A 57,779-nucleotide genomic window follows, 5' to 3' on the forward strand; every position below is an offset into this window, starting at 1 on the left:
GCTGCCTCCATCACTAAGTTCAAATGTCTTATTTTGTCACATCAGTGTTTGAAATCCTTTGTTCAGATTGACGTCAGTGACACAAAGTGACCACACGAGGCAGCAGAGGACCAGCAGCTCCTGTGTCCCCGCAGCTAAAATCACTGGTTTTCTCTATGGGCTTTGGTGTGGGAGAGTGAGTGGATGGAGCTGTTAATCTATGACCTAAAAGAGCGTAGACTTAATCTGACATAGATTGTATTAGGTGTCAGTACCTCGTCATCAACACAACAAAGTAGATTAAAGTGATATGATGTGGTTTTTATTGATGTTGAAAATGTCATTTTTCATTAAGCCACAGAAACAGAAACCACAGACACTGATGATGTTTGGAAAGTGCAAAAACCCTCTGAGTGTCATGAGTTTCCTGTCACTGTGGACACGTTCTTCACTGTCGTTCACAGAGCAGCAGGAGGACAGAGGTCATCCTGAGGTCACGCACACTCAGTTTCACCTGCATCACAGCAGAAACCACACTTCCTCATTCATGGCATAATCTGCTCATGTGTGTTTCATTTTCCATGTATGTGTGTGTGTGTGCGTAACTCTGAGTGTTGTTCTGCTCACACGCAGCAGGGGGCACTGTTGTCAGGCAGCATGAAGAGGAGGAGGAGGAGGAGAAGCAGTGCATGCTGGGACAGAAAGGCTCGTCAGTGAGAAGATGATGTTCTTCAGACAAAGAGTCAAACTCTTAACATCTTTATTTACTTTGTTTTCTATTGGATTGAAAACCTTGAATTTTATTTTATATTATTTTGACTTCTTTCTTTTTATTTTATATAAAGCATTTATTCATTTTTAATTGATTTTACTTTCTGTATCTTTTAATTTCACTTTCAAACATTCACTTTTTGTTCTTTTTATCTCAGTGTGTGTGAACCTGTGTGTTTCAGGCTGGTTCTCAGCAGCAGGGGGCGCTCACAGCGCAGGACGGCGGCTCAGTTAATGACAGACATGTTGATTTTTTAAGTCTTTATTTATTGATGGTTTCAACAAAGAATGACTGAGACGAGCTTTGACCTCGTCCACCACTGAAGCTGCTGTCTCTTCATGTCCTACAGAGGACACAGAGACACTGAGGAACCAGGCCAGACCAGGAACCCAGGATAAACCGGTTCAGTGAATGTGGTCCTGAAGGTGTGGAGGTGGAACAGTGAGTCAGAGGAGACGCTGTAGAAGGACAGAGTCCCAGCAGGACAGTCCACATACACTGATACTCTGTGAGAGACAGAGGACATGATGAATTTTTCTGTCCCACAGTGACAGACAGAGTTACGATGAACATCAGAGCAGATCAGACTCCAGGACTGATCATTATGTCCAAACAAACAGTCAGAACTGTTGCCTTTCCTCTTGATTCCTCTGTAACTCAGTGATATATAAACAGTTCCTCTCCACTCGACCTCCCAGTAACAGCGACCAGTCAGACCAGGTCTACACAGCAGCTGAGGAAAGAACTTAAATCTGTCTGGATGATCAGGATACGACTGATCTTCTGTCACACAGGTCACTTTCCTGTTGTCGTCAGACAGTTTGAGTTCTCTGTTCATTGTGTTTGTGTCCAGTTCCAGTTCACATGAATCTGATGAAGACAACGAGACACAGCTGCAGTTTATTGATGATCAGCTGATATGTTGTTATTTCCTGTAAATCCATACTTACACTTCCTGAGACCAGGTTTTAACCACTGCTCTCCAGCATGGTCCATCCTGGAGGAAGAAACAGTCTGAATGAGTTTCTGTCCAACATGAGTCCAAACTGTTGTCTTAATGACGCACTCTGGTGGACACAATGATGAACTACAAGGACAGGTGTGTTTCAAAGAGAAGACGGTGGCTGTTTCTCAATACTCAAGTATGCAAGTATGTACTTGTTACTTGGGAAGCATATACTTGAGAAGTACGCTGGGAGTATATACTTGCCAAGTACGGGAGTACACAAGTATGTGGTTGTTTCTCAATACTCAAGTATGCAAGTATGTATGTATTGTTCTGCTGTAGTTCTGCTGTAGTGCTGCAGTGCTGCAGCCTCATTAGTGCCACCTACAGTGTTGATAAATAAATGCATATATATGTTGTTATTATTTTACATTTTAAATATTTAACTTCATTTATTAATTTATTTCTATTAAAATATACAACACGAATAATACAATGTGGAAAATAGATATATTACAGCATTGTAGAGTAGTATATATATATATATATATGACTTGTACAAATATATACTACTCTACATATCTAATGTCTACATATTATATTTAAATACAGATACAATGACCGTGCAACTTTAATATAAATCTAACATTCAAAGTTAAAATAAATAAAACATTAACAATATACAAACTTTTAAACTGTCAGGTCAAAACGTTTCCATTAAAAACAAAATAACACGTCAACAACAAATCTATGGATCACACCGAGCATCTAATGACAGCGACGTCTAAAAAGCATAAACTTTGTATTTGAATTACGGTTGTTTGATCGCTTGCTTGAATCGAGACCTAGTTTCCAGTGCTTTCGTGGTTTTTTCAGCTGCGCGTCACAGAGGAAACACATGGCTACTTATGCAGCTGCTGCTGCGGAGGCTCGTCGCTGTTACTGCTGCTTCCAAAACTTGTGTGTTTTCACCGTTGAATGAAGAATGAAGAACAACTTGATTGTAGCTGTTAGATGACGAACATCTCGTACACAACTCACTAAAAACACAGAATAAATAATAATAAAGACATCTTTACTTTAGTTTGACCGTAGACTGTTTGAAGTGGACCAGGACTGTTCTGTACCCAGTACCAGGACTTCTCACATGATGCTGCTACTCTGTGCAGATGATCTGTCCAGTTCATGGTTCTGGTCGTTTCTCAGGCTGAACTACGTGACATTCACTCGTTCTCACGAGGTGTTTAAAAAGTGTCACTAATGTTTGGTTATACTCACTGACAGAGGAAAACATAATAACAGGACATCTTCAACCTGAAGGAGGAGGAGGAAGAGGAGAATACCTGAGAGTGTCCAGTCTCCAGTGAGGACTCTTCAGTCCAGCAGACAGCAGCTTCTCTCCTGAGTCTCCTGGATGATTGTAGCTCAGGTCCAGTTCTCTCAGGTGGGAGGGGTTGGAGTTCAGAGCTGAGGTCAGAGAAGAACATCCTTCCTCTGAGACCAGACAACCTGACAGACTGGAGTTAAGAAGATATGATGAACTCAGTGATTCAGAAAACACATCTTTATCAACAAGAACCTAAAGAAGCAAAGAGTCTGAGTCAGAGTTCTGACCTGAGAGTCTCCAGAGAACAGTGAGGACTCTTCAGTCCATCACACAGCAGCTTCACTCCTGGATCCTGCAGGTCATTGTTACTCAGGTCCAGTTCTCTCAGATGGGAGGGGTTTGAGTTCAGAGCTGAGGTCAGAGAAGAACATCCTTCCTCTGAGACCAGACAACCTGACAGACTGGAGTTAAGAAGATATGATGAACTCAGTGATTCAGAAAAAACATCTTTATCAACAAGAACCTAAAGAAGCAAAGAGTCTGAGTCAGAGTTCTGACCTGAGAGTCTCCAGAGAACAGTGAGGACTCTTCAGTCCATCACACAGCAGCTTCACTCCTTGATCCTGCAAGTCGTTGTTACTCAAGTCCACGTGTCTCAGACGAGAGGACACAGAGCTGAGGACTGAGGACAGAGCTTCACAGCTTCTCTCTGAGAGTTTACAGCCACTCATTCTGAGGCGGAGTTAAAGAAAATCTATTCACATATGTAATTAAAAAAATAATCAGAGTAGAATTGTCCATATAAATCAGCTGAGCACCAACCTGAGAGTCTCCAGAGAACAGTGAGGACTCTTCAGTCCATCACACAGCAGCTTCACTCCTGGATCCTGCAGGTCATTGTTACTCAGGTCCAGTTCTCTCAGATGGGAGGGGTTTGAGTTCATAGCTGAGGTCAGAGAAGAACATCCTTCCTCTGAGACCAGACAACCTGACAGACTGGAGTTAAGAAGATATGATGAAAGAAAAAAAAACATCTTCATTAACAAGAACCTAAAGAAGCAAAGAGTCTGAGTCAGAGTTCTGACCTGAGAGTCTCCAGAGAACAGTGAGGACTCTTCAGTCCATCACACAGCAGCTTCACTCCTTGATCCTGCAGGTCGTTGTTACTCAGGTCCACATGTCTCAGACGAGAGGACACAGAGCTGAGGACTGAGGACAGAGCTTCACAGCTTCTCTCTGAGAGTTTACAGCCACTCATTCTGAGGAGGAGTTCAAGAAAATCTATTCACATATGTAATTAAAAAAATAATCAGGGACAGGTGAGGAGCAAGAGAAGGGTATCAAGGAGAAACTGTGAGCTTTCAGAAGGCAGTCCCCATCCTCTCCAGAAGAAGTATAAGCTTTGACTGATTTTTGAAGAGTTGGAAAGCTAAACAGAACGTGCTATATTCACCACATGATGAGAATATATATACAGGCGAGGGTTGCTGTATAAGGACACATTTTCTGTGGAATGAACAGAGACCTTTTCTTTTCTTTTTTAGAGCGCCATGGTGGGGGCCCTCAGCCCACAAGTGGGAGAGGCTTTCCCTCACAGCTAGATATTTTATCCAGCTCAGGCCAGGGTCTTTTCTTAGAGACCCCAGCCTTGGGATCACTCTTTTTGTTTATCCTTTTTTCTATTTCTTGCTTATGTTTGGTGTTGTTATTTGTTCAGGGAGCAGATCTTTCAATTTTCATCTTGTTAAGTTTGTTGGTACACTTACAAGTAAATAAGTATGGCTAGTGACAAATTAAAATTAATTTCCTTTAATGTCAATGGGCTGTTGAATCCAGTTAAACGTAGTAAAATCCTATCTAAAGTGAGAACAGAACAAGCCCATGTGGTTTATTTACAAGAGACCCATTTGACAGACAAGGAGCATATAACGCTAAAGAAAAGGGGCTTTACAAATCTGTTTTTTTCTTCATACAAATCAGGGCAGAGAAGAGGAGTTGCTATTCTCATTTCAAACAAGCTACATTTTGAAAAAGTATTCGAAATGGGTGATAAAGAGGGCACGTTTATTTTAAGTAAGGGGTAAGATAGATGGGAATCCAATTACCTTAGTGAATGTCTATGCACCCCCAGGGAGTGACATTAGTTTCTTCCAAAAAATAACCAATATCATGGTAAGTGAAACAGAAGGCCTCTTGATCTGTGGAGGGGATCTAAATATACATCTGCAGCCAAAGTTGGACTCATCTTGTGGAAAAACCCGGGATAGGAAGTCCTTCTATAACAAAGTAAACACACTATTTGAGGAGGTGGGCTTGATTGATATATGGCGAGATTTTTTCCCTAACAGAAGGGATTACACTTACTACTCTGCTCCTCACTCTCTCTATACAAGAATAGATTATTTCATAACATTTGGGAAGGATAAAGATAAAATACATACTTGTGGAATCGGGACAATAGATCTAAGTGACCATGCACCAGTATACTTATCCACTGATTTTGGCCTGCGACCAAAAAATAATACATGGAAATTGAATTCCAGTCTGTTGAATGATCTGTCTTTTAAGGCACAAATTAAATCAGAAATGTGTCTCTTCTTAGAATTCAATGATACTGGAGAGGTTTCACCTCCAATGTTATGGGATACTCTGAAGGCTGTTCTGAGAGGGAAAATTATAGCAATATCGTCATTTAAGAAAACAAATAGGAATAAAAAGTTAGAGGATTTCAAAAACAAGCTAAAGGTACTAGAAGGAAAACAGAAATTAGATTTGGTGCAGAATACATTGAGAGAAATTAGACACACCAGGAATGAAATTAATAATTTGGCCACACAAGAAATCGAGAAAGATTTAATGTTTCTGAAACAGAAACACTACGAAAATGGCTCCAAATCTATGAAAGTATTGGCATGGAAATTGAAAAAAAGATAGCCGAAAATACAATTCATAAAATTAGGGATCCAAGGACAAAAGCGATAACAAATAAACTAAATGAAATTCAGGAAGCTTTTGAAGTGTTTTACAAAACCTTATATTCTGAAGTCCCAGGTGGGAGTGTGGCCCAAATTGACAGCTTCCTGAATTCCCTAGATTTACCCACTCTCGATGAAAATCTAAATAAAATGATGACTGCGGATATAACTGAAGAAGAATTAAAAGTTGCAATTGGTAGACTTAAATTAAGCAAATCACCAGGATCTGATGGCTACACGGCAGAGTGGTACAAGGAATTTAAAAAAGAACTAATACCTGTTTTACTTCCTACTCTGGATTGGGCTTTAAAAAATGCACAAACGCCACCCAGCTGGAAGGAGGCAATCATTTCAGCCATACCAAAAGAAGGCAAGGATAAAGTGGAGAGTGGCTCTTTTAGGCCAATCTCTGTTCTTAATGTGGACTATAAATGATTTACTTCTGTTATGGCCAAACGATTAGAAGAATTCCTGCCGACACTGATACATAATGATCAGACAGGTTTCATACACCAACGCCAAACACAAGACAATATACCAAAGACACTACATATTATGGATCATATACAAAGAAATCAAACTGAAGCAATTGTGATGAGCGTAGATGCTGAAAAGGCCTTTGATTCGGTTAAGTGGATTTTTCTCTACAGAGTGTTGCATAGAATTGGCTTCCACGATACAATTATTAAAACCATACAGGCACTATATGACAAACCTACCGCCAGGGTCAAGGTCAATGGATATTTGTCAAATAGTTTTACCCTAGAAAGGGGCACCAGACAGGGCTGTGCATGGTCACCACTGCTCTTCGCATTATATTTGGAACCACTAGCTCAGTACATCAGACAAAAAGAAGATATTAAGGGAATCATTATTAAAGGGACGGAATATAAATTGGCCTGTTATGCAGATGATATTTTGATATACCTTGCACAACCAACTCACTCTCTGCCTAAATTGATGCAAGCATTTGAACAATATGGCCAATTATCTGGGTACAAAATCAACATGAGTAAAACCCAAATACTCTCATATAACTACTGCCCACCAAGAGAAATCAAAAGTAGCTACCCCTTGACATGGCAAACAGAGTCCTTTAAATACTTAGGCATCAACCTACCAAAAGATCTTACAAAATTATCGGAATATAACTATTCACCAATAGATAAAAAAATAAAGGATGATATAGCAAGATGGAACTTAATTCCCTACTTTAGCCTTAGTTCAAGAACTGACTCTATTAAAATGATTATATTGCCAAGAATTTTATATTTATTTCAAACATTGCCAATAGAGATTAACCAAAACCAATTTAACGAGTGGGACAAACTGCTATCCAGGTATATAGCAGTTCGCCTCAAAACCTTACAGCTGGTTAAACAAAAGGGAGGATGGGGCTTGCCTTATTTTAGATATTATTATTTTGCAGCGCAGATGAGAGCAGTGGTATGCTGGTGCAACCCGTCATATACAGCTCAATGGAAAAGCATTGAGGAAAAAATGCCCTCCATCCCCATACAGGCAATTTTAGCTGATAATAACTTGCAAACCCACATAAATAACATTGATAATCCATGGGTGGCGTGGACCCTTAAAGTATGGAAAATGATTATAAAAGAACATAAACTTGAAAATGATATTTTGGCTCTTAAATGGTGTGCTTATGATTCGCATTTTAGACCTAATAAATTGGATTCTAGATTTAAGGACTGGATAGCTAACGGTATAACAGCCTTATGTAGAGTAATGAAAGATGGAAAGTTACTCAGTTTTGAAACGCTTAAAAGGACACATGTTTTAGAAAAACAAGACTTTTATAGATACCTGCAGTTACGGCATTATGTCAATACAAAGATGAAAAATCTAACAAAGATAAACACATGTCTAATTCAATCATTAAAGCTATTAATAAAACTGTGTCATGCTTATATAAGGGTCTGTCTAATTTGAAATCTCACTCTACTTCATATATTCAAATAAAATGGGAGAAGGAAGGAGGGATAAATATATCTGAGGAAGAATGGACAACAATTTGGAGGTATCAATGGAGATGTACCAGCTCACAGAAGTGGAGGGAATTTGGATGGAAAAGCTTGATTAGGTACTTTATTACACCTTCTCAGAAGTCTCACTATGATGATAATTCCTCTGTCTGCTGGAGGAACTGTGGAAATCTAACTTGTACATAGTTGCTAATGTGTGTTTTTCCTTTTTTCATTGTTTTTATTTTGTCTAGGCATTTAGAGCAGACAACAGATGTGAGATGTATGCATGTATGTTTTGCCGGATGTGAATGTCTGTTTCTGAATGTCAATAAAAAAAAAATTATAAAAAAAAAATAATAATAATAATCAGAGTAGAATTGTCCATATAAATCAGCTGAGCACCAACCTGAGAGTCTCCAGAGAACAGTGAGGACTCTTCAGTCCATCACACAGCAGCTTCACTCCTGAGTCTCCTGGATGATTGTAGCTCAGGTCCAGTTCTCTGAGATGGGAGGGGTTGGAGTTCAGAGCTGAGGTCAGAGAAGAACATCCTTCCTCTGAGACAAGACAACCTGACAGACTGGAGTTAAGAAGATATGATGAACTCAGTGATTCAGAAAAAACATCTTCATCAACAAGAACCTAAAGAAGCAAAGAGTCTGAGTCAGAGTTCTGACCTGAGAGTCTCCAGAGAACAGTGAGGACTCTTCAGTCCATCACACAGCAGCTTCACTCCTGGATCCTGCAGGTCATTGTTACTCAGGTCCATGTGTCTCAGACTAGAGGACACAGAGCTGAGGACTGAGGACAGAGCTTCACAGCTTCTCTCTGAGAGTTTACAGCCACTCAGTCTGAGGTAGAAAACAGTGATGAACAAAAGGTTAAACATGTTTGTCTTGTGCTCTTTAGAATATGTCTTATTAATATTTATATACTGATCCACGTACAGAGCTTTGGTGGAGACTTTGACCACCGGCAGCAGCTTCAGAAGAGCCATCTCTGAAGCAGAGTATTTCTTCAGGTCAAACTCTTCCAGATCTTTTCCTGGTGACAGTAAGATGAAGACCAGAGCTGACCACTGAGCAGGAGACAGTGTCTTTCTGGACAGGCGTCCTGATGTGAGGGACTCTTGGATCTCCTCCACAAGAGAACGATGGTTCAGTTCATTCAGACAGTGGAACAGGTTGATGCTTCTCTCTGCTGACAGATTCCAACTGATCTTCTTCTTGATGTACTCAACTGTTTCCTGATTGGTCTGTGAACCACTTCCTGTTTGTGTCAGTAGACCTCTTAAGAGCTTCTGATTGGTCTCCAGTGAAAGACCCAGGAGGAAGCGGAGGGACAAGTCCAGGTGTCCATTTGGACTCAGTAAGGCCTCTTCCACAGCACTCTGGTGCAGATGATTCAGTTCAGGTTTGTTTGTTTGTATGGACCGCTGGCTCGTTGTTGGTTCTTCTGACAAGAGATTTGTTCCAGAGTTGATGAAGGTCAGATGAACATGAAGAGCAGCTAGAAACTCCTGAACACTCAGATGGACAAAGCAGAAGACCTTGTCCTGGTACAGGCCTCTCTCCTCTTTAAAGATCTGAGTGAAGACTCCTGAGTAAACTGAAGCTGCTGTGATATCGATGCCACACTCTGTCAGGTCTGATTCATAGAAGATCAGGTTTCCTTTCTGCAGCTGCTCAAAAGCCAGTTTCCCCAGAGACTCAATCATCTTCTTGTTCTCTGGACTCCAGTGTGGATCTGCCTCAACTCCTCCATCATATTTGACCTTCTTCACTTTGGACTGAACCACTAGGAAGTGGATGTACATCTCAGTCAGGGTCTTGGGCAGTTCTCCTCCATCTCTGGTTTTCAGCATGTTCTCCAGAACTGTTGCAGTGATCCAGCAGAAGACTGGGATGTGGCACATGATGTGGAGGCTTCGTGATGTCTGGATGTGGGAGATGATCCTCCTGGCCTGCTTCTCATCTCTGAACCTCTTCCTGAAGTAGTCCTCCTTCTGTGGGTCCGTGAACCCTCTGACCTCTGTCACCATGTCCACACAGTCAGGAGGGATCTGATTGGCTGCTGCAGGTCGCGTGGTTATCCAGAGGCGAGCAGAGGGAAGCAGTTTCCCCCTGATGAGGTTTGTCAGCAGCACGTCCACTGAGGTGGACGCTGTGATGTCAGTCAGGATCTCAGTGTTGTGGAAGTCCAGAGGAAGTCGACACTCGTCCAGACCATCAAAGATGAAGACCACCTTAAAGTCTTCAAACCTGCAGATTCCTGCTTCTTTGGTTTCAGTGAAGAAGTGATGGATGAGTTCCACCAAACTGAACTTCTTCTCTTTCAGCACATTCAGCTCTCTGAAGGTGAAGGGAAACATGAACTGTACGTCCTGGTTGCTTTTGTCTTCAGCCCAGTCCAGAGTGAACTTCTGTGTTAACACTGTTTTCCCAATGCCAGCCACGCCCTTTGTCATCACTCTTCTAATTGGTCCGCCTCTTCCAGCTGAGGCTTTAAAGATGTCTTCTTGTCTGATGGATGTTTCTGGTCTGTCTGATTTCCAGGAAGCTTTTTCAATCTGTCTGACCTCATGTTCTTCATTGACCTCTCCAGTCTCTCCCTCTGTGATGTAAAGCTCTGTGAAGATCTCATTCAGAAGGGTGGAGTTTCCTGCTTTAGCCACACCCTCAAACAAACACTGGAACTTCTTCTTCAGGTTTAATTTGAGTTCACGTCGACAAGCTGGAGCTCTGATTTCTGACAGAACACAAGAAAATAAATCAGTGAGTGGATAATTGAGAAAATAAGATGTTCTTCCTTTCACATTAAAAGTCCTCTTACTGTCAGCTAGCTTCTCCTGCTTCATCCTCCTTAAGAAGTCCTCTGTGATCTTCAGAAAGGCCTCTCTGCTGCTCCTCTGCTCCTCATCCTCCCTCTGACTCTCTGAGACTTCTGTGTGATCTGTATCCAGAACCTTGTGGATCTTCTTCAGCTCGTTCTTCACAAAGCAGATGATGTTCTCCTCCAGCAGCTGGAACAGAACATGTGAAGTTTAACCTCAGATGATCAGTGACAGAGTGAAGTCCTGCAGGTCCACAGAGCAGCATCCAGACTGTCAGGACCAGGAGCCTCATGTATAAAAGAGTGCGCAGCTTTCATACTAAAAGACGGCGTACGCACAACATTTATAAAATACGTACGCAAAGAAAATCTCAGATTAATAAAACTGTGCATATGCCAAGTCCTGCGCACCTTTTCTTTATACATCCCATCAAACGTGAAACTGAGCGGAGATGAATGAGGAACACACCACGCCCACCCACAAATGAATATACAAATGACTCTAAAACGCCTTTGTCCTGAAGAAAAAGGACAACTGTGGCAGCAAAGAAAGAGGGAAATAAAAGAAAAAGAAGGAAAGTGCACGATCAACTTGTCAATTTATGATGTATAAATCTGTAAAAATAGATTATTTTGGTCTGTTTTTTTTAGAATTAGTGATAAACACAAAGGAACTAAATGTCAGGGTCACAGCGACTGCTCTCATATTAATATTGATGCTTAAAAAACTGGCTGTGCATTGATAATTGATCCTGTGCATGTTTTTTTCTGGTGTAACATGTATGTTTAGACATGACTGATCCATGTGAGCTGAATTTACAGATTATTTCAACAATCTATAAGTGTCACACGTCATCATCTACACACATTACGCACAAAATAAGCAGACAGAGTTCACGGAGTTACTCCATGTAACCATTCATTACTGTCACTGATTGTGTTGTGGATGCTGCGCCTTTCTCTTCCGATGAAAGGCGCAGCGGTGGCGGAATAACTTTTTCGTAGTTATTTCGTTATCGTGTGGATTAAAATGGGATAAAGAAAATGTTCTACTCAACGTTCAAGTCCCGTTTTCTACAACAAATGAGTCTGTAACTTTATTTTGTGTTTAAAACATTATAGACTGACGTGTGTTCATGTGTTCATGTCAGCAGCTGTGTTTACATCACTGTGTTACATAAAGAAAATATTCATCTGTGGAAAACTAATTTCAGTAATTTGCTCAAAGTAAATAAGTGAGTCTCCCTCTCTCTCACACACACACACACACACACACAGGTCTGTAGTGTGTGTGTTCGCTCACAGGATCAGTTTCGTCTTCAGTGTCCTCTCTGATGTTATCCACATATGTTCAAACGTACGTGGTGTATCAGTATTGTTTGTCACAGAAAATTCATGTTTGTCACTGTAGACACATTAATAATATTATTTTCAAACACTGTGATAAGTTTCAGAGCTTAATATTGCAGCGTCTCCACCTGACAAGAGTTTGCGGAGCTCTCGGCAAATTCTCACGGCAGCTCGAGAGTTTGCGCTGCGATGCGCAAACTTCCACGCCAAGTACATTTTTATACATGCCGTCTGTGCGTGAAAGCAAGCGTACGCCGTCTTTTTGTGCGTACGCACGGTTTATACATGAGGCCCCAGGACTCTGCTTCAGTATTAACAGTAGTGTCATGTTTGTACATTTACACACCTTAAATATGGAGTCCAGGTCTGCTCCATGCTGCTGGACAGACTGACCACTGAGAACCTCTGTCCTCTGCTGATCAACTCTGAGGAGAAAAGATTCAGTGTCATTTACTAAACAATCATTTGTTTCTACCAGGTTTTCAATGTTCTGCACCTACGATTCTTCTTCAGCCAAGTTCACATGACATGAGTTTGACAGGTTGAAGACAAAAGTCCCTGAAGGACAGTCTCTAGTGTTTGTTATGTGGGAAGTCTCAAAGACACAATCAGAGAGGCTTGTCCATGAGTCCCTGACCAATCATGGACTCTGACTAGATTTACTGCTGGAAACGTATTCAGAGACGAGGACAGGCTGAAGACGTTTAGTGGAGACAGAAAAACAACATTGGTCCACCAAAGAGAAGAAGAGTGTTTTTCTGGATTCAACATGTTTTGGACTAGACAGGCTCCCCCTGGTGGAGGATCATGTAAGTGTGTGTTACTATGTGTGAAATTCTTACATCAGTTCACCATGTTTTTGTCCATCCTTGAAGTTAATAATACGACCTATAGACTTGTCACTCTTCATGGACACACAGCTGGGTCCAGGTCCAGGTCCGGCAGAGTCTGGTCCCTGTTGATGGATCCTCCTAAAAACACACAACATGACATGTAAATACAACATCTGCTGTGATTGATCTCATTAAGGTTGGACAATAACACGAAGGAAGATAACAAGGAAATCATAGTAGAAAGATTTAATGAATTCTTTGTCAATGTGGGGCCGAATCTGGCAAAAGACATTCCTGACTCACTCCTTCACTGGGACCACTTTGATAAGGACAGAGACACAAACCCCAGCACAATGTTTCTCACCCCAGTGAAGGACAGAGAGATTAGACACCTGGTCAACAAATGCGTAGCAAGAACATCCACGGATGTTGATGACCTCGACATGAAGCTAATTAAGAAAGTAATAGTTAAAATCGTTTCACCTCTAACACACATCTGCAACCTGTCATTTCAAACAGGAACATTTCCCACCAAAATTAAAGTGGCGAAAGTAGTGCCATTGTTCAAGAAAGGGGACATACAGAAATGTACTAACTACAGACCAGTCTCAATACTACCACAACTGTCAAAAATTCTGGAGAAACTATTTAACGATAGGCTAGACAACTTCATTAACACAACCTGCTATACGACAGCCAATATGGATTCAGAAGAAACCACTCGACGGCGCGAGCTTTAACTGAGTCTGTGGAAACCATCACTGATGCTGTTGACCAGAAATGACATTCAATAGGAATATTCATAGACCTGAAAAAAGCATTTGACACCATCAATTATGATATTTTGATAGCTAAACTGGAGAGATACGGTATTAGAGGCATAGCACTGGAATGGGTCAAGAGTTATCTTCACAACGGATCTCAATATGTTAAGATGGGCGATAACACACATCGACTTGCTTGGACATAGTTTGTGGAGTCCCACAGGGGTCACTGCTGGGTCCAAAACTGTTTATACTATACATTAATGACATATGCAAGGTATCCAATATTCTGAAATTAATACTATTCGCAGATGACACTAATATTTTCTGTTCGGGGGATGACTTGAACCAATCAGTGGAAACAGTCAATAATGAAATGGCCAAGCTGCATGTGTGGTTTAATATAAATAAACTATCACTAAATTTAGAGAAAACTAAATATATGCTGTATGGGGAAAAAGGCCGTAAGACTAGTATTAACATACAAGTTAATGGACATCAAAATAAAAACATCATAATACAAAAGACTGTGGAAACTTTCCACATGGAAAGTGCAGTTTTATTGATGAGAACTCACTGTGAGACTGTGTACACAGGTACCATGTCTTTTGCAATGTGGCCTGTTATAGCGTCTGTAACGCCTTTATGTCTGGTGGACGTCGACTCATACGGTGTAACGCTAGTGAACGCATCATCACTTAACACTTCTTTTGGGATGACTGAGAAGTCCCCGGTGTTTCTCTCATTGTAATACACTCATGGTGTTGTTTCAGGTGGTGAAACATGTTTGTTGTGCTACCTCGCTTCGTCGCAATTTTCGCCAAGCACGACCTGCACAACACCTCGCTCGGGTTGACATCATCCTTTTTAAATCCAAAATACCTCCAAATAATGGAGGATAATTTATGTTTAAGCACAAAATCGCCACCGGCCGCATTATCTTCCGCGCTCATGTCACTTTTCTTTCCCGCCGTGTGTGTGTGTGTGTGCGCGCGTCTCAGTCTCCGTCTCCCTCCCGCCCTCCTATGTTTGTCATTGGTTGGCTTCAGCTGTCGATCCACAGCAAGCATGAAATAAGGTTTGTGGTTGGCTGGCCGCAGTGGTGCATTCAAGTGCAATCGTAAAAATGAAATTTACTGTGACCGCCAGAGCTGTACATGCAGGGCGAGCGCGGGGGAAAATCTATATTGTTTATATCGTTGCTTTTTCGATATGAATATCTTGAATGTTCATATCTCGATATCGATACGATAACACCAGACACTTAAAAGGTAAGCTGGCCAGGAGTGTGTCCATACTTTGGAGGGCACAAAAACTATTAAACCAGAAGGCACTATACTTGTTGTACTGTGCACTAGTCTCTCCACACCTGCAATACTGTGCAGAGGTCTGGGGACACACTTACAAAACCACTACCTATCCCCTGTTTATACTCCAGAAAAGAGCCTTGAGAATTCTACAATATGCCAGTTACAGAGAACATACAAATCAACTATTTATCAAATCAAAAATACTCAAATTATATGACTTAATAAAATACCACACAGTACAGATGATTTACAGGGCTGCCAACAAAAACTTCTCTCACAATCTACAGATATTATTCCTGAACAGAGGGGAGGGACACAATCTAAGAGGCAACATGATGTTCAGGCAGAGAAGGGTAAGAACTACATTAAAATCCTTTACCATATCAGTCACGGGGGTCAGACAGTGGAATAATCTGGACGAGGAGATGAAAAAATCAGCAAAACGGAGTGTATTTAAAAAGAAGTATGTAGCTATGACTATTAAACAATACTGAATGACCCAGGAAGAAAGTATGACAAACGTCAGGGACAGAAATCTGTAGACACCGTGTGGGAACGGCAGTGGAAGCAAATGTAACCAAACAAAAACAAGAAGTGAATGTACCCAAACAACAGCTGACATTCGGAAACACAAATGTCAACACATGAGAAGTACTTAGCTGACCCTGTGAATCGAGTCACAATGGAGAATCAATTGATCCAAGATGGAACTGCTAAGCTCGTCACTGAATGTGATCAACAAAGTGTTCTCAACAAGAAGTGCAGGTTCTGGTGAACCTAGTTGCCCAGATGGGACCTTCATGGCTGGCTACAATGGGGACGGATGGGATTCTGATTGACTGATTGACATCTCTGAGTGCTACCTGATGCTGAAACATGTTTGTCAAAATGTCCTAAGAAAAAGAATATTTATGTATTGTATGATGAAAATATGTATTCTGTGGATAATGGGGGCGGGACTAGATAAGCTTTTGCTTCTCCCCCTTTCCCTTTCGGTTATGTGTATTGTGTGATGAGTGATCTAACTGACATGACCGAAATATATAAATAAATTAATTAATGATCTACAGTATCAGGAGACACAAGGAAAACAGGTTTATGTCAGAAATGGTTGAGTGTGACCCAGATGGTGTCAAACACTACACTGATTAACACATTTAAGACTTCCACATCTTCAGTCAGATCACTTTACCCAAACCCAAGCACATGAGCCAGGACTGTTCCACATTTATTCAACATTTCTTATTTTTTCATGGGTCCAGATCTGAGATTAAATGGGGACAGGTCTGTTTGGGACTTGGGTCCAGAATGTCTTGGGTCTGCATGGGTCTGGGTCTGAATTCTCAAATATTAGGTGTCTCTGGTGCTCCATGGTGGATCATTTGAGTTGTTGACCTGTGAAGACCTCCACCCTCCATCATCTGACCTCTGTTCTTTTTTGAAGCTCACAGGTACATCCATGGACCGGTCACTCTTCATGGACACACAGCTGGGTCCAGGTCCAGGTCTGGCAGAGTCTGGTCTCTGTTGATGGATCCTCCTACAAACACACGACATGACATGTAAATACAGCATCTGCTGTGATTGATCTCATTAATGATCTACAGCAGTCATGTCAAAGTCAAATACACGGGGGGCCAAAATAAAAAAAATGGTACAAGTGGAGGGCCGGGCTGGTTCAATGTTTATTAAAACTCGCAATTATTGCACATATTGAACCAATACCAAAAACACAGCCTATATTGCACTTAACATTAAATTAAATTAAATTAAATTAAATTAAATTAAATTAAATTAAATTAAATTAAATTAAATTAAATTAAGCAAAACATAAATAAAATCAGTTACAATATTTTCTCAAGGCTCTTTGAGTAACAAATTGATAACGTTTTTTCTTCTTCTTTTTTTTAACAGGTAAACAGCAAAATGTCATTTTCCTTCAAAGCGCAATGGCAAGATAAATGCAAAAATGAAACAGCATGCATTAAAAACAAATCAGTGTGCAGCTCTGATCCTCACCAATGTCTGCCTTTTATAATAAAATTAGAAAGGTTAGTGCAAACTTAATAATTAATTTAAAAAAAATAATAATAATTCCCTTCAAAGAAATATCAAGTGCAAGTCCTTTCTGCTCACTTGTCTGAGGTTGAGCTCGATACTTGGTGTCTCATCTTGAGTACAAGTTCATTAATATTTGGCGTTAGGCTCTGAGCTGAGGAAATCCTCAGGATTGAGTTCAGATGTTCATCAGTAAGACGACTCCTATGTGATATTTTGTTTAGTTTCATCAATGAAAACAGTTGTTCACACAGGTATGTGCTGCCAAACATAGACAGCGTGCGAGCAACTTGGGTGCGCAGCTCAGGCATTGTGTCGGGGATGAAACGCGCAAAGTCAGCAGCGCTCACGGACACTGTGACTGTGCTGCTGCTCATGAAGAGAAGACGCGGGATCGCGCCCGCTTGCGGGCACTCGGTACGCGCCAATGCCCTCGCAGTGCATCTTGGGATTTGTAGTATTATGGTGCTGCGGGCACATAATACTGCGGGCCGGTTTTAATAGTAATTAAATATCATCCCGCGGGCCAGAGATAACTCATTCATGGGCCGGATCCGGCCCGCGGGCCTTGACTCTGACATATGTGATCTACAGTATCAGGAGACACAAGGAAAACAGGTTTGTGTCAGAAATGGTTGAGTGTGACCCAGATGGTGTCAAACACTACACTGATTAACAAATTTAAGACTTCCACATCTTCAGTCAGAACACTTTACCCAAACCCAAGCACGTGAGCCAGGACTGTTCCACAATTATTCAACATTTCTTATTTTTTCATGGGTCCAGATTTGAGATTAAATGGGGACAGGTCTGTTTGGGACTTTGGTCCAGAATGTCTTAGGTCTGCATGGTTCTGGGTCTGAATTCTCAAATATTAGGTGCCTCTGCTGCTTCATGGTGGATCATTTGAGTTGTTGACCTGTGAAGACCTCCACCCTCCATCATCTGACCTCTGTTCTTGTTTGAAGTTCAAAGGTTCATACATGGACCAGTCACTCTTCATGGACACACAGCTGGGTCCAGGTCCAGGTCTGGCAGAGTCTGGTCTCTGTTGATGGATCCTCCTACAAATAAAACACTGAGCTGTGACATGGAGACGAGTCACATGATCCATGAGATCCTCATCTCACCTCTGACCCTCATGTTCCTCACACAGAGTGGTTTTAGAGGGCGGAGCTTCCTCTTCACTGTCCTTGATCTGATTCATAGCAGAGCGCCACCTGCTGGGAGAATAAAACTCGCTCATTACAAGTTCTGCTAACATGGGTGGACCACATTGACCTAATGTGGGCCGGTCAGCAAGAAGACTTTTTTTAACCACAGAATTGGCCGACATGACCCTCATTGGCTGACTGAACAATCGGCACAGCCAATTGGTTTATGCTAATAATGGACTGTCAGTCACTCAGTTACTGGTTCATTTCAAAGAGCCGTTAAAAAGTTTTGACTCGTTCGTGAACGTCAGTCACTATCTGATCTTTGAGTCCAGCAGAACTTCTCTTTCACCAAAAGCACAAATGTCCTCTAAACCAGTGATTTACAAACATTTTAGTCGCTGAACAACAGAATCAGTGACGTGAGATTCATGAGCTTCACAGTAAAAACATCACGTCGACAAAAAGTTACAACTTTTTCATTTTCAGTGCATTTCTTTTTCAATCCGTGTTTCTGCTGCACGTCACATGTACTTTTACGTGTTATCGTCTATGTGTTTTTTTTATATTATTTCTATGTGAAATAAACTAAACAGCTGATGGAGACAGAGTGAATTAGAGGAGGCGGAGTTAAGTCATAAGAACATGATGGATCAAACCATCACTCAGTGAATTAAGACCATACAGAAGTTCAGCTTGTGGGTTCTGAGCATCCATGTGATTCCAGTGTGTAATATCACATGTCAACCAGCAGATGTCAGCATTTATACTGTGTCAGCAGAGCTGCTTCAAAAGGGTTGGGCCTTCTTCACGTTCAGAAGAACCAGGACATGTTCACATCCCATAATAAGACAAGTTTTCAGTATTACACCAGACATTTAAGCCTCTCAGTGTCACTACAGGGTCAATTCATTCTGTGTAAAAACCTCAGTCACTGAACAAGAGTCAGTGACGTGAGATTCATGAGCTTCACAGTAAAAACATCACGTCCACTCAGTTACAGTGTTTTATTTTGTTGACGCGCCTTTCTTTTAGTAGAGTCGGTCGCGGCGCACCACCGGCGGAGGAAATTTCATGTCAAACATGTGTGTAACTATGTACACACATGCTTCGCTGTTCACAGACGCTGAAGAATCTTTTCTTCCACCAACGTCGTAAATACTGATGAAAAAAAGACACCAACTTTTAAATTGATATCACGTCACAAATATAAACCTTTGTTTTTACTGTAGAGGAGCAAAGAAATGCTAAATCTGATTAAAGTGATGGTGAAGACAAAGAGGAATCAACAAAATATTAATGCACCCAAATGGAATGCGGCCACTTTTACTGTTTTTTTTTTAATTTTTTTTACTTTAAGTCAAAATGTCTGCTGTGAAAAATAAATCGCCATCATGGCTACGTACGAGACTGTCTACGGTCTGACTGAGTTCTGCTGCCCCCTGCTGGTGAATCCTGAGAGCAACACAAACCGACGACAAACCATCGCGACTCAAATCTCAACGTAAATTGCAAATTTGTGAGTCATGTCATTTACAGCTGTCTCTGTAACAGCTGACTAAACAAATCATTTTATTAAAACTTCAGTTTATACGTGTTATTTAAAACCGTGGTTCCCAAAGTCTGGGTCAGGGCCCACAGATGGGTCATGGGAGATTTTTGTTTTGGGTCCTAAAACAAAGTTTTCAACCTTTAATTTAAGATTTATGTGTCTATGATTTATGATTTAAATAAAACCTTAAATAACTAATGACACAGTTTCCTTAATGATCTTGTCAGTTTGTAATTCAGAATGATGATAACACACGATTTATGTTGTGATTTGGGTCACGGTAGTTTGCCATCATTAAAAAGTGGATCCACACGTAGAAAGTTTGGGAAACACCTGCTGCCCATCTGTGGGTCCCGCCCCAGGGTTTGTGAACCACCATGTATAAAAATGATGTTACTGAAGCTCATGAAATGGACGTTTTATTGCTCTGATCAGTTAGTTTCTGAGGTGTCAGTGAACTCATCACACGTCATCAAAGGAAATCTTACTTGTGGTCGGCTGACTGCTGCATGTGAACATTGTGTTCGAAAAACGCCTTGAGTCTCTGAACAGACCCTAAACCCAGGTCAGGTCCAGGTCCAGGTCCAGAGTCTGGTCTAGAACACACACACACACACACACACAGCTGTGAGAGTGAGTGAAGTGATGAAATTGCTGAGTCATGGTCAAATCTTCGCTTCACCTCTGAGTCATGGTGGTTTTAGGGGGCAGGGCTCATCCCCCCTCTCTGTCCTTGATCTGGGTCAGAGCAGAGCGCCACCTGCTGGGAGATCATCACTCGTCCATGACAACAACAGAGGTAGAAAAACAGAGAACTGATTGAACGTCTAACTCAACTGGGGCCACACTTAATAATCTGGGGGCCCTAAGCAACAAAAGCATTTGGGGGCCACAGTTTGAAACACAAACTCCCGTAAAATATTATTTCGGAATTTTACAAAATTTTGATTTCATAGAAAAGCAGTGGACCGCCCTCTCCCCAGCCAAACCTGAACCTCACTTCTTCTGTGGGTTCTAACCTGAACCTCACTCCTTCTGTGGGCTCTAACCTTAATCTCACTCCTTCTGTGGGTTCTAACCTTAATCTCACTCCTTCAGTGGGTTGTAACATTAATTTCACTCCTTCTGTGGGTTATAACCTTAACCTCACTCCTTCGGTGGGTTGTAACATTAATTTCACTCCTTCTGTGGGTTCTAACCTTAATCTCACTTCTTCTGTGGGTTCTAACCTGAACCTCCTCCTTCTGTGGGTTATAACCTTAATCTCACTCCTTCTGTGGGTTATAACATTAATTTCACTCCTTCTGTGAGTTCTCACCTGAACCTCACTCTTTCTGTGGGTTCTAACCTGAACCTCACTCCTGTGGGTTCTAACCTTAACTTCAATCCTTCTGTGAGTTCTAACCTAAACTTCACTCCTTCTGTGGGTTCTAACCTTAACTTCAATCCTTCTGTGAGTTCTAACCTGAACCTCACTCCTTCTGTAGGTTCTAACCTGAACCTCACTCCTTCTGTTGGTTCTAACCTGAACCTCACTCCTTCTGTGGGTTCTAACCTTAACTTAAAATATACAATTAAAAATATACAAATAAAATTGAATTGAATTGAATCATTAGCGTTAGCGTTGCACTGATTGTTCAGTTGTAAAGTTTTATGATGCGACAGGAAAATAAAACAAAGGCTTTTCCCAGAAGATCATCAAATTTGCGTAAATTTATCGTCATAATAGAAAACATTCACTGTATTTTTACAAACTATCGTTTTGTTCATTAACACGTAGACGTTTAAAGACACATCGGTTCGATACGGACACACCCACTGAGAGCAGGAGGACATACAGACATGACTTACCTTCTGACGGTGAAATCAAGGTTCAGTTACTTGAAGTGAAAGCTTTGTTGTTTTTAATCGTGTGTTGTTTCTCAGTTTTCCTCTCGTCTTTATTCTGAGGTGTTTCCTGAAGACGTCTGATAAGAAATCCACTCTGACCTGTGGAACTCAACTCCTTACAGCACTTGTGGTCAAACATTAACAGCATCTCCACGCTGGGCCTCACCTCTGCTCTGGCCTGAGCAGACCTCCAGGTGTCGCCCTCACATCATTATCTAACCTTCCTTGGGTTCCTTAACCTCACACCTTACCCTCACACCTTCTGTGGGTTCTAACCTTAACTTCACCCCTTCTGTGGGTTCTAACCTTAACTTCCCTCCTTCTGTGGATTCTAACGTTAACTTCACTTCTTCTGTGGGTTCTAACCTTATCTTCACTTCTTCTGTGGGTTCTAACGTTAACTTCACTTCTTCTGTGGGTTCTAACCTTAACCTCACATCTTCTGTGGGTTCTAACCTTGATCTCACTCCTTCTGTGGGTTCTAACCTTAACCCAGAAGCCTCAGCACAGTTCTTTACCATCACTAGATACGATCTGATTCTGTTAATATTTGACTCCAGTTGATGAGTGTAAAGTTCAGATCAGAGCAGTAATTTGATCACATTCATCACATTTACTTCAGATGACACTTTAGAGAACTTTGGTCTGTGGTTTGTTTCCTGTTCAGCAGCAAAATCACTTCACAGACATTCAACAGCTTCATGATGATTATTTCTCACCATCAGAGGGTAACGGAGCTAAACTCATCTCATCACACATGTGAAAAAGAAATGCACTGAAAATGAAAAAGTTGTAACTTTTTGTCGACGTGATGTTTTTACTGTGAAGCTTCATGAATCTCACGTCACTGACTCTGTTGTTCAGCGACTAAAATGTTTGGAAATCACTGGTTTAGAGGACATTTGTGCTTTTGGTGAAAGAGAAGTTCTGCTGGACTCTCAGATCAGATAGTGACTGATCATTTTATGTTTCCGGTGAAAACGGATTACAGCCATTGTAGGTGAAACAAAAGGATCCAGAGGACGAGGTCATATTATGATAAGATTTAAGAAACTAAAGTTATAATTATTCTATTATAATATTTATTCTCAATCGTCACAATTAACGACATCTCTTCAAAGTCCAAATTTTCACATACATATGTATCTATCTATTGGGCAGCTTCTTACCTGACCACCAGAGGGCGGGCTCTTCTGTTAAACCAGTGGACTCACCTGCAGTGAAGGGCTGTAAAGTGTGATGCAAACAGCGTCTTGAGTGAGTTGTGAGTCGAGCTGTGACGTTCACGAACGAGTCAAATCTTTTTAACGGCTCTTTGAAATGAACCAGTAACTGAGTGACTGACAGTCCATTATTAGCATAAACCAATGGGCTGTGCCGATTGTTCAGTCAACCAATGAGGGTCATGTCGGCCAATTCTGTAGTTAAAAAAAGTCTTCTTGCTGACCGGCCCACATTAGGTCAATGTGGTCCACCCATGTTAGCAGAACTTGTAATGAGCGAGTTTTATTCTCCCAGCAGGTGGCGCTCTGCTATGAATCAGATCAAGGACAGTGAAGAGGAAGCTCCGCCCTCTAAAACCACTCTGTGTGAGGAACATGAGGGTCAGAGGTGAGATGAGGATCTCATGGATCATGTGACTCGTCTCCATGTCACAGCTCAGTGTTTTATTTACACATCATGTGTTTGTAGGAGGATCCATCAACAGGAACCAGACTCTGCCGGACCTGGACCTGGACCCAGCTGTGTGTCCATGAAGAGTGACCGGTCCATGGATGAACTTTTGAACTTCAAACGAGAACAGAGGTCAGATGATGGAGGGTGGAGGTCTTCACAGGTCAACAACTCAAATGATCCACCATGTAGCACCAGAGACACCTAATATTTGAGAATTCAGACCCAGACCCATGCAGACCCAAGACATTCTCGACCCTAGTCCCAAACAGACCCGTCCCCATTTAATCTCAGATCTGGACCCATGTAAAAATAAGAAATGTTGAATAATTGTGGAACATTCCTGGCTCACATGCTTGGGTTTGGGTAAAGTGATCTGACTGAAGATGTAGAAGTCTTAAATGTGTTAATCAGACAGAATCAGAATCAGAATCAGAAGAGCTTTATTGCCAAGTACGATTTGCACATACAAGGAATTTGTTCTGGTGTCATTGGCGCATAACAAGCATACAACATTTTTTAAAAGTGAACAGTAAACGTATATATACACAGTATATAAATGTTTTTAAAGATGAAAAAGAGCACTACAGAAAGAGCAGACAGAGCTGACAGACAGACAGACAGACGACTTTATTGATCCCTTTGGGAGGTTCCCTCGGGGAAATTAACAGCTCCAACATCAACACACAGCACTGTTAAGATTAGAGTCACCCTTTACAGGAGACTGGAAAGAGAAACACCCCAGGTACCGAACACCATAAAATATAGAATAGAATAAAATAAGCTAAAAATAAAGATAAAATAAAAATCTAGATCTTTAAAGAGGAGAGGGGCCTGTACCAGGACAAGGTCTTCTGCTTTGTCCATCTGAGTGTTCAGGAGTTTCTGGCTGCTCTTCATGTTCATCTGACCTCCATCACCTCTGGAACAAATCTGTTGTCAGAAGAACCAACAACGAGCCAGTGGTCCAGACCATTTAGAAAAAAACGCCAGCGCTCCATACAAACAAACAAACCTGAACTGAATCATCTGCACCAGAGTGCTGTGGACGAGGCCTTACTGAGTCCAAATGGACACCTGGACTTGTTCCTCAGCTTCTTCCTGGGTCTTTCACTGGAGACCAATCAGAAGCTCTTAAGAGGTCTACTGACACAAACAGGAAGTGGTTCACAGACCAATCAGAAAACAGTTGAGTACATCAAGAAGAAGATTGGTGAGAATCTGTCAGCAGAGAGAAGCATCAACCTGTTCCATTGTCTGAATGAACTGAACCATCGTTCTCTTGTGGAGGAGATCCAAGAGTCCCTCACATCAGGGCGCCTGTCCACAGAGACACTGTCTCCTGCTCAGTGGTCAGCTCTGGTCTTCATCTTACTGTCATCAGGAAAATATCTGGAAGAGTTTGACCTGAAGAAATACTCTGCTTCAGAAGAGGTTCTTCTGAAGCTGCTGCCGGTGGTCAAAGCCTCCAACGAAGCTCTGTACGTGGATCAGTATATAAATATTAATAAGACATATTCTAAAGAGCACAAGACAAACATGTTTAACCTTTTGTTTGTCACTGTTTTCTACCTCAGACTGAGTGGCTGTAACCTCTCAGAGAGAAGCTGTGACGCTCTGTCCTCAGTCCTCAGCTCTGTGTCCTCTAGTCTGAGACACGTGGACCTGTGTAACAACAGGCTGCAGGATTCAGGAGTGAAGCTGCTGTGTGATGGACTGAAGAGTCCTCACTGTTCTCTAGGGAGCGCCACAGCGGATCATCTGCCTGATTGTTCTTGTTTGACAATAAACATAAAAACTAGATAAAAACATCTAACAGCTACAATCAAGTTGTTCCTGATAGAAAAAATGTTGCTCCACACTTTTTAGACTCTTGTGCACTTTGATAGTAGGTGACTGTAATTTTACATTTAATATCACGTTACATACCAGTTACATATTGTGGCGACCCCTGGTGTCACCAAGTGTCTGGTGTTTGTTTTGTGCCTGGGGGTTTAATTGGTGTCAACTGGGAACCCCTTGGTCGGTGCTCCCAGGCCTATATAATCAAGGACCTGTTGCCCATTCGGCCCTTTCTGCTGCTTCTGTTTGGAATGGTTTGAGTTGTCCTGAGTTGTTGTTTGCTTTGTTTTAATTTGTTGTTTTTTCCTTTGCAGGCACGCTGCCAGTGGGGCGAGATCTGCAGCGTGGCCTCATGTTATATTGTTTTGTATACAACATACACACACATTACCCCTCATGTACACCTTACACTACTGATTACATTGATATTCACACTCTATATTAACAGTATTTAGTTGGTCTTCACATTATTTCATTTTTGTTCAATAAATTACTCTTTGTTATTCTTTCAAGATGTGTATTTCTCATATTTGTCATGTCTCAAGAGCCAGGGTGTGACAAATGTGTGGTGTTTGTTTGGTTAAATCTCATTTAGTTTGCTGATTTGGTGTTTGGTTTACAAGCTGTTCTAGTTTTTTTGGGAGATACACCTTGTGTTTTAGTAGTTTTTGTGGAAGTGTTGTTTTTGGCCTAGGGTCAGATTTCAGGGTGCTGAACAGAAGGTATGTGTTACTGACTGGATACTTGGTGTGTGAGTTTTCCCCCGTTAGGCTGTATGGCGTTTCCCCTTTGGCACTCGTCTGTAGTGTTGTGGGCAAACGGGGTTGAGAGCGGTTGTCTCGGGAGCACAGCTTTGGTCCCGGAGAGGTTGCCTATTACGGGTAGCCTTATCCGCGCTATGGTATTCAGTGTCATAAGTACCCGCAGCAGTCCCCACATGAAGACTAGGGTTGAGTTTTAGCAAGCTTGGGTTAGACAGTTTGGGGGAAATACTTTATGGGTAACTTTCCCCTCAAACTTATTTGATTGGTTAACACGTTGCATTCTGTTAAGTACCTCTAAACTGCTATGGCTTCAGTTGAAGAGTTTGTGAAGGCACCTACAGAGGAGTTTGTAAAAAGCTGTAAGAAGGAGCAGTTAATACAGATCGCTGCCCACTATGGCTTTAGTATTGATGGTAAGAAAAATAAGGGGGAGATTTTAGCTGTGGTTTTGTCTTCATTGTATGAAGAAGGGGTTTTGGTTAAAGGAGATGTCTTTATACTTCCATATATTCAATTACACAGATAATATTTGACACAGTTTTTTCATACCTGGCATCATGTTGAACTCTGTTGGCTGTCTCAATTAAGCATGCAAGCAGTGCATGATCTTTGTAGAACTGATGCAGCAGCCAATCAGATTACAGCCCGCCCTCCCCTCCCTGGCTGAGTGACAGACCATGTAGAGCTTTGAATTTGGCCACAAGTTATTGGCCTATATAATTCAAAACGTGTTCTGTCATACATAGATTTATTGGGCTACATAGCTCTAAGGGAAATTGCATAAAAAACAACAAAAAGTCACTCTTGTATAAATTCATTGTTTAACAAACAACAATAATAGGTATTATTACATAATGCAACATGTTATTACATTTCCTAGAGAATAAAAAAGTTGCAAGTGCATTTTGTATTACAAAATGCGTTGGGGCAGTTTATTACAAAATGTGGCAGTTTATTACAAAATGCGGCTTTATTACAAAATGAAATGAAAAAGTTATTACATTTTGGACGTTTATTACAAAATGCACCGTTATTACAAAATGCGGCTCAACACTTCTCCATGTCTACTTGTAACTGTATCTCCAACAACTCTTTCTGCTGCTCGAATGTCAACCCGGCCGCAGACATACCAATTGGCCGTGGCGCTGATACTACAAAGTCTGGGCCCAACTCTCCTTTAACCAAAACCCCTTCTTCATACAATGAAGACAAAACCACAGCTAAAATCTCCCCCTTATTTTTCTTACCATCAATACTAAAGCCATAGTGGGCAGCGATCTGTATTAACTGCTCCTTCTTACAGCTTTTTACAAACTCCTCTGTAGGTGCCTTCACAAACTCTTCAATTGAAGCCATAGCAGTTTAGAGGTACTTAACAGAATGCAACGTGTTAACCAATCAAATAAGTGTGAGGTGAAAGTTACCCATAAAGTATTTCATTCAAGTATTTTATTTGAACGGGTAGCAGATGCTAAAGAATGGCCAGATTCAGATAGGGTACGGATGCTGCAGTTCGTTCTTACGGAAAGGGCTCAAGATGCATATTCGTTGTTATGTGATTCTGACAGTTTGGACTATGCTACAGTAAAATTGGCTGTGGTAAAAGCGTATGAGTTGGTTCCTGAGGCATATCGCCAAAAGTTTCGAAGTTTGGTCAAGGGGGACAAGCAAACAAATGTAGAGTTTGTCCGTGATTTGCTGTCTTATTTTAACCATTGGTGTTCTTCTGCAGGGGTGGATTCGTTTGACTTTTTGAGTTGATTGTCTTGGAACAATTTAAAATGCAATTCCTCAACGTGTTGCAACGTATATTAATGAGCAGAAGCCCTCCACTGCGCTTAAAGGGGATATATTATGCCAAATCAACTTTTTAATCATTTTAATACTTATATTTGGGACTCTGGAGACCCTACCAGTCGCCAAAGTGTAGAAAATGAATACTCAGCCCTTTTTTGTGGTCCCCTCAGTGTAAGTATAGGCGATAAAGATGGCGCCATGGACGGCTGCCTCGGTGCTTCGCTCCGCAGTACTTTGTTTGTTTTTGTTTATTTGTCGCGTTCTAAGTTGTCCCTCCATCATCCAATACACTCGAGAGGAACTTTTACAGTCTGAGCATTCAAATGGTCACACTTTTTCGCCGTTTCCCAGCAATTCTGGTGTTTTCACGGAACTTTTAGTTGGAGGAGCAGCAGCTCTCTGTAGGATGTTCAGGAGACGCAGACGGGGCAGCGGGGTTTTCGGACAGCGCTCCCGTCTATACATCTGGCGAATGTCCGCTCCCTGAACAATAAAATGGAGGAACTGCTGCTTCTCAACAGTAGAAACTCGGACCTTCACAGATCTGCTGCCCTGTGTTTTACTGAAACCTGGCTCAGTGAATACATCCCGGACACCGGATTACATCTTCCAGACTTTCAACTTCTCCGTGCGGACCGCGTAACGGAGCTCTCGGGGAAGAGGAAGGGAGGTGGAATCTGCTTCTATATTAACGAAGGTTGGTGTACAGATGTCACAGTGTTGCGCAAATCATGCAGCCCTCACTTGGAGTCTTTTTTCATAAACTGCAAGCCGTTTTATTCACCGCGGGAGTTCTCCTCGTTTATTCTGGTTGGTGTTTACATCCCACCTCAGGCGTGTGTTACTGAGGCTTTACAACACTTGGCTGACCAGATAACGGACATGGAGAGGAAACATCCAGATTCCCTGCTCATTGTTCTTGGGGACTTTAACAGAGCAAACCTCAGCCGTGAACTGCCAAAATACAAACAACATGTTAAGTGTCCCACTAGGGACAAAAACACTCTGGACCATTGCTACACCATCTTAAAGGATGCATATCGCTCTGTCCCCCGTGCAGCCTTGGGGCTCTCTGATCACTGCATGATCCATCTTCTCCCAAACTACAGGCAGAAATTCAAATCTGCTAAGCCTGTAGTGAAGACTGTGAAGAGATGGACCACAGAGTCAAAGTTGGAGTTACAGGCCTGCTTTGACTGCACAGATTGGAGTGTTTTTGTGGCTGCTGCTACAGATCTGGATGAACTCACTGACACTGTGACATGCTACACCAGGTTTTGTGAGGACATGTGTGTGCCAACCAAAACCTTCTGCACATACAACAATAAACCTTGGTTCACTGCTAAACTAAGGCTGCTTCGTCAGGCCAAGGAGGAGGCCTACAGAAGTGGGGACAGAGTCCTGTACAATACTACCAGGAACTCACTGACAAAGGAGATCAAAGTGGCAAAGAGGTGTTACACTGAGAAGCTGAAAAACAGGTTCTCAGCTAACAAGCCTGCGTCAGTGTGGAGAGGTCTACAAGAGCTCACCAACTACAGGAGACCATCCCCCCACATAGCAGCGAACCGTGAACTGGCTGACGACCTGAATGTCTTCTACTGCAGGTTTGAGAAGCCAACATTCACACCCATCACCCGATCCAACATCAAACAACCCTCATCTCCCCCTGCACCACCATCACCCCTCCCTCCTGACCCCCCACCATCACTCAGGATCTGTGAAGAAGATGTGTGTCAGCTCTTCAGGAAACAGAAGTCCAGAAAAGCTCCAGGCCCAGACGGCGTGTCACCCTCCTGTCTGAAGGTCTGTGCCGACCAGCTGGCCCCCATCTTTACCCAGATCTTCAACAGATCACTGGAGCTGTGTGAAGTCCCCTCCTGCTTCAAACACTCTACAATAATCCCGGTCCCCAAGAAACCAGCAATCTCAGGTCTAAATGACTACAGGCCCGTGGCCCTGACGTCTGTGGTCATGAAGGCCTTTGAGAGACTGGTGTTGTGCCACCTGAAGGACATCACAGGCCCCCTGCTGGACCCCCTGCAGTTTGCATATCGGGCAAACAGGTCAGTGGATGATGCCATCAATATGGGTCTGCATTACATCCTGCATCACCTCGACTCCCCAGGGACATATGCTAGGATCCTGTTTGTGGACTTCAGCTCGGCGTTCAACACCATCATCCCGGACATCCTGCACTCCAAACTCACCCAGCTCTCTGTCTCAGCCCCCACCTGTCAGTGGATTACAAACTTCCTCACAGATAGGAGCCAGCAGGTGAGACTGGGGAAAATCACTTCCAGCACCCGGACAATCAGCACTGGCGCCCCCCAGGGATGTGTGCTCTCCCCACTGCTCTTCTCCCTCTATACTAACGACTGCACCTCGAGTGACCCATCTGTCAAACTCCTGAAGTTTGCAGACGACACAACAGTCATCGGCCTCATCCGGGACGGTGACGAGTCTGCATGCAGACGGGAGGTGGAACAACTGGTCCTCTGGTGTGGTCAGAACAACCTGGAGCTGAACATGCTCAAAACTGTGGAGATGACAGTGGACTTCAGGAGTAACTCCCCTGCTCTGCCCCCCCTCACCATCCTCAATAACACTGTGTCTGCTGTGGAAACCTTCAGGTTTCTAGGATCCACCATCTCCCATGACCTAAAGTGGGCACCAAACATTGACTCCATAGTCAAAAAGGCCCAGCAGAGGCTTTACTTCCTGCGACAGCTCAGGAAGTACAACCTGCCCCAGGAGCTGCTGATCCAGTTCTACACAGCAATAGTCCAGTCTGTTCTCTGCACCTCCATCATCGTTTGGTTTGCATCAGCCACCAAACAGGACAGAAACAGACTGAATCGCACCATCAGGACTGCAGAGAGAATCATTGGTGTCAAACTGCCCACCATCCAGGACTTGAACACATCCAGAGTCAAGAAACGGGCAGGTAGTATCTCTGCAGATCCATCACATCCCGGAAATAACCTGTTTGATCTTCTTCCCTCTGGCAGGCGTTACAGAACACTGTACACCAAAACTGCTAGACACAAGAACAGTTTCTTCCCCCAGGCCGTCACATTACTGAACACTTGACCAGTTTATTTGTTTATTTATCTATTCACTATCTGCACTTTATCGTTTATATATATATATATATATTTAAAAATAAACCGGACCTCTGGTCACCTTTTTTATTCACTCTTGTCAAATGTATGTTAAGTTATGTTGATGTCTATGTTTCATGTACAGCGTGTGTTTGAAAAACCGGAGTCGAATTCCTTGTATGTGTTACATACTTGGCCAATAAAGCTGATTCTGATTCTGATAAAACAAGCAATGTTGAATTCCCTGCGCATAATGACGGCAGCATGCGCATTTCACCGCGAATATTACCACCCCACCAGTAAGTTTACCTCGAGAGCTCCACCTTAGCTCCACCTTGTCCCTATAAAATAAAATGTGAGAGTGCAGGTTAGGGAGGAAGAGCGGTATTATGTCAACAAGGAGGGACAAGTGTGCTGTTGGTGGCTGCACAGTGGAGCACAGTGTTTTACACAAACTTCCAGCCTCAGAGGATTTTATATATGAAGCTAATGTGCCGGATAAAGTCAGCAAACGTGTGTTCGTGTGTTCGCGCCACTTCGCATCAGACTGCGGCCAGAAATAGGGTATAATATGTCTCCTTTAAAGTGGCTGAGTTGGCCGACGATTTTGTGTTGACGCATAAAGGTAGTTTTGTAGATGCATGTTCTGGAGATGAATGGAAAAGTGGAGATAACGGTGGCAATTCTCGCGCTGGTAACAAGTTTCCGAAATCTGGTCCATCGCATACTGGTACGTCCTCCTATACAGGAGCTGATGGGGCCAGGGTTTGTAATTACTGCCAGGGTGTGGGTCATTGGAAAGGACAGTGTCAGCTGTTGAAGTCGCGGGGAAATTTTGAGCAGCACTCATCCTTGCATGCTCCAACTATATTGTGTTCTACTGTTTCAGACCAGAGGCCTGTAAGTGTAGGGTCAAGCAGCTCCAGTGGTTCTGGTTTTGAGCCATTTATTATCAATGCTTGTGTCCTTGGTGGGTGGTGAAGAGCGTGTATCCATTAAAGTTTATTGTTGAATCTGCGCTACCCTTTTCACCGGTGACTGAAACGGGGGATTTTGTTCTAATGCGCAGTATGGAGTTAGACTTGATTCCCGCGCCATGCCATAATATGGTGTTGGAGAGTGACCTGGTACAGGGCGTTGTACCAGTCTCGGGGTGCATTCCACATTGCCAATAGACGAGGTTGCTATGATTTTGGGTACCGACTTGGCTGGTAGCACGGTGTGGGCTGACGTGCCGCTGCCTCCAGTGGTTATTTCTAAGCCAATTGCAGCGAAGAAGCAAGATAATGGTGGGAGTTATCCAGAGGTTTTTCCAGTCTGTGCTGTTACACGCGCCCAGAGGGGTAAAGTTAATGTGTTAGACCCGACTGTTTGGGGGTTTTCTGACGGTATGTGTCCTGCAGAGCCTGTAGTCTCTTTTCCTGTTCTTCCTTCTGTTTCAAGGGAGGAATGGGTTAAAAGCCAAAGGGCTAATTCTTCCCTGTCTTCTTTGTGGAATGAGGTTTTGTCGACGGGAAAAGTAAGAGACGTTGCTCATGGTTACTTCCTTAAGGAAAACTTTCTGGTAAGAAAGTGGGTGCCTTGTGATGGTGAGTTTGTTGGTGAAGCGATTTACCAAGTTGTTGTGCCAAGTAATTTACGCGAGGTGGTTTTGGAAACAGCGCATGATGGTTGTAGACACTTAAGTGTACGAAAAACATATGACTGTGTCCTGTACTATTTCTTTTGGCCTTGATTGAAGCATGACGTCTCTAAATATGTTAAGACGTGCCATACATGTCAGCTCACTGGGAAGCCTAGTCAGGTTATTAGGCCTGCTCCTCTTTCTCCGATCCCAGTTGTTTGTCAGCTAATAGACTGTATGGGGCCCTTACCCCCATCCAAGTCTGGCTGTGTATATTTGTTGACAGTTATGTGCCAAATGACGAGATATCCCGCTGCATATCCTCTGTGTTCTATCTCCGTTAAATCCATTGTCAAGGTTTTGACCCAGTTCATTTCAGTTTTTGGCATTCCACGAGTCATTCAAAGTTCTCAAGGTTCTAATTTCATATCTCATTTGTTCAAGGAAATCCTGAAGCAGTTGCATGTGAAGCATAAAAGGGCGTCAGCGTACGATGCGCAGAGCCAGGGGGCACTTGAACGATTCCATCAGACATTAAAATCAATGTTGCGTTCTTATTGTATGGAGATGGGGAGAGACTGGGAGGAGGGACTACCCTGGCTTATGTTGTTCCCTGGCAAGGGAAGTGGTGCAGGTAAGCACGGGGTTTAGCCCAAATGACTTAGTTTTTGGACATATGGTGCGTGGTCCTTTAGCTATCCTCCAAGATGACTTGACTGACAGAGAACCGCCCAAGAATCTGGTGGAATATGTAAATGGTTTTCGACTGTTCATGGCGGTTGAAATGGCACGGAAAAACTTGGGAGGGTACACAGACTAATATGAAGAAACTGTATGACCGCAGGTCTGAGAGCCGCCAGTTTAGTCCTGGTGACCAAGTTTAAGCTCTTACGCCGCTTGTAGCCTCGCTGTTTCAAGCTAAATTCACAGGCCTGTACACTGTCGAAAAGCACATATCAGAACATAACTATTTGATTGCCACTCCAAACCGGAGAAAGAAGTCTCAGTTGTGCCATGTTAATTTGCTTAAACCATACTATGATCGTGGAACTTGTGATGTAGTTGATTCTATGGCCCAGAGAGAAAATGTTAGTCCTGTACTCATGGTCGATTCTGTATCCTTAGGTCCTAGTGTTTTCTGCATTTGTAACACCTTTCGGACTGTACGAATATACAGTAATGAGTTTTGGCCTGCGTAATGTGCCTGCAACATTTCAACGCCTTATGAATATGGTGGTATCCGGTCTTGAGGGGTGTGCTGTTTATCTTGATGATGTTGTTATTTTTAGTAATACGTGGAATGATCACATTGCTCACAGTGCTCTGTTTGGTCGCCTGGCAGAGGCGCACTTGACAATAAATCTTGCGAAGTGTGAGTTCGCTAAAATGACGGTGACGCACCAAGGTCGGGTGGTTGGCCAGGGACAGGTTTGTCCAATAGAGGCTAAAGTTGATGCTGTCATGCAGTACCCCGCGCCCACTACCAAGAAGGAGTTGATGCGATTCCTGGGTCTTGTAGGTGACTATCGAGCGTTCTGTAAGAATTTCTCAACAGTTGTTTGACAAATTTGTTAAAGGGCAAGGCTAAATTTGTGTGGTCTTCTCAATGTCAGATTGCATTCGACAATGTGAAGACTCTTCTCTGTGCTGCTCCCGTACTGGCTGCGCCGCGCTTGGATGAACATTCAAGCTGGAAGTCGATGCCAGTCTGGTTGGAGCAGGTGCCGTGCTGTTGCAGGAGAGGGAAGGGGTGTCATATCCAGAAAGTTGTGTTAAGTTATGTTTAGTTTTGCCTTCTATTTGTTTTGTGACTTCCTGTTTTATTTTGACATCTCTCTTTCCTCTCGTTTCAGATAACTTGCCCTTCCCCTGTAGTTTTCCCGCCAGTCTGATTATCTTCCCCGCCCTGATTGTTTCCACCTGTTCCCCATTTACTTTGAGTTACATATAGCCTGTGCTTCCCTCTGCCCTGCGTCAGTTCGTCTTGTCTGTCATGCCAGAGAACCCACGCCAATCCATGCCACGTCAATTGTTTGTAAGGTTTTTGCTTTTCTTAGTTGCTACTTTGTTTTGTCCCTTTTTGAGCCATCAGAGTTTTTTCCTCGTGAAGAGTGATTTTGATTTGGCACCTTGCCTAGACCTTTTGTCTCCTCCCAGTGAGTGATTATAATTTGTTACTTTGGCCTTTTGCTTATGTAGTGGTATGAGGCCCCACTGATTTAGTTGGTTTGACTGCACTCCGGCCGCTCTGCCTCATTAGCCAATCACTGCGCTTACCGAGGGAAGAAAAGTAGGCTGTGTCCCTCCTCCTGATCTCTCGCTCCCGGGTCGTTGTATGTGCCGCTAGCATCCGAGCACAGGTAAGCACAGATGGCCCTGCTGTTTTGTGTATATTCGCCCGTGTTTCATTCAATTAAAACCGTCATTCCCTGATAGATCCGGCGTCTTCACCGCGGTCGAGCCGATCGTTCGTGGGCGGTGTTTATTGCTGCAACCAGAGCATTGGTGAGTGATGACAGGCTTATGTTGTTTGCTGCTGTAGCCAGGGGCTAAGCTCCTCTTCCGCTCCTCTCCCTCTAACAGTCTGCTGGTTGTGTGCTGCATGGTGGCTGTCTTCCCTGCCACGACTGATCTCTTCACCCCTCTCCCTCTTTGGACGGGATGCTAATGCACCCGGACTTATAACTGTAACTGTAACGCTAAGGCTAGCGCTAAAGCTAACGCTAGCGCCAATGCCAACGCCAGGTGTAAACACAGCTGATTAACTACGGCTATTTGGCCGCTGCTTCGCCGCTGCTTCGCCGCTGTTTCGCCGCTGCTTCGCCGCTGTTCTGCCGCTGTCCTGTTGCTCTGTGACTGTTGCTCCGACGGCCTGGTTCCGATCCGGTCGGCCGCCTGTGGTCAACCTGTTTACCGTTGCTACGTGTGATTGCATTGTGTGTGCGTGTATGTGTGACTGTAACTCGTACTGGATGCTACGAGTCTGCCCGAACTCTCAGTCACTCGCTATAAGATTGTGAACTGTGTGTGTGTGTGTGTGTGTGTGTTTTAAGTGTAATCCGGCAAGGTTTGGTTGAATTGTTTATTTATTTACGCTTTGTTTAATGGTTGAACTTATGTTAATATGATTCATTTGAGTTAAAACTGTCAAACTGGTTAATTGTTGAGTTTATCTCTGGCCAGAGACTCTTTTGTTTCTTGTGTTTGGTTGATTTATTACTATAATTTAACATTTTTCAGTTTATCAATTGATCATTTACATTTGGTTCCTTAAATTTGAGCCCGTTTAATTGTGTTTTCCTCTCCCCTTAGCGCTGAAGGCCGACGGTGGTGGTGGTGGTTCTCCTGGGTGGTGGTGGTCCTGTGTGCTGTGTGATCCCTTTTTAAGATTTTCTTTGTTTACACGTCACCTTTTGCTGTGTGTGTGTGTGTGGGGTGTCCTCCTTTTTCTTTTGGATGTCACTTCCCCTACCAAACCCCTCCTCCAGCCGGTAAGCCTCAGACTACATCCCCTTTTTATTTGGGCTCTCTTTTCTTGTTTTGTTACAGTGCCAATCTCATGATTGTTTTAATAATAAATTGTTAGTATGATCATTGAACTCCGTCTCATTCCCTCCCTGAGTAAACGAACCTGAGTGTCTTTTTGTTCTGAAGGTACTAGTCGACCTTTACTACTGGTCCTTGGCCAGAACCCAAGGTGGCGTTGTCGGTATTTGGTGTATAGCATAGTAATAACCCTCGTGTCGCCACACTTATCTAGTGATTCCTCGATAGAGTGATTTTCTGTTGATACTTTTCCTCCCTTTGAGAGTGATTTTTATTTGTTACTTTGTCCAATAAATTAGAGTATTTTTGGAAGTTGTCTCTGAGTCGTGCTATTGGGTTCAAGTCCTTGTTCGGTTGTGACATTACGAACTGACCAGCATGAACCCAGCCGACTCAGAACAACTGACAGCGGCCGTTCGCTCCCAGAACACCCGCCTGACTCAGCAGGAGGAGCACATGGCCTCTCTGCACAGTGGCGTGAAGGGGATGGCTAAAAGTCAGGAGGAGTTCAAAGCCTCTATGACAGCCCAAGTTAACCTCCTGGCAAACCAAGTACATCAAGTCCTTGCTCATCTCACAAGGGATCCCTCTCCCTCAGACACCATGACCACACCATCTCCGGCGGATACCAGAGCTTCATTGATCTCAGCTCCCCATGCCACGACTCTTCGCCTTTCCCCCCCAGAAAAGTTTTCTGGTGAGTCAGGAGGATGTCGGGCGTTTATTGTGGACTGTGATATGCATTATGAACACTTGCCCTCAGCCTTTCCTACGGAACGATCGAAGGTGGCATTCATGATCTCCCACCTCACCGGGAGGGCGAGGGCATGGGCTACGGCTGAATGGTCTCGGGATTCAATGATCTGCGGATCCCTCAAGGAGTTTAAACAGGCTCTGCGGAAGGCTTTCGATCCCCTCTCATCCGACCGAGAGAAAGCACGTGAGTTGAGCAACATCAAACAAAATAGAGACTCTGTTTGTGACTATGCTATCCGCTTTCGCACCCTAGCCACGGATAGCGGATGGAATACCACGGCCCTGTATGATGTTTTTCTCAAGGGACTTTCAGATCAAATTCAAGACTTGTTAGTGCCCCTAGATTTGCCTTCTGATCTAGACTCAGTAATGACTCTGGCCATAAGAACAGACAACCGCTTACAGGAGCTACAACGAAGCCGAATGGCCTCTGCAGCTGGTCGTCATCAGGGTCGCGCTGCTGTCACTACACCCAGTTGGCGGAGCTCCTCACGTGCTCCATCACCCATTACCCGGAGGGAGAGGCCATCCGAGGAGGTGGAGGAGCCCATGCAGTTGGGGCGAACCAAACTGTCCACAGAGGAGCGCCGTCGTCGCCTGCAGGAAGGCAGGTGCTTCTATTGCGGACAGCAAGGGCATCTGCTAGCAGCGTGTCCGGCAAAAGGCACAGGCTCACCAGTCGACAGGGGGGTACTGGGGAGACGTTTCTCCTCCACGGAATTCCCTCCTCGAGCTTTAACCCAGACTAAGGTGAGGCATCACAACACCACACTTAGTTTGGAGACTCTCATTGACTCGGGGGCTGATGAAAGTCTCATGGACTGGGATTTTGCCATGAGACTCAAGCTAAAAACAGAACAATTATCTCAGCCTATAGAGGCCAGCGCTCTCGATGGCAGTCTGATTTTTCGAGTGACGCACAAGACTGAACTGCTCACAGTTATCATTGATAACCACTATGAACTTATGCAATTTCATTTATATAACTCTGCCCAGTATCCTCTCATTTTGGGTTTTCCCTGGCTGAAGAAACATAACCCGCACATTGACTGGAGTACTGGGAGGGTCTTGAACTGGGCAGAAGAATGTAAAACCAAGTGTTTAAAGTCTTGTCATAATGTGAAAACTAGTGATAACATTGCCTCTGTTCATGTCACAGACTCTGAAACTCCTGACCTGACTTCAGTCCCAAGATGTTACCACGAGTTGAGTGAGGTATTTAGTAAAAAGAAGGCAACCTCCCTTCCTCCCCACAGGCCTTATGATTGCCCCATTGATTTGATCCCGGGGTCCCCTATTCCTAAGGGTAGACTATATTCCATCTCTGGCCCCGAAAAGAAGGCTATGACCGAGTATATTGAGTCCTCGTTAAAGGCTGGTCTTATCCGCCCCTCTTCATCTCCAGCGGGGGCAGGGTTCTTTTTTGTGGGAAAGAAAGATGGGACACTCCGACCATGTATAGACTATGCACCACTTAATGACATAACTGTTAAGAATCGGTACCCTCTGCCACTAATGTCATCAGCTTTTGATCAGCTTCAGCAAGCTAAGGTTTTCACTAAATTAGACCTCAGAAACGCCTATCATCTGGTTAGGATCAGAGAGGGGGATGAATGGAAAACAGGCTTTAACACTCCTAGTGGTCATTACGAGTACCTAGTCATGCCGTTTGGGTTGACCAATGCTCCTGCTGTCTTCCAAGCAATGATCAACGATGTACTGAGAGACTTCCTGAACCACTTTGTGTTCGTGTATTTAGATGACATATTGATCTTCTCCCCAGATCTAGACTCTCATGTGCATCATGTACGGCAGGTTCTCCAGCGACTGCTGGAGAACCAATTATATGTCAAGACAGAAAAGAGCGAATTCCATGCCGACACTGTATCTTTCCTTGGCTTTATCATAGCCCCTGGAAAGGTGCAAATGGATCCGGCTAAAGTTAGCGCTGTGGCTCAGTGGCCAACACCTGATAGCCGCAAAAAGGTTCAACAATTCTTAGGATTTGCTAACTTTTACAGGAGGTTTATCCGAAACTTCAGTGCCACAGCTGCACCTCTACATGCACTTACCTCTCCTCAGTCTCCCTTTTTGTGGTCCCCTCAAGCTGAGGAGGCCTTCCAGCAGCTCAAAGTGCGATTCACTACTGCCCCCATTCTCACAGTTCCTGATCCCAGCCGGCAGTTTGTGGTGGAGGTGGATGCCTCCAATAATGGAGTGGGGGCAGTACTCTCCCAGCACTCTGAGAAGGACAACAAGCTTCATCCCTGCGCCTTCCTGTCTCATAAACTCTCGCCGGCAGAGAGAAACTACGATGTTGGGAACCGTGAGTTATTAGCAGTGAAAAAAGCTTTGGAAGAGTGGAGACATTGGTTAGAGGGCGCACAGCACCCATTCATTGTATGGACAGATCATAAGAATCTGGAATATATTCGCAAAGCAAAGAGACTGAACTCTCGCCAAGCCAGATGGACATTTTTTTTTAACAGATTTAACTTTGTTTTGTCTTATAGGCCGGGGTCCCAGAACACCAAGCCCGATGCCTTGTCCCGTCTGTTTGACCCCGAGCCTACTGCCAAGGAACCGGAGCCCATCCTACCACTGAACCGTGTGGTAGGAGCGGTGAGTTGGCAGATAGAATCTCAGGTGAAGCAGGCTAATGGTGAGAATCCGACACCTAGTGGTTGTCCGGAGAATCGCTTGTTTGTCCCTGTTGTTATGCGTCCACAGGTGATCCATTGGGCTCACACCGGACTGCTCACCTGCCATCCAGGAGTTAAGAGGACCATGTACGTCATTTCCCAGAGGTTTTGGTGGCCCTCCATGGAGAGGGAGGTTCGGGAGTATGTGGAGGCGTGTTCCATCTGTGCCCGCAACAAGACCTCCTCCAGAGCGCAGATGGGGTTGCTGCAGCCACTCCCTGTTCCCACTCGTCCATGGGCTGAGATCTCACTCGACTTCGTCACGGGGCTCCCGGTCTCTGAAGGAAACACCACTGTGCTCACAGTGGTAGACAGGTTTTCTAAAATGACTCATTTCATAGCATTACCCAAGCTTCCATCTGCCAAAAGAACGGCAGAGATTATGATGACTCAAGTATTTCGTATTCATGGTTTTCCCAAAGACATTGTTTCAGACCGGGGGCCCCAGTTCATATCCAGGTTCTGGAAAGAGTTCTGCAAGCTCATCGGGGCCACCGTCAGCCTCACCTCTGGTTATCACCCAGAAGCCAACGGCCAGACGGAACGTCTCAACCAGGAGTTAGAGACCTGTCTTCGATGCCTGGTGTCGCAGAATCCGGCTTCCTGGAGCAAGAAGCTGGTGTGGGTGGAATATGCCCACAACTCTCTTCTCACCTCGGCAACTGGCATGTCTCCATTCCAGTGCGTCTTCGGCTACCAGCCCCCTGTCTTCTCCGAGACAGAAAAGGAGATCATCGTCCCGTCGGCCCATGCCATGGTCCGGCGATGCCACCGCATCTGGGCAGCCGCCCGTAAGGCACTCCTACGCAGTGTGGACCGCATGAAGAGGGCTGCTGATCGGAGGCGCCTACCTGCGCCTGTATACAAGCCTGGCCAGAAGGTCTGGCTCTCTACGCGGGATTTGCCTCTCCAAGTCGCCTCCAGGAAGTTGGCTCCACGGTTCGTGGGGCCTTTCCCAGTGTCCAAGGTCATCGGCCCTTCCGCTGTCCGTCTGCGTTTGCCCCGGTCCATGAGAGTCCACCCCACCTTCCACGTCAGCCGGGTGAAACCGGTTAAGGAAAGCCTCATGGTGCCCGCAGCCGCACCCCCTCCACCTCCCCAGATGGTCGACGGCGGCCCTGTCTACTCAGTCAAGGCTCTGCTGGCTGTGCGCAACAGGGGCCGGGGCAGGCAGTTCCTGGTGGATTGGGAGGGCTACGGTCCAGAGGAACGATCATGGGTTCCTGCTAGCTTTATTGTGGATCCTGACCTCATCACAGACTTTTACAGACGCCACCCTCAGTTATCTGGGCCGTCAGGTGCCGTCCCTAGAGGGGGGGGTACTGTCATATCCAGAAAGTTGTGTTAAGTTATGTTTAGTTTTGCCTTCTATTTGTTTTGTGACTTCCTGTTTTATTTTGACATCTCTCTTTCCTCTCGTTTCAGATAACTTGCCCTTCCCCTGTAGTTTTCCCGCCAGTCTGATTATCTTCCCCGCCCTGATTGTTTCCACCTGTTCCCCATTTACTTTGAGTTACATATAGCCTGTGCTTCCCTCTGCCCTGCGTCAGTTCGTCTTGTCTGTCATGCCAGAGAACCCACGCCAATCCATGCCACGTCAATTGTTTGTAAGGTTTTTGCTTTTCTTAGTTGCTACTTTGTTTTGTCCCTTTTTGAGCCATCAGAGTTTTTTCCTCGTGAAGAGTGATTTTGATTTGGCACCTTGCCTAGACCTTTTGTCTCCTCCCAGTGAGTGATTATAATTTGTTACTTTGGCCTTTTGCTTATCTAGTGATTCCTCGATAGAGTGATTTTCTGTTGATACTTTTCCTCCCTTTGAGAGTGATTTTTATTTGTTACTTTGTCCAATAAATTAGAGTATTTTTGGAAGTTGTCTCTGAGTCGTGCTATTGGGTTCAAGTCCTTGTTCGGTTGTGACAAGGGGTTGATAGACCCGTCTGTTACTTGACAAATACATACAGTTTAGATAAATATACAATAAATGAACTGTGGAGATAAATGATTGTTTGATGATATTTCTGGGTGAATCTTTTCAGCTTGTCTGTATTGGTGATAAAAATATGAACTTTCTTAAAGAACCAACAAATGCTAATATTTAAGTTGTTGTGAGTGAACACTGAAGTCCACCAGTGTTTTTTCCTCTGCATTTCAGTCATTAACATCCTGCATGTTACTTGGAGCTTACAGAATCATACTTGTGTACTCCCGTATGTACTCCCAGTGTACTTCTCAAGTATATACTTCCCAAGTAAGCAAGTACATACTTGCATACTTGAGTATTGAGAAACAGCCACCGTCTTCTCTTTGAACCACACCTGTCCTTGTAGTTCATCATTGTGTCCACCAGAGTGCGTCATTAAGACAACAGTTTGGACTCATGTTGGACAGAAACTCATTCAGACTGTTTCTTCCTCCAGGATGGACCATGCTGGAGAGCAGAGGTTAAAACCTGGTCTCAGGAAGTGTAAGTATGGATTTACAGGAAATAACAACATATCAGCTGATCATCAATAAACTGCAGCTGTGTCTCGTTGTCTTCATCAGATTCATGTGAACTGGAACTGGACACAAACACAATGCACAGAAACCTCAAACTGTCTGACGACAACAGGAAAGTGACCTGTGTGACAGAAGATCAGTGGTATCCTGGTCATCCAGACAGATTTGAGTTCTGGTCTCAGCTGCTGTGTAGACCTGGTCTGACTGGTCGCTGTTACTGGGAGGTCGAGTGGAGGGGAACTGTTTATATATCACTGAGTTACAGAGGAATCAAGAGGAAAGTCAACAGTTCTGACTGTGTGTTTGGACGTAATGATCAGTCCTGGAGTCTGATCTGCTCTGATGTTCATGGTTACTCTGTCCTTCACTGTGGGACACAAAAACCCATCATGTCCTCTGTCTCTCACAGAGTATCAGTGTATGTGGACTGTCCTGCTGGGACTCTGTCCTTCTACAGTGTCTCCTCTGACTCACTGATCCACCTCCACACCTTCAGGACCACATTCACTGAACCGGTTTATCCTGGGTTCCGGGTCTGTCATGGTTCCTCAGTGTCTCTGTGTTCTCTGTACGACATGAAGAGACAACAGCTTCAGTGGTGGACGAGGTCTCACTGTTTATAATGTGATGTTAAAGCTCACCTCAGGTATTCATTGGTATAAATGCAGGGGTACACTGAGGAGCATTCACAACATTTAACACCAAATTCTTTTCACTTTCATTTATCAAAAATATTCCATAACACCTTATAATGTTTTTATAATACAGCCAATTCTAAGTCTATACATTAAAATGTTGAATGATAAACATAAATGTCAGAGAACTTACATATGTGCTATATAAATATGAATAAGATATATTCTAAAGACCACAAGACAAACATGTTTAACCTTTGTTCAATACTTCCTACCAAGGTTGAGTGGCTTTTTCAAGAAGTTGAGAAGCTCTGTCCTCACGCTGGTTTTAAATGTGTCACTTTGTAATTGAATAGTCGTGATGTAGACTATCTGAGTGAATGTAACTTTTTAAATAAAATTCATGTTTGGCTTATTTTCATTTATCATGGTTGATTCCTTAATGAAATCAAATGAAATGAAATGAAATGTTGATTTAAAAGCACACTCTAATGTGTAGATATGCACATATGACCCTTATCTCACTGTGAAATGGACTTTTCCAACAGGAAAGTGAAGTTTGTAAACCACTCGCTCTTCCACACCAAACCTCACAGAGGAAGTCAGTGATTTTAGCTGCGGGGACACAGCTGGTCCTCTGCTGCCTCGTGTGGTCACTTTGTGTCACTGAGGTCAATCTGAATAAAGGATTTCAAACACTTAAGAGAAAAAATCAGACATTTGAACTTAGTGATGGAGGCAGCAGTGGATCAACAACTCCTGTGAGTGATGTTAAAATCTCTGGTTTTCTATATGGGGTTTGTGTGAGAGAGTGAGTGGTTTCTAAACTTCAGATTAAATTTGACTAAAAATTCCACTAACGGTTGAAATAAAGAGCCAAAATATTCTGATAGGGTGTCGTTGACTTCAACTCACGTAGAGTTCATTACGACAGTCTTTTGTTCAGTGGCTAAATGGCTGTTCGTCCTCCTGTCTCCATTTTGTTTTCACTGAGTGTGAGCCTCCGTGTCTCAGCAGCAGGGGGCGCCAACAACCCAGTCAGCCGTGACTATCTGATACACACCCTAAAACCAGGTATTTACCCTGAAAAAGGTGTCAGATTGTGAGGACCAGGCAAAATGTTCTAACTTTCCCACAAAGTCCTCACTTCCTTGGTGTATAAGCGTTTTGGTCCTCACAAAGATACTCAAACAAGAACACACACCCATCATGTCCCCTCAAAGACAAGTTTGTGCAGCGTTTGGAACTCACTAAGATACACATTCAAGTACACACACACACATACACATAGACACACACAGACAGACATGCATGCACACATACAGAGACACACAAAAAGACACACACAGATACAGACACACACATACAGAGACACACTAAACTATATCTTTAATGTATTTTTTATATGAATTAATTGCTTGTTTTTTTAACGGTTTTATTGCAGTTTTAACTTTTATACATTTTCAAATTAATGAAAAAGGTCTTTTTTTCAAGTAGGTCCAGCTGCAGACCCGCAGACCATTCAACGACACACCCCTCCACTCAACGAAACACCCCTTTACTCAACGAAACACCCCCTCACACTCAACGACACACCCCCTCACACTCAACGACACACCCCCTCACACTACACGACATTCTGATTGGATCTCAAGAGACTGTGTCTGAAACGTGATGACGTTTACTAACTTGATAACGTCTTCTTTTATTGAAACTTTATTTACACACGCGTATTCCACAGACCCTTGTTGACAAGAGACTTTTATCCCGGTGTGCGACAGGAATAGAGAAGAATAAATACTCGTGTTGACTTTTATGAACACAGAAATGTACTTTCTGTGAAATTTGTGAATAATTAATGTCACTTTGTAAAGTATGAAATGTTATAGCCAAACTGCTAAAATATATAAATGCCGATTGGAAAAGTTCTTTGAACATCACGTTTACACAGTATAGTATCACGTTTTTGTGATATAATTATCACATTTATACAATATAATATCACGTTTGTGATATAATTATCACGTTTATACAATATAATATCACGTTTGTGATATAATTATCACATTTATACAATATAGTATCACGTTTATGTGATATAATTATCACGTTTATACAATATAATATCATGTTTATGTGATATAATTATCACATTTATACAATATAATATCACGTTTGTGATATATTTATCACGTTTATACAATATAGTATCACGTTTATGTGATATAATTATCACCTTTATACAATATAATATCACGTTTATACAATATAATATCATGTTTATGTGATATAATTATCACATTTATACAATATAATATCACGTTTGTGATATAATTATCACATTTATACAATATAGCATCACGTTTATGTGATATAATTATCACGTTTATACAATATAGGATCACGTTTATGTGATATAATTATCACAATATAATATCATGTTTATGTGATATAATATACAATATAATATCGTTTGTGATATAATTATCACGTTTATACAATATAGTATCACGTTTATGTGATATAATTATCACCTTTATACAATATAATATCACGTTTATACAATATAATATCATGTTTATGTGATATAATTATCACATTTATACAATATAATATCACGTTTGTGATATAATTATCACATTTATACAATATAGCATCACAAATTCCACTGTGAACACACTTCTGTACAATGTAACGTTTTGAATAATTTCATTTGTTTTTACAAACTTTCAACATCATGGCAACCTGTCTGTTGCCACCTTAAACACAAAAAGGTGTGTTTAATATAGGCCTACTAGGGTTACTACCCCAGGTACATTTTTGGGCATGGATGTAGTGTGCAGTACCCTTAAAAGATCTTGAAACTGCAAAAATTCCAATTCTCCTGTCAACACACACAGAGTTAAGGAGGTGATCTGCTGTTGTTGTCCAATGATTTCACCTTGTGTTGCCTTTCAATGTGTGTTTTGAAGTTTTTTCTAAGCGCTGTTTTGCTACAAAAACCGCATGTTGTTTTAGAGTGCTTTGCCAACAATATTTTTTTTCGATGGGCTGCTGCTGGGGCTGCTGGGGTCACTGTGGATGGTGGAGTTGCTGTGGATGGTGGAGTGACCCTAGGTGCTAGGGTCACTGTGGATTGTGGAGTTGCTGTGGATGGTGGAGTTGCTGTGGATGGTGGAGTTGCTGTGGATGCTGTCTTGCAGCAGGTTATGAAATGCTTGATGGAATATTGTTTGGTCGCAATGATTGTTGTGCAAAACCAACAGTGGTAGTGGCTGCTTTTCACACAGTCAAGTATACACTGTATCCTAAAAGACAGATAGGAAAAGTGATTCAGACGTTTCAAGAAACACACAAAACAATATTTCTGTCTATAAACAATAAACCCTGTCTGAGAGGCAAATTGTTACATTACTTCTGAGAACAATCATTATTATCCGGGGCATCTATAAAAATGCAGGAATCTTGAAACTTTTTCTCAATATCTAAATTCTCAACAAGAGTGAAAATAAAATACACATGGACTTAAGATTCTACACACATGAAGTACAGTACACATAGATGACATGGCTCCAGCATTAGTTTACTTTACTTTACTTATTTTGAGTTTCTGATACTCAAATGGATGAGTTGAATAGTTTGATGGTCACAGTTATCCATGGTCAGGAAGGACAAACAGAAATAACATCACATTTAATAATACATAAGGCTCATGGGGAAATGAAAGCCTTTCAGCGCTGAAATGAAAAATTATTTGATAATTTAGGACTTACCACCGTACTCCACCATGCAGATGAGCCACAAGCTTTGCATAGCTCCCCTTTTTTGTGCAGATCAGTGTCCGAGTGGCATCTCCTCAGCTCAGGGTCTGCTCCTTCACTGAACGTAGTGTTGCTCTATAAGAGAAAATGTCAAATAAAATTGTATTTTGTATTTTTAACATGGGAACATTTTTAATCCAGAATCAAGTAGTAATGAACTGGACTGCATTTGCCTTTAAGACTTTCCCTGTCCTAAAATATATGCAGGCTAACTGAAATAAAACAAAAATCAAATGACACTGTTGACCGTGATTCAACAGAACTTCTCATTTCTAAACATGAAAAATATTATTCATCATCAAATCTTTTATCTTAACAATTGTAGAACTGAGGTCACACGTTTTCAAATGAGCAAAGCTGTGTGCAACTTCTCAGAGTCATTTAAAGATTAAAAAACAGATAAATACTAATATATAGAGATCATATAGTTTACCTTATACGTTTCTTGGTTGAAAATGAGACAATGTTATATTGTCAGTGTTATAACCTGTACATATAAATAAAAGAAAAAAAGGAAAAAAAGAAAAAAGATCTGTATTGTCTACAATTGTCACTGTGTTTTGCTAGCTTGCTTGTAGTTGACACATTGGAAATGACTAAGAATTCAGTATTTGCCCTTTGTGAACTCCAATAAGGCTTGCTGCAAGAGAATTGACCATGTTTTTATCTTCTTGTGTCCAACAGCTGCAGCCCATAGCCCCTCCTACCTTTACCTCTCCTTGGCTTTTCCTATAACAACCCAACGGCTCTTTTAAGAGCCACTCCTCTACTGAACTAGCTCTCTCTCTCCCTGTCTCTCTCTCTCACACACACACACACTCACACACCCTCTCTTTGTGTCTGTCAGTCCCTCTGTCTTCTGTTGGTCTGTCTATCTTTCTGTCTCACAGACATGCCAGGCCAGGGGTCAACCTCAAGACAGTGTGTGGCCTGTCGCACTGTTATAAATGTAGCTTGCAAAACCTGCAAAATATGCAACAGCCACATAAACTCAGGCTTTAAAAAAACTGGCCAAATTTGATGAGAAACGGGAGAGTTGGGTCCAAACACACCGAAAAAACAGGACTGTATCTCACATCCAAGATGAAGCAAATATATTGCTATGATATTCCTTTTTATTGTTTTATTGCAGTGCAATTTGCAAATGTTGTTCTAAATATTAATGTTATGTCTTACTTTTCTTTTGTGTGTGTGTGTGTGTCCTTTTTAGCTTGAAAAACTGCAGGCCCTGGGTGTAAGGGCAATGCTCTTGACAGCAAACACCTGGGTGTCCGAGGTGTTACTGCCCCGTTGCCACTTAGTAGGCGAACGCTACTACATGTGTGGACAGAATGCGGGACATTTATGGACTTCTTGTTCACGGTAAGAATGGTCTGTTATTTATTGTAAAAGGTGAGTCTTCTGTGTTTGGTTTTCAGCTTTGTGGTCACCCATTCATGTGAAACAAATTGAATTGTCGCTATGCTTAAACTCTGAGGTTTGAGGAGATGGAACTTTTTTACAAACCTATATAGATGTGCAGCTTTTTTCCCGTCACTCATTGCGTTTTAGGCAACACCCTAAACCTAGTGCTCGATGCACATTGAGGGCTGTATACTTACCTTTGTTTGTTAGTAACACTGGTCTTAGCAGAGTTAAAAGCTATTTCTGTTGAGTCCACACAATTTTCTGGCTAAACTGGGTTTAACATCCATCAATTCATTCATTCTCTACCACTGTTGAGGCCAGGGTGGGTTGGAGCCTATCCCAGCATCTTTCAGGCACAAGTACCCGACACACACAAGTACTTGTGCTTGCCAGTTCATGACAGGGCAACATACAGACACACACACACACACACACACACACTTAACCTATCCCTTCATGCATGCCTTTGAACGGTGGGAGGAAGCCTGAGTACCTGGAGAGAACCCACACAGATATGGGGAGAACATGTCAACTCCACACAGAAAGATCCAAGAGAATGTGAGAATCTTGATTAATGGAACATCTTCCTCTCCTGCTGTCCACTGTGATTGACTGTTCAGCTGACAGCAGCCTGGCTGGAAAAATGCTTTGTGGTATATATTTTTTTTAATTTAACTATGAGCAGGATACTCACTTTCTGACCAAATGCAAATTTTAAAATGTTGTACTTTATTGCACATTGCTCCTATAACATAAACATCACTGACGTTTACTTACTGACAAAAACAACTTGGAATATATTGTCATACAATGAAATGTAGTATCTAATTTTAGGAAGCTTAATTTCATTGTGCCAAATGATCCTTTTAGGTATCATTGTTGAATGCAATGCGTGAAGTGAATTGGGGAAACGTTAAAAAGGAATGTTATTGACTCAATGTTTCACTGCAGTGACATTTTAAAGCACAAATAAACAGGCCCACACCTCTGCATAACACCAGATTGTGTGTGAATACAGACGACACAATCCTACACACTTTTTTGCAGCTCTCTGCAGAAGAAATAGATATAGAATGGGATGTGTAGCTCATCAATGCCTGTGTGCTCTATTGATTGGCAACTACACACCAAAATAATAAACATCCAGAGGAAAGCAAAATCTGACCGAGCAGGCATCGCCACACATTTCGTGTGGTTCTGCGTTTCATTAAGCAGGTCTCATTTAGTAGGCATGTCACTCCACTACCACACACCACCTCTAGTGGTCCATAAGTGATGATTTAAAATGATTATGTATATTTCAGTTTCTACATTGATTTGTTTGTAGCAGATTATGCTGTTAATTTAATTCAAGTAATATTACTAAAGTAAAATGACTCCTGTTCCTCTGCTATGCAGACTGGGTCCTACCAGATGCCACACGCCAGTTGGATGAACCCTCATCAGCCCCAGTCGAACAACCAACTGGACCAGTAGCTCCACCAGATCCCCAGCAAACACTGGCTCCACCTGATCCCCGAAGGGCCCCAACTGGACCAGTAATGGCCCCACCAGACCCAGTGGAGGTTGTCCCTCAGCAACCTCCACTACATCAGTGAAGTTCCTGACTAGGCCACCAGCAGCCCCAACTGGACCATCAACCTCTGGTTCCCATTCCTCAGAAGGAACTCCAGCTGCCCCAGTTGCTTTAGAAAAAGGTATGTAGGAAACAAATGGCAAGCCCCACAAAACCATATTATGACTTTGTGCAATGTGAAAATGTTAATAAATTCTCAGCACCAGACATCCCATTGTGTACAAGAATGGCAGAAATGTATATATTACAAAAAGGGCTAGAGAAGAAAACAGGTCTTAGCATTAAGCTGTTTACATTACATTACATATCATATCATACATCACGCCTGTGTTTCTGGGATTCTTTCTGACCTTCCCACCTTCAGAGGCCAGGGACAAAGACTGTGTTAGGACACTTAGGGCCCTGATTTGATGCTCTACAGTGCATAGTCCATAAAGCATGGAGCACAGACGTTTACAGCACTGTGCTGTGTTTTGCTGTGCACCACATTGTCTCTGGGTGTTCATATGGCTTCCGGTGCTTCAGGTACATAGACACTTTCAGGAGTTGATTTAAGTATTTCACGTTATTAATGTGGATGTGGAGGATGTTACAGTTAAATGTTAAATATGAAGTACAAGTGTAGTGCTGTAAATCATCCACTTTATCAAGTCCGAAAGGGTTGTAGAAGTAATTCAGTACTTCAGCAGCTAGATATGTTTGTAATAGCATGCTGAAGCCAGGTCATCCTTAAGGGTACAACTTACCCACAATGTTCACTGTGTGCTGCCATTCATCCCGAAAGAAGAGCATGTTATGAGCTTTCATGGTGAACTTGTATTCTTACATTGCCAGGCATCTCTGATGCAATAGAAAACCACAGGAGCTTTACAACATTTAAATACCTTTTGACACATCAAGAGCAGCCTCCAATTCTAAACTGATAGATTTGATTGTTTATGTTATTCACATTGATGTAATAGTCAGCACATTATTTAATCATGATCACATATTTTATATCTTTTCCAGTAATAGATGACATTGTGAAAGAAGGCTGTCCTGCTCCCAGTGCAGTGCTGAAACGGAAAAGGAAAGGTGTGTTGTAATGTCAATCCATAATTGTCTGAATATGGTTTTAAAAAAAATATATATACTGTATATATAATTGAAGTATACCACAATGAAGTAATCAGATATTTTTGTCCATAATACTTTTAGAGAGTCCAGTCAGCACACAGTCATAGAGGAGTAAAACGTATTCACACCGACCCGAGAGGATAAAATCCTAATGAAATAAATGAACACTTGATTAATGTAGTAGTTGATCAATAGTTGATTCATTGTTGCCACTCTAAATGAATGTGCTTACAGTTTGAATGCTCCACCTTTCATTTTAAATATGTCCTGTAGTGTGGGATTTGCATTGTCCAGTCTTGGTCATCACTCAGTCTCAGTTTAGATGTTCTTAAGTAAGAGCATAAGCTGACAGTGAATGAGACTGTGATCTTTTATTTTCCCCACTGGTCTCATTGCTACACATTTCCCTTAATTCATACAGTAAGTGTGTCCATTCTTTGTAAACAGACACGTCTACTGACACATGATTTTGGTGTGATCTTGGTTTTCAAAGACAAAAAAAATACCCTAGTCTCTGCTGTGAAGTGCTCTACTCTTCTATGAAACAGTCATTTGAATTGATTTTGATTCATTTGAGCACTGATGACTGCCCATATATATTTATCCTCTCATCCATCTCTATAGTCCATTGATTACAGTCATTTACCAATGATGCATGCAAGCTCTGTACCAGAATAACTACATATCTTCCCTTTCAGAATGCCCACATACAGTATCAGGGAGCAAAGAGTTCTACCCTGTGAAGAGGGTTGCCTAATGCAAAGTTTTAAAGGTTCAATAATCCCACACAGAGTCATTCACCTGCTGACGTTTCCTAGAACTCTCATGTTAGAGAATCTACAGTCATAAAGTGCTGATAGTCTTTATGTAATCTGTGTAATAATCCTGAAAGAGTATTCAAGACGGAGGTATAGCCAAAGATTTGAACTGAATAGGGACAAAAATTGCAACTGGTGGAGTGGGAGCCGTGCAAGTCCTGGTATGTATGACTTGTGATCACAGCATATCTTATTTGATACCAACACTGAGAACATTCACATGCACACCAATAATCTTTGTTTATGATACTGGCAAAGTGCTCTCTGTAGCCCGACGTGTGCCTCCAAAAAATGTCGTCATCAGTCGAGGCAACTGAGACCAATGGAGACCGCGGTGCTGTCATTAGTCAGTTAACGACTCATTCCCGCAGCCCCTAGTGTTCTGGCGGTGAATTGCAATACCATACTGAAAACTGCAGCGCACTACCCCGTCTGTATGGTCACAGAGTTGGAAACTCTAAGAGTGACATAGAAATCCAAATGGACTCTTAATTGCTCCTTTAGGCCTCCTGTGGAGGGGGGTTTGAGGGTGGAGGGGTATCTACAAGGTCAGATATTTAAGCATCTGTTGCAAGATGCAATATTAAGGCTAATTTTATTACATTATCAAATGATTTTTTTTAATGCAAGGCCAATAACGTAATAAGTTATTACGTTATTGGCTTAACAACTTTATTACATTATTGGCAATTTATTACGTTATTGGTTTTATTACATTGAAATGATTACGTTATTGGCCGTTATCACGTTATCGGTTGCTACAGCATATAAAGAGGCTGCAGTTGTCTCAGTCAGAAATTCTAAACCATCTATCATGCTTCTCTGCTACCAGCACCATTGTACAGAAGAAAGAGGCGTATTTAAAAATGCTAAAATTGTCCATCACTGCCTTACTCTCACTATACTCCCTTTATTAGTGGATGATTAGTGTACATGCTAACATGATTGTATATGATTTCCATCCAAAAGTTAAGTTTGCAGAAAATGACACTTTGGTTCCTAAGGACAGAGCGTGTCACATACTGTACAGATTATAAAGCCCCACGAAACCAATGTCATTTGTGATTTTGGCCATATGGCATAAAAACACCAACGTGGTGGTTTGGTGGTTACCACTGTTGCCTCACAGCAAGATGGAGATTAGATTCCCCTGGGATCTTTCTGTGTGGAGCTCGCATGTTTTCCCTGTGACCCAAACAGGGATAAGTGGAAGAGAATGGATACAAGGACTTTATATGATAGTGTGCATCCACACTGTGTTCTTCTACAACCATTTCTTGACTATTACTATACTGTCATTTCATTAAATCCACTACGATACAACTATTGGGAAAACAGTCACAGGGGTCGAATGTGAGTCTTAATATGTCTTAATATGTTTTTTTTGAGCATACCAAATATTGCCACCGAAAGCTGTTCATTTGCACTAAATAAAGTAATACCAAATGAAGCGTTCTTTAATATCATTGGTACATTGCTCTTGGAGATAATACTATTTGAAGGCTGGCTCTGTAATTGGAGCCATGATGGATTCGGGGGAATGTGGTGGAGAGAAACACAATGAAGACGATGGAGGCCATCCTGAACAACACGGATCAACCACTTAACACCTTGATGGACCAAAGAAACAGGCTCCTCTCTCTCCACTGAAGGACTCGGAGGTACAGGAGATATTGTGCACCTACAGTCATCAGGCTTTACACTAGTCAAAAGATGAGCTGACAGACATTTAAATTTCCGTTTGAAGATGAATAAAGTAACTCTTATATATTTATCATTCTAATTCATGATATCTACATTTGGTCAAATAGACATTATACACACTCTGGCCATACTATACTATACTATGATTTGCTCTGATGTGCTTAAAAAACAACCAGTCCTCCAAACCAAATGACCACATAGGTACTGTACTAGTAGTCTGCAACCTCTGTGGCTCAGATACACACTAGGCGGATAATAAGGCTGTGAGACGAGTTTACATCAGTGGGCATTCCCAGTGACGTCATGCGCTCCCAGAAGGGAACCCCCTGCGCCCCCTCCCACTTTTTATATTTTATTGAGGAAAGCTTAGCCGGCCTCACTATAGGTGGTGAAATATTCACCAGACAGTGACTATTCTGACCTTTCACAGCATGTAGGCGCTATGATTTTATAATAAGTCCCTACTGATTGTTTCACGTCTCAGTACGTTGCTATGGTGGTTGCTAAGGACTCAACCCGGTATGGCCGGTAACGTGCGACTCCTCTTTTGGCTGTAATATCTACTTTTTCTTAACAAAGATAATCTATATGCATGCAATTATTAATTTGGCTGTAACAGATATCTGATATATTCAGTAGAAATATCGTTTCATAACCGTCAATTTCAGACCCAAAACTACCGGCCCAAACACTGGTGATATTCGTGAAAATAACAGCAATAAAACAACGACTGTACTTATGTAGATACAGTGTGATTACTAACTCGGCTTTACCAGATATTTTATATGTTCTGAGGAAATATCATTTTAAAGCCCTACTTTAGGACACAAAACTGTCGGCCCCAAAACACAATTTCTAGGATATAAGTGAATATAGCAGAAATAAGGCAACGTCTATGCCCTTTCTTAACACACCTTATCTAGATAGAGTATGATTACTACTTCGGCTGTACCAGACATTTCAAATATTCAGTAGAAATATCATTTCATAACCTTATTCACAACCATACTAGAAGCTTTCTGTAAGCACCAAGTTGAACGTTTAAAGGTCAATATTTAAAAGCTGGAGTTATGTGGAGTCTTCATACTGACATATGTTACTCTCCAGGCTGAGACCTTTCCAATGATGTATTTGTTTTCACTCTATGACAAAGTTATAACTTTCACATTTCATGGACACAAACCATCCAGGCTTTGTTTCAAAGAGCTGGACTTTGAAGGACCAGTTCATAAAATTAAGCTCTTGTTTATTTGTTTACAAACTTCAAACCTGATAAAAACTACGTCAGTTTTAGTCTACGATATCTCCAGAACATTTTCACGTCTTTATCTCACTGTTGGACAAACTTGGGGCTGGTCATTTTGGTACTGTTGCTATGGAAACACAAACAAATACATCATGTATTATACCGACCTAAACGGTTAATAACAACATACAGAAACTTTCTCAAGTAACTTTTTTTGAGTTATTTCATGCAAAAAAAAAAAACATTCTTGTCTTGGATGCTGCGTTTTTTGTTTTTTTAAATACTTTCTTCCACCATAAGTGTCTTTCATTTCCTCTGGCGCCCACACGGACGCCATGACTCACGTCTAATCCTCATCCTCATCCTTGGACCAGATTAAAAATGCTTCCGTTAGAACAGGTTTCTTCTTCTGTTTTTTAATTCAAGCCGTTTCCTGCAGCACTTCCTGTTCTGTGATTAAAATAACTAGAACTAAACTGGACTAACACTAAATATAACAGCTGTGAAACGAGGCTGACACCTGACATGTCACACATGAGAAGTCATAAGAGCAATGAAATATGAATATTTAAATAGAGGAATATTTCCTTTTTGATAAACCTGGAGCAGCTCTTGGTTATGCTGCTGTAGACCTGGACTGCACTCTCTCACACTCAGGGTGTGAATATGAATATATATGAATATGGTGTGAATAGATCATCAGCATTATTATAATGATGCCATCATTAAAAGTGCTTATCAGTATAACTTGTATCAACAGTCTCTGCTGCTGCTTCTATAAATGACATCATAGTCCTATGAACATGTCATCATCACACATCTCTGACTCTAAGTGTCCTGTATAAACTTAGAACGTGATACAGTTGTTGTGTATCTGCTCCTGGTCTCTACCTCTCCCCCCTTGTCTCTCCCCCTCCTCTCCTCTTTCACCCCAACCGGTCGAGGCAGCTGCTGCACGTCTGTGAGTCTGGTTCTGTCACAGATTTCTCCATGATGTCTTTGTACAGAGCCTTGAGATAATGGATGTTATGATTTGGCGCAGTACAAATAAAACTGAATTGAATTGAACTTGAGTAAAGATTTGCTTTCTGGAGCCACCATTTTAAATGCTTCTCTGCTGCCTCGTGTGGTCACTTTGTGTCACTGTGGTTTTCATACACCGAGGTCCTATCGTACCACATATGAACTCAGTGAAGGAGGCAGCAGTGGATCAACGACTCCTGTGTGCTGTCATGTCAAATGACTCATTTCTCTCTGGAGTTTGGTGCAGAGAGTGAGTGGTTTACAAACTTCAGTTTTCAGTCAGAAAAAGTAGAAATTTAAATAGACCTTTAATTGAGCTCAAACTCGTGTAATGATAAGATAAACAGATATAATGTCAACACACTTCTGACAGGAATGTGTGATCTCAGGGTCTGAGGTGTAATTAACATACTGACGCGCGTCAAACAACACACACACACACAGACACACACAGACACGCACACATGCACTCAGCACCCAACACACACACACACACACACAGCACTTGTCAAACACACCACACACACACACACACACAGACACACACACACACACACACACACACACACAGACACACACACACACACACACACACACACACACAGACACACACACACACACACACAGACACACACACACACACACACACACACACACACAGACACACACACACACACACACTCACACACACAGACACACACACTCACACACACACACACACACTCACACACACACACACACACACACACACACACACAGACTCACACACACACACACACACACACACACACACACACACACACACACACACACTCACACACACACACACACACACACACACACACACACACACACACACACACACACACCCACACACACACACACACACCACACACACACACACACACACACACACACACACACACACACACACACACACACACACACACACACACACACACACACACACACACACACTCACACACACACACACACACAGGCACACACACACACACACACACACACACTCACACACACACACACACACACACACACACACACACACACACACACACTCACACACACACACACACACACACACACACACACATCACACACACACACACACACACACACACACACACACACACACACTCCCATCACTAAGTTCAAATGTCTTATTTTGTCACTTCAGTGTTTGAAATCCTTTGTTCAGATTGACGTCAGTGACACAAAGTGACCACACGAGGCAGCAGAGGACCAGCAGCTCCTGTGTCCCCGCAGCTAAAATCACTGGTTTTCTCTATGGGCTTTGGTGTGGGAGAGTGAGTGGATGGAGCTGTTAATCTATGACCTAAAAGAGCGTAGACTTAATCTGACATAGATTGTATTAGGTGTCAGTACCTCGTCATCAACACAACAAAGTAGATTAAAGTGATATGATGTGGTTTTTATTGATGTTGAAAATGTCATTCTTCATTAAGCCACAGAAACAGAAACCACAGACACTGATGATGTTTGGAAAGTGCAAAAACCCTCTGAGTGTCATGAGTTTCCTGTCACTGTGGACACGTTCTTCACTGTCGTTCACAGAGCAGCAGGAGGACAGAGGTCATCCTGAGGTCACGCACACTCAGTTTCACCTGCATCACAGCAGAAACCACACTTCCTCATTCATGGCATAATCTGCTCATGTGTGTTTCATTTTCCATGTGTGTGTGTGTGTGTGTGTGTAACTCTGAGTGTTGTTCTGCTCACACGCAGCAGGGGGCGCTGTTGTCAGGCAGCATGAAGAGGAGGAGAAGCAGTGCATGCTGGGACAGAAAAGCTCGTCAGTGAGAAGATGATGTTCTTCAGACAAAGAGTCAAACTCTTAACATCTTTATTTACTTTGTTTTCTATTGGATTGAAAACCTTGAATTTTATTTTATATTATTTTGACTTCTTTCTTTTTATTTTATATAAAGCATTTATTCATTTTTAATTGATTTTACTTTCTGTATCTTTTAATTTCACTTTCAAACATTCACTTTTTGTTATTTTTATCTCAGTGTGTGTGAACCTGTGTGTTTCAGGCTGGTTCTCAGCAGCAGGGGGCGCTCACAGCGCAGGACGGCGGCTCAGTTAATGACAGACATGTTGATTTTTTAAGTCTTTATTTATTGATGGTTTCAACAAAGAATGACTGAGACGAGCTTTGACCTCGTCCACCACTGAAGCTGCTGTCTCTTCATGTCCTACAGAGGACACAGAGACACTGAGGAACCAGGCCAGACCAGGAACCCAGGATAAACCGGTTCAGTGAATGTGGTCCTGAAGGTGTGGAGGTGGAACAGTGAGTCAGAGGAGACGCTGTAGAAGGACAGAGTCCCAGCAGGACAGTCCACATACACTGATA

The 57,779-nt window shown here is 42.5% G+C and overlaps 2 protein-coding genes and 2 long non-coding RNA genes across 4 annotated transcripts; 3 read left to right on the top strand and 1 right to left on the bottom strand.

Moving 5' to 3' along the window:
- Nucleotides 1-996: 996 nt before the first annotated feature.
- On the bottom strand, nt 997-21,056 carry LOC122760291 (NACHT, LRR and PYD domains-containing protein 3-like). Its single transcript, XM_044015375.1, has 15 exons — nt 20,520-21,056; nt 20,326-20,433; nt 18,262-18,354; nt 18,082-18,195; nt 16,500-16,613; nt 13,009-13,137; nt 12,513-12,591; nt 8,932-11,006; nt 8,662-8,835; nt 4,110-4,283; nt 3,583-3,756; nt 3,312-3,485; nt 3,041-3,214; nt 1,702-1,748; nt 997-1,621 (listed from the first exon to the last, which is right to left on the bottom strand). Exons 1-15 carry the CDS (start codon nt 20,528-20,530, stop codon nt 1,095-1,097), a joined length of 4,167 nt encoding a protein of 1,388 aa, XP_043871310.1. The 5' UTR covers nt 20,531-21,056; the 3' UTR covers nt 997-1,094.
- Nucleotides 21,057-22,865: 1,809 nt separating this feature from the next.
- Nucleotides 22,866-23,660, top strand: LOC122760292. The gene is made up of 3 exons (XR_006358365.1): nt 22,866-22,984; nt 23,246-23,338; nt 23,420-23,660. It is a non-coding gene; the product is annotated as an uncharacterized LOC122760292 (long non-coding RNA).
- An 18,119-nt stretch (nt 23,661-41,779) lies between these two features.
- Nucleotides 41,780-42,729, top strand: LOC122760293 (neoverrucotoxin subunit beta-like). Its single transcript, XM_044015376.1, has 2 exons — nt 41,780-42,000; nt 42,081-42,729. Exons 1-2 carry the CDS (start codon nt 41,955-41,957, stop codon nt 42,656-42,658), a joined length of 624 nt encoding a protein of 207 aa, XP_043871311.1. The 5' UTR covers nt 41,780-41,954; the 3' UTR covers nt 42,659-42,729.
- Nucleotides 42,730-47,705: 4,976 nt separating this feature from the next.
- LOC122760290 lies at nt 47,706-52,858 on the top strand. Its single transcript, XR_006358364.1, has 3 exons — nt 47,706-47,853; nt 49,297-49,595; nt 50,483-52,858. It is a non-coding gene; the product is annotated as an uncharacterized LOC122760290 (long non-coding RNA).
- The last annotated feature ends 4,921 nt before the right edge of the window (nt 52,859-57,779 follow it).

This window comes from Solea senegalensis, unplaced genomic scaffold (genome assembly GCF_019176455.1).
Source record: "Solea senegalensis isolate Sse05_10M unplaced genomic scaffold, IFAPA_SoseM_1 scf7180000013365, whole genome shotgun sequence".
In the NCBI taxonomy this organism is placed as follows: domain Eukaryota; kingdom Metazoa; phylum Chordata; class Actinopteri; order Pleuronectiformes; family Soleidae; genus Solea; species Solea senegalensis.

Coding starts and splice junctions, on each gene's coding strand:
- LOC122760291 (XM_044015375.1), bottom strand. Junction 3,215..3,311: donor TGTTCTCTGGAGACTCTCAG/GTCAGAACTCTG, acceptor TCTTAACTCCAG/TCTGTCAGGTTGTCTGGTCT. Junction 1,622..1,701: donor AAAACCTGGTCTCAGGAAGT/GTAAGTATGGAT, acceptor TGTCTTCATCAG/ATTCATGTGAACTGGAACTG.
- LOC122760293 (XM_044015376.1), top strand. CDS start 41,955: ATGGACCATGCTGGAGAGCAGAGGTTAAAACCTGGTCTCAGGAAGT. Junction 42,001..42,080: donor AAAACCTGGTCTCAGGAAGT/GTAAGTATGGAT, acceptor TGTCTTCATCAG/ATTCATGTGAACTGGAACTG.